The sequence below is a fragment of the Tetrao urogallus genome (genome assembly GCF_951394365.1).
Source record: "Tetrao urogallus genome assembly, chromosome: 1".
NCBI classification, from domain to species: domain Eukaryota; kingdom Metazoa; phylum Chordata; class Aves; order Galliformes; family Phasianidae; genus Tetrao; species Tetrao urogallus.
In genome coordinates, this window is record NC_136813.1 from 124,091,279 (window position 1) to 124,163,367 (window position 72,089).

The following is a 72,089-nucleotide window of genomic DNA, read 5'->3' on the forward strand; positions in this document are numbered from 1 at the left end:
CTTGAACTTCTGTAATTGAGAAGTCTATCCTTTTTCTCTCTTAATACCAATGTTTTCAAGCAATTAAACATATAAATACAAACAGGATTTAATCGTATATTCCTTCCGTAAGGAAACTTGAATATCACCTCACCAAGTCCAGCACATTTTATTTGAACTCTACTGCTACTGCAAAAGCTGTAGATACCTACTCACACAAAATGAACAAATGAAGACAACACCATGAACATTTTCAACACTTTATTCGGTTTTCTGTCAGGTAACTAAAATACAAGTTTAAAAAAAAAAAAAAAAAGAGGAAAGAAAAAGAGAAGAGTCAGAGCCTGAGATATTCAATATAAATCAAGAATACCTTCAGCTAAATAAAGCCTATTTTTCTGTCCTCCCATTTCTCTTGGTGGCCTTTTTCTTTTAAGGCAACTAGGTGAGCTTGACAGCTTAAAACAACATAGTACGTCACAATAATATAAAGATAAGCCATGTCTGAATCCCAGCCTGACAATTCAAAGATTTCCCAATGTTAACACATTAGCATCTCTTGAAAAGCGATCCTTCTTAACTTTTTAGTTCATCTCATCCCTAATGATGCAGTATGCCTCCCTTTCAGATTTATCTACCAACTTGTCTGAATGGCACATTTTTCAGTTCATGTTTCCCAGCTACACTCCTTTCCCAGCTGGTTTCTACCTATATTGTAATTGAATAGAGGCAGTTTTAATTCATTAGCACAGGGACTTTATTCTTGCTGTGGGTTATTCAGTTCCCATTGTCATGTTGTAATTAGATGAGTTTCTTTTACTTTCCTATCTAGAAGTATTAAATGTTACAGACTTTATCAAACTGTTGTTACTACCTGGTTCAACATGGTACATAACAATGCCAGCCTGATCCTATGGGATCACGACTTCAGCACAGAAAACTGGCCTGAGTCCCTTTCAAGGAATGTTCCCTTCAAGCACCTCAAAATCCATCTAATATCTACCTTAAAACCTGTGTATCTTTCATTATTTTCATCAAGATAGTAATAGTTCACTTAAGTTTATCTCTAAGTTTAACATTTTCCCTAGTTAGGTTGGTGGAAATCATCTTCAACCTGTTTCACCAGAATTCAGTTACCACTTATCTCAATACAGAGACCAGTGGACTCCATGTCAACATCATTAGGATGCTTTTACTGCAAGTTCACATCATAGAACCTAGGGCAAACCGCACTCACAGCCTATTTTTAATTAGTGTGCCATCTTACAGAGATCTTAGAATTGAATATGACCAAATATTTAGATGCACATCTCTTCTGCTTTAGACCTTTTAAATCTTCTAAAACTCTTTCCAGTCCTTTGTATGTAATCTCTTTCCCTAATAGATTTCATTTTTCAGTATCTCCATATCCATCTTATGTAGCTACTTACCTAGCTTCTACATATTTTTTTCCCACGTGTTTAAGTTCCCCATTTTTAAAATGGGGACTCCTGACTGGCTCTTCACTTGCTAAACCAATTCTTAATCACAGGGATGGAAAACAGTTAACTATTACCCTGCAATACACTGAGATTTTTCTCCTTGGTTTTGTATGGCACCTGCCTGTTTCTCCCTGCTTTCATCATATCTTTAAGCTACCCCTACCTTCTTCAAGTACGCTCTCTTGAAGTTTTTTTCCATTATTTTTAATGAGTGATGGTGCATGTAGGAATATTTTCTCCCATTCTTTTGCCCACTTACTATAACACACATTCAATTTCTGTATCATGCTGGACTGTTATAATTGCCTCGGTAAATATATACAAGGGCTGCTCCAAAAGTTGCACTTCTTGTTTTATTTACACTGGCCCATTACATCCAAAGCAAACGGTGATGGTTTAGCAGTAAAGAACCTTCCCACCAACATTCCATTACATTTTGTTGCTGTGCAACAGATGGCAGCAGAGGGGCTATCTGACAAATTAACCTCCAACACGAAAGTGCATATGAAACAAAGGCCTGTCAATGAATTCCTCCATGCAGAAATTGTGAGCACAGTGCAGGTGTGGGTGGTGCATTTTGGCAGTGGCAACAGCAGCGTGAAAGACAGGCCACATTCTAAATGGCCATGCTCAGCTGTCACACCTTGAAATGAAGTTTGTCTCAATCAGCTCATCCACGCAAACTGTGCAAATATCATTACTGGTGATGAGATGCAGCGTCACCACTACAAGCCAGAGCCAAAACGGCAAACCAGATGGTGGTATACATGTTAATTCCACACAGAAGGAAAAGTCTAAGATGCAGTTCTCAATGGGTAAAGTGATGTGCATGGTCTGCTGGGATAGGAAAGGAATGATTCTCCTGGATTTCCTAGAAACTGGACAAATCATCACCTTTGACTGCTACATCATGACACTGCCCAAGCTAAAGGCTTTTACTTCCAGAATCAGGCCAGAGAAGACCAGAAGGCCAGAGAAAGATTCTCTTGCAACACGATAACATCAGGCCCCATACCAGCTTGAAGAGTGTGGAGCACACTGCCAATTTTTGCTGGACTATCCTTCCACACCTACCAAATAGCCTATAGATTTGTTGCCTTCTGACTTCCATCTGTTTGGGCCAGTGAAAGATGGACTGCATGGACAACATTTTCCTAGCAATGATGCCATCATAGCAGCTGTGAAACAGTGGGTCACCTCTGTTGGTGCTCTTGTTCATCACTAATGAAAATGCATAGCTAATGGTGGTGGCTATGTTGAAAAATAGTGTTTTGCAGCTGAGAATGTGCTCTCTCAAAGGAGTGTTATTGTGCTCTTTGTATCTGTTGTACTTCTCGTGGAAATAAATAGGAGTTGTCACTTTCAGAGCAACCTACGTAATCTATTATTCTTTCTACAATTCAGGATAAATAGGATAATCATCTTTGTCTACTTTTTTTTTTTTTTTTTCCCCATTTAAAAACAATCAAATCAGCCAAACAAACAAAAAACTCACAACTTTCTGTCTACGTTACTTTTCTTTCTTCCCATAAGCCTGCTAAGTAAGAGATTACTACTTGTGCTTCACGTGATCTACTTAGGTATCATTCTCTGACCAAGCTGCAACAAGTAGCGTTCTATTTTAAATTGTGACCACATTCTAGAAATTAATTTCTAATGACTTTTATGACACCAGTATTACAGTTAAGCCTGAGACACAACTGTCAAACAGTCTAACTTTTAAATCAGCTAGCAATTTTAGAAACAATTCAAAAATGATCAAAATGTTTCTCTCAGCACAGATAGAACCTAACAGACAGTCTATTACAGTCTAACAGACTATTTCAAGTGTACTGTTCGGATAGCACAATTTAAACAGAAGAATAACAGTAGTAATCAGCATTAAAAAATGGGACAGCTCAATTAAAAACTGCTTTAATTTTCTGTGTTGATGCACCTGGAATGTCATCGACTGGTTGTATTGAATTGTGCAAAATACTGACTTGTTGGACAATTTGAATATTCTTCTTCTTTAAGATAAATGTTCCTAGCAACAAATAAACAAAAAAAAAAAACAACACAGTTAGTGACTGCTTTCTCAGTACACAGAACTTACTTGAGAAACCTAAGAAAGATGTAATGCATAAATTCATAATGCTCATAAAATTCAGAATTATTGTGAATGGAATTAAATGTAACTGTACTTGCAACATGAATATCATGTCTCGATACTGCAAATTTTATTTTTCATCCTAAAGAAACCTTCCAGATCCTCACAATGAAAAACTAAATTATCACAATTCAGAATTTTTGCTTGCATAATAAGAAAGCACCAAGTATTAGGAATTCTTTTGCAAGATGTATAGATGGATATATGATGAGAAGGAAAAAAAAGTCAGATTGGAGGATTAGAACATTGAATCAGTCGGCTTGACTTTTTTCCCTGTCATCTTCCCTCTTTCTCAGCACATCAGAAACAACACCTATACACCATGATCTGTCAGTGGTTAGCTAGAAAATCAGCTAGTTTTGACATAATGTCAAAGCTCCGTTTGTGCGATCAACTTCACTTAGAGCTATCAGAAACTGGAAACTTTTAATGAAGTGGGTGGACACCTATCCTGGTATTTATTTCAGAAAAGGAAGGTAAATGAAAGAAACACATACTGTTTTATACCCACTAATATGATTTGCTGTCTAACTGTATTTATTTGCTCTTTTGCTATCTATATAAACTTAGCAATCAGTGGAACACTGCTAAGAATTTCAGCTACTATTCCATATATGTGGATCAGTAAACATCACAATCTAGTCTTTGAAGGTGTTTCCAATGGTAATGAAACGCATTCTTAATCTAAAATGCTAATTTTTTAAAAAAGTATAATTTTACAATAAAACTTAAGACAAGCAGAGAAGTTCTTTGAAAGCCAAGCAATTGTACCAATGGCAAAGAGTTTTTCTGAAAAGAAGAAATCTCTCTTATCACTTACTTTGATTTCTGCTCCTGGGATAGTTGTGCATTTATGCTATCTAGAGCTTGGCGGCATTCCCGATTCTGTCGTGCTTGATGCCGCTCTAAAATTAACTGTGCTCTTGCAGCCTGCATGCTTTGCCTGTCCCATTCAGCATCTCTTTGGCGCTCCTCCTCTTTTAATCTCTACAAGAGGGGAAAAAAAAAGCTTCATTTTTTCTTTACTCAAAGACAAAAATCCTATATAGAGTCATATTGGTAAATTCATCCAAACAACAAACTTGCTATCCTTTGCTGAACACTAGGGGTAGCACTCGAAATAGGGAGAAGAAGTACACACTTGTGAACAAGGTAGGAGCACACGCAGTAGACAGTACTAAAATAGTTTAGATCAGGAAGCTACTCTTTTCTAAGGAGCACTCCCTAGCAGAGACTCCTACTTTTGCAAAAGAAGAAGGTAAGAAATGTAGGCCTGCTGTCTGGCAGAAACACTGTCATTAGACTATTATTTCTTTTCTACATCCTAGCTCTTTCCAAAACACATAGGTTGGCAAGATTACAATATATATATATGTATATATATTTAAGTTCCCAGACCCAAATAATTTCTTTCTCTATCATCTCTGTGATATTACCACTTCTACTGCATTTCTTATCTGATATCACTGTGAACTGAATCAAGAACAAGCCAGAAAAAACCTTCTCGCTTTCACATTCAGCTCCCGCACTAAATGAATTAAGTAGCTTCCTATATAATAATACCTATGCCAACACACTTCTGACTGCAAAGGAGGTATACATTTCTTCATTTAGACTGCCTCCATCCATCCACCTGTAGAGCATCAATTACTGGCAATATTTAGTCTTTCTATTGCAATCCCATCTCAGAGCATGAGTCATAAATGTGCAGGAAAGTAAAAAGGAAACTCAGGAATTTCAAAGACTCTGAAATATACATGAGTAGTATCACTGGATAGGCTCTCTTTGTCTTGCTCAGGTTTCATGTGTCCATGAGGACACTCAGGTTTCAGATTGTCTGTCCTGCTGTGACTGTCAGTTCCTGGCTCTTCTTCCCGTATGGAGAAGACCACTCCTATTCCTGCTCATCTCTTGCTGGCAGTTCATGCTGTTTCAAGTCCTAAATTGAGCACCATGAAGCCTGGCCTTCGGGCTGTGTAGGGCCTTGATCCCCAGCTGGGTGACCACGGACCATGCCCCAGGATTCTCAAGGCCCCCTGGCCTTGATCTTCACAGCAACCTACTTTTCAGCCCAACCCCAAGGAAGGCTCCAGCTTGCTCTTGCTCCTCTCTGGCAAGCCTCCCAAGTGCTTCAGAGACACTGTGTTAAGTTTGAATGATTAACGTTTGGTGAAGCTCTGAACAACAGAAAAAGTCTCAAAACTGGAGACAGTGCCAACTTAAAAATATGTTCTTCAGACTATATTGTTTATAGTACTATTACAACCAATCATACAGAATATGCACATAAGCGTAAATACCAGCTTCTCCAGAACTTGTTGCTGTTGAAAGGAGCGGATTGCCATCAGCTGATCCTGATTCATTCCCTTCCACCGATCTGTGATCACACGATGTGTACCAAAGGAACTGACAGCTTGCTCAGGGTTTTCAGAAAGTAAGTTTCCTTGAAGCTGGCTGGAAATTTCATCCATATCATCTTTCATTTTTTGACACTTATCCAGCCTCCTTCTTTCAGCTAGTTCAGCAGCCTGAAGTCAACAAAAGTAGAGAACTAATAGCTTTTCTGATAGAAAATATTAACTTAAGGGATGCAAAAAAATTAGCACCTACATATAGATTTATTCTCAAATTCCATACAATTGTCAACAGCATCACATGTGAATATTATGATCATGGCCCTACTGGTCAAAAAGAATGAAAATCCAATGCCATGCATTAATTATATAAGCATAATAGCATTGTTTTAATTTTGTCATATCTCATCCCCGCTAGGGCAAAGAGCATGGGCTGTCAGACCTGCCTCTTGCATATACAGTTTTGCACATATATCATGACTGCAACAGGCTAATGGATACCAATTTTTCCAGTTTTTCCAAGATTCTCTCATTGTCTGCTGAAAATTACTGGCTTTGAAAGTGAAAAGTTGAAAACTCTAAGGCAGAGTAACTAGAATCACAGAATCACAGAATCACAGAATTGTAGGGGTTGGAAGGGACCTCCAGAGATCATCGAGTCCAACCCCCCTGCCAAAGCAGGTTCCCTACATCAGGTAGCACAGGTAGGCATCCAGGCAGGTCTTGAACATCTCCAGAGAAGGAGACTCCACCACCTCCCTGGGCAGCCTGTTCCAGTGCTCCGTCACCCTCACTGTAAAGAAGTTCTTGCGCATGTTTGTGCGGAACTTCCTATGCTGCAGTTTCCAGCCGTTTCCCCTTGTCCTGTCTCCACTCACCACTGAAAACAGTCTGGCCTCGCCATTCTGCCCCCCACACCTCAGATATTTATAGACCTGGATCAGGTCCCCTCTCAGTCTCCTTTTCTCAAGGCTGAACAGACCCAGTTCACTCAGCCTTTCCTCATAGGAGAGATGCTCCAGGCCCTTCACCATCTTCGTGGCCCTCCGCTGGACTCTTTTCAAGAGATCCCTGTCTTTTTTGTACTGGGGAGCCCAGAACTGGACGCAGTACTCCAGATGAGGCCTCACCAGGGCAGAGTAGAGGGGGAGGATCACCTCCCTCGACCTGCTGGACACGCTCTTTTTAATGCACCCCAGTAAGCCATTGGCCTTTTTGGCTACAAGGGCACACTGCTGGCTCATGGCCAACCTGTCATCCACCAGGACACCCAGGTCCCTTTCCGCAGAGCTCCCCTCCAGCAGCTCATCCCCCAACCTGTACCGGTGCATGGAATTATTCCTCCCCAGATGCAAGACTCTACACTTGCTTTTGTTAAACCTCATCCGGTTTTTTTCTGCCCAGCTCTCCAGCCTATCCAGGTCTTGCTGAATGGCAGCACAGCCTTCAGGCGTGTCAGCCAATCCTCCCAACTTCGTATCATCAGCAAACTTGCTGAGGGTGGCCATTATCCCCTCATCAAGGTCATTGATGAAGATGTTGAACAAGACCGGACCCAGCACAGACCCCTGAGGAACACTGCTGGTTACAGGCCTCCAACCGGACTCTGCACCACCAACAACGACCCTCTGTGCTCTGCCAGTCAGCCAGTTCTCAACCCACCTCACTGTCCACTCATCTATCCCACACTTCCTCAGCTTTGTTATAAGGATGTCGTGGGGGACAGTATCAAATGCCTTGCTGAAATCAAGGTAGACTACATCCACTGCTCTCCCCCTGTCCACCCAGCCAGAGACAACATCATAGAAGGCTACCAGGTTGGTCAAGCACGACCTCCCCCTTGTGAACCCGTGCTGACTATTCCTGATAACCTCCTCTTCTTCCAGTTGTCTGGAGATGACATCCAGTACAAGCTGTTCCATCACCTTTCCAGGGACAGAGGTGAGGCTGACTGGCCTATAATTGCCTGGGTCTTCCTTCTTGCCTTTTTTGAAGACCGGGGTGACGTTGGCTAGAAGAAATCAACAACTGAGAATGACAGGCCTATCTAGACCCAAATGCAGGTCCTTTGCAAGAGTTACAGAGAAGAATTCTCCACTCAGCAAGCATGATGATCCATCCCACCAGAGAAGACTGCTAACCTGGGTTTATCTCTACGCTTGCTTTTATGGACTTTGGTTTTGTATGACAGGAGCTCTCCCAAGCATCAGGCCTGGAGAATGTCAAAGGGTTTTTTATTTGCTATGGGCAAACATAGACAATGACCCATTAAAGAATGGACAGAAAAAAAAATAACAGAAGTATTAGATGTGCAATCTAAGAAAAGATGAATTCTTTTTTTTCATGATAAATTAGTCAAGCTTCCAATTAAATAAGATTATGCAGAAAATACCATGTTGTTGTCATTAGATGATTCATAAGAGATTACAAATGCCAACAAAAAGACAAAGCAAAAACCACAAAGATTTTCAACATTTCGATACTTCTGGGACACCAAACCAGAATATCTTGGTATATACTTTTAGCTTATTAATACTACAAATACAGCAATTATTTTTAACTCTGGAAATGCTCCAAAATAAAGCACACTTAACAGAAAGTCATTTTGGATGGATTTCACATAAATAATTCCTGAACAATGATGAAGAATTATTGAAGTTTAAACAGTGTAATTTTTATTGACATCGCTTTATGAAGGCAGTTTCGCTGTGATTTAGCAACAGATCCAAAATAGGCTCTTACACCTTGTTATTTTAACCTTCTCACAAAGAGAGCCTAAAGTTTTCTGAGCTGCCTGGGAATCTTACTGGAGAAAACTCTCAAGCCTGTGCATAGCTATGCAGCACTGTAAAATGATTAATGACACTGTGAAATAGGGACTGGGTAAAATCTGATGTATTTTCCGTCAAGACAGTTGGCCAACAAAACAAAATTTATTGGTGTAGCACGAAAACAAAGAACAAGCAAACAGATGCACAAATATATGCTACTTCATTTATTTTAATTTGTGCTCCATCGTTCATATTATATACTTCCATTCCACTGACTCAAGTCAAAAAAACAAAATAAATGTACATGGAAGCACTGCAAGGTCAGGACTTCACACGCTTAGAGTATCGCCAAGCTCTGAGTGTACATGGAACTAAACTGCTCCCAGCACAGGACTAAAAGAATGCACCATGTATTCTGAAGTCCTTACCACAAGCCATGAAGCTCACAAATGACCAGAGTGATCCATCCATAGTCTTATGAGCTTGGGAAAGATGTATATCCCAAGAATAGGATATGAGTGACAAAAGATATTTGCACAGCACTCTTCAAAGAATGCTTAAAAACAGAGTTACCATGCTTCTATGTTTACACAAATATTTATTTCAGGTGAAAAAAGGCTTCACACTAGCTACTCAAAGTCTTGAATTTGCTGGGCACTCTGGACTGATAAATTTGAAGTCAGATATAAAAATTCCTTTTCTAAAATTCATTCTCTGGCTGAGTGCCCCGGTTTTCTCTTAGGAAAAAAGATGTATAGAAAATCCCTCTAAAAGGCAAAGCCTTTTTCTCTTAGACACAACTGCTACATGTACAATACAGTAAAAACGAACTACACTGAGATTGTTGCTTCTTTCTCTATTATTATGCCCTTTTGTGAGAAAACAAACAAACAAATGTTATATGTATTTAATATGAGCACAAATAAAGTAGAATGTACAAGGCCAAATATTAAAAACAAACAAACAAACAAATTACACCGGACACAAACTTCCCCTCTACTCCACCCCATTTCCCAAGCTCCATCACAAATTCAGGAACTTATACATGGAACAAATTTGTACGACAACAATTATTTTGGATATTATTGTTAACTAAAGTGCACGTAGATGTACCATTTGGGGTACTTTTGCAGGTACTGATGTAAAATAGTCTTTAGACTATTTTAGACTATTAGACTTCAATCAATAAAATCCTTTTGAATTATCTTGTCTAGCTGTATATATATAAACATACATACACACACATATATATATGTATACACATATGCTCAATGTAGTTTGAAGGACTCGGGCAACACTTATTCAAACATGTGCATACATACTATCACACTTTAATCAAAATACCTACCTTATGTAGGTAATGTAAGTAAAGCACACACCTTATTTTGTTGTGACTTATTTTGCTGTGACTAAAAAAAGGTAATTCAGATCAAATATTGTTTAACAAAACAAATGGTGTCCATCCAGCCCTTTAAGCTGCGCACAAAAGATATACAGGATTAACTTAGTAAGAAAATCTGTACAGTAAGATGAAGAATTGAAGCATGATAGATTGCAGTACAAAGACAGGTGGAAGTGAATGGAATGGAAGACCATTAAGTTTAACTGCCTCTTCACAGCTAACCAAAAGTTACAGTATGTTATTTCTGGCATTGTCTGAGTGCCCCTTGAACACTTGCCTTGGGGCATCAACCATCTCTCTAGGAATCCTGTTCCAGAACTTGACCATCATCACAGTGAAGAAATTGGTCTGGTTACCAATGATAGAGAAAAGTTCATGTTATGTTTCAGTGAGTTCCAAAGCTTGCTTGGAAAACAACCTAGAGACAGATACACAGCATGTGCTAAAAACAATGGTCTTGGGGCATTAAAATAACTGATAAAGACAAAAAGCTACTGGTAATTTTTCCACAAAAAGGAAAAGAAAAGCTGGCAGAAGCAGCTAAAATAATCAGATGACTGAAAAAAAAACAAACAAACAAGAAAAAAAAAACAAAAAACAACGAGAAGGAAGTGCTGAAGGCTTTTGCTGTACTACATTTCACAGACTAGAAATCCCAGAGAGATGGGATTAATGGCTGCATGCTACAACAAGCTGAGAACAAGAAAGAAGCATTCTCACAGAAGGTAACCAATTAGAGGATAGCCAGATCCTTGCAGATGACAAAGAAGTGAAAAAATCTTCTGAATCAACACTGAAAGGTAGCTGCTATCAAACAAAGTGATGTGTAGACACTAAACATAGTGATGTGTAAACATCACTACTTGTTATACTTTTGCTCACTGGTCATCTAATTTCCCTTCCATTTTCTCTCCTCCCCCACTCATTAACAGAAACAAAAACCAACATGATGAATTTACCTGGCTTTTGTTAAAGTCTTTGATAGCTGCACAAACAGCACGTCTGGTTTCTTCTTCTATTCGTTGTTGTTCCATTATCTTTTGGTCCAGTTCAATCCTATTCTTGTCATGAAGATCATCTGAATTAGATTAAAATGAAATGCAGTCAACTTTCATGGACATTGTGTGTCATATGAATATGGAGGAAGGGGAGGCTAAAGATGTAATAAGCTGATTTAGGAAATTATTTCCCAATCCTGTCACCAAACCTTTCCATCTTGGAATTTCAGATGATTCATGAAATCAGTTTATTTTGTAATCAATCTTGTCTTAGCAGGTAAACAAAGTTTAATAATAATAATAATAATAATAATAATAATAATAATAATAATAGTAATAAACACTAAGCATGTTTAATAGCAAGACAAGAAAAAGAAAAATGAGAATTATTTTGTTTGCTCTATAAAAGTAAAGACTGGATGATTTGGCCTGCTGAAGTGTATATATATGTGTGTGTGTGTATATATATATATATATGTCATGCAAAGTACAGATGATTTTTCAGAATACTCTGATACTTCATACAAGGTATAAAACAGAAATGAAGCCTAGGTAATTATTCAATCATTAAGTTATTAAATTCTTCATTTATATATCAAATACATTACAAGTTGTAGAGCAAAAACTGCTCTTTCTCTAAAAGCTGAATACACCAAAATACTGCTATGTCAGAGCCTTACATAACAGGCTATAGCACAGTTATGTCCTGAACACCTGACTTAGAGAGAAAACAGATAAAACCTCCCTTATCTTCTCTTGTTACCTAAAAATTTTTTATCAGCTAATGCATTCTTGTAATCTCTCTGTTGCTGAAGAGACCACTCTCTTAACTGCTCCTTTTGAAATTTCGTCCTCTGAGCGTAGTTTAAGTCTTCACCCATAAACTTCTGCAAGCCAGATACAGTGCATCGAGGATCACTGTCTGAAAGCCGAGCAGGTCTATCCTTCTTTAGAGCCTGGGGATCAGATAGATCAAATTCACGTCTCGTTTCTGGCTGCTGAAAATTCTTCTGAAAGTCACTGACAGCCTTGTTCACGTTTCTGATGTTGCGTTTTTGTCGTTCTTCTAACATACACATCAACTTGTCATTTTTCTTCATTTCATTCGCTAGAGTAAAATGAGCACAACGAACATATAATTCTTAGAAGAGTATACAAATCAAGATGGAAAATGACATTTTCGAAAGGAATAAATAGGAATACATGTATTCCAGGGTCAACGCCTTAGGAATGACTATTTCATCTACAAAGGGTCATTCTGCAAAATACTCTAATGTTAGTAATATTTATTTGTAGAGTACTTCAATGTTTCTAGGAATTAATTTTCTTATTAATGTGAAATTATATATAAGCATGTGAAAAGAATACAATAATAAGTACCTCTGGAACTAAAAAATTTCATTTGATGAAAGCTTGCTTTACAGATGAAGTGTATTGTTTACTAATTCTTCATATTTACTTCCAATTTAGCATTATGACTAAAATACAATAAATTCCTTATTAAGAATATACAATAAAGAATTCTCAATTTAAGACATGTAGGTTGCTCCATAAGTAATGTTTGTTTGTTTCCATGGAAACTACAACAGATAAAAAGAGCACAATAACACTATTTAACACAGCACATTCTCAGCTATAAAACACTATTTCCAACAGAGTCACCACCATTTTTGTCAGTAATGAACAAGAACCTACATGCTGTGCTCATAAAAATCTGTACCAGCAGAGGTGACCCATCGTTACCACTGCTGAAACAGACCATCCATGTGCTAATGTCCACTGTTTGGTCTTCACCAACACTCAGTAAGCATCAATGAATGTCACTGGGTGCCATTTTTTCTGCATGAAGTTATTCAGTCACACCTTTGCACATCCTTGCCAGATACCATTTTCTCAGACAGCCCCTCTGCTGCCACCTATTGCATGACAACAATATGTGTAAGAATTACCACGAAGGTTCAACCTTTACTGCCATTCCACCAACATTTGCTTCTGATGTCATGGACCAACATAATAAAATAGGAGGCATTACTTTTTGAGCAACCTCGTAGTTATTTCACAGTTTCAGTAATTTTTCTAAGCACAGCACTAAAAGAATTGGCTGTTGCTAACAGCTTTTGAAGAGCTTAATAGCTCTTATCTATTTAATAAAAATGCTAAATAATCCAGTCAAAAGTTTTTAAAAAATGCATACATGTTAGCCATTCAAATATAATTCACAATGAAATATAATTTCCTTTGATGCCAGACTTCTGGCAGTTTCCTAGGGGTCTGAGTCTGCCAGGTATTCCACCAGGATAATCAAAACCAACAGCGGAGGAAGGAAGAAATGGAAGGAAGCACGGAAGCTGTCATTTGCAATTGAACTCTTTCTGAAACATGTAGAGTGCCCAGTCTGTGGGACCTTTAGAAATGATACCATGAAAAAGCGTTCCAACCAAAGAGGGTCATCAAGAGTTTTGAGACGAGTGGAGATAGGTCTAAAATATTTTTGTGGCTATGCGTTCCAACTCAGTCGAGAGCAATACCTCTCAATTACAGCCCTGTTGTTTGCGATACATGCAAGTCTGCAGATGATACTCCAAGCTGAGCAGCAGTGCTGATGCACTGGTGGGAAGGGATACCATTCAGAGAAACCTTCACAGGCTTGAGAAGCAGGCTCGTGAGCATCAAGTTCAACAAGGCTAAGTACGAGTTCTACATTTGAGCTGGGACAGTCCATACATCAGTACAGACTAGGAGATGAATTGATTGAGAGCAGCCCCGCTGAGAAGGACTTGGGGATATTGCTGGATGAAAACTGAATTTGTGCTGGTATTGTGCCCTCACCGCCTAAAATCTCCTGGCCTCAAAAGAAGTGCAGCTAGCAGTTTGAGTGAGGCAATTATACCCACCTCCTCTGCTCACAGTAAAGGGTGGGGTCTTGTGTAACTCACTCTGGGGCCCCCAGCACAAGCACCTGTTGAAATGAGTCCAGATGATGGCCCACTAAAAGAGGGCTGGAGCATCTCTCCTATGAGCAAAGGCTGAGGGAATTGTGCTTGTTTAGCCTGGAGAAGAAAAGGCTGCTGGAAGACCTTACTGCAACTTTTCAATATATAAAAGAGGCTAACAAGAAATAGACTTTTTACTAAGGTCTGTAGTGACAGAACAATGGGCAATGATTTTAAACTTAAAGAAGGTAAATTTGGATTGAATATAAGGAAGAATTTTTTTTATGACGAGTGGTGAGACAGTGGGACAGGTTGGCCAGAGAAGTTATGGCTGTCCTATCATTTCAAGTGTTCAGGGTAAGCCTGGGAAGGAGTTTGAGCAGCGTGACCTTGTAAATAATGTCCCTGCTTATGGCAAGGGGGTTGAACTGGATGATAAAAGTCACTTCCAACCTAGGCCATTCTATGATTTTAGCAACAGAAATCTGTAAAATATTGTATCTACTGATTCTGTGTAAGAACAGACAGGAAAAACATAAACTTATTTTGCAAGACAGCAGTAAAATAAGTTTGCCACTTCTGCTTGAAAAAGAATTATTATTTTTCCAAATCATCCTGTATCTTCAGGTCTCTAACAATGCTATTTATCAAGATTTATTAAAAGAAAACACTGAAGATTAAAACCTATTCAGAAATACACACCAGTTTACTCATGACTGTACAAAACCCTGAGACCCTATCTCAGATAATAAGGAAAATACATATTCTACCAATGCAAATGTATAAACATAAATAGGAATACACAAAGGATTCATTTTGTAAGTATGAATTTAGACAAAAGCCTAATTGCACATGCACTTATAAATATATAGATATACAGAGTTGATAATCAAGGAGATAGACTTCATTTGAAAATAATTACAGCTGTTCAAAATATATGGGTGTCCAACCTTTTAGTTTGCTGGGCTGCACTGAGTGAAAATAAATAATCTTTGGCCATATACAAAAATATATAATATAGTTAATATATACAAGTAACAAAACAGTTATTTTTAAAATATTTTTTATTAAAACATTAAAAATAGGGCAATAAAAGCAAAACTAGTAGGCTGGACGCGTATAAAAAGAAAAAGAGGGAATGAAATACATGACAAATCTGTTTACATTTAACTTCATACAAATATGAGTCTATCTATGAATATAATAAATATACCAAGTTCTTCATTTCGTGCTTTTTCAGTTGCTTCTTGAATTTTCCTATCCTTAACCTGGGCATCCAATGCATCTTTATCAACCTGTTAAAACAAACAAACAAAAAGTAAAAACAACAACACACCAACTGTTACTGGCTGTCACTGGGTGTCTTTGTAAGACTTATAAAAAACACTGACAATTCTTCAAGAGCCTGATAAAGTGTTTTAATAGTCTTTGCCTATTAGAATCACAGAGTCACTAAGGTTGGAAAAGACCTCTAAGATTATCTATTCCAACTGTCCACCTACCACACATGCCCCTCACTGCCACACCTTCACGTCCCTCAAGCACCTCCAGGGACGGTGACCTATAAATACTTTGCCTTATTTCTGTAACAATCAAAATGATGGAAGTCAACCATTTGCCTCACTTTTAACTTTAATCATTTTTCTCCCTTCCATATGCCTCCTGTGCTTTTCTGACCTCTTTTTCCAATTCCTACTGTTTTGGTTTTTTTTAAGCTCAGATGATGGATAACTATCTCCCTGATGCCCCTCACATTTATAAACATGCACACCAGAGGATGAGAAGCACAACAGCCATGGCGCATTTACCTCTGTCATACATGCAATTCTCATTGCATTCAAAAAGGCAAACTATAAGGTAAACTATAGATTTAACTTGCTCATTCCAGAACCATGCTTCCTCTAGTTGAAACATTAGCAAATTTAAGGCTGAGATATGCAAGTGGGATTTAAATTATAAATTCCTTGCTATAAGCAGTTTGAAGCAGTTGATTTCTAATTTGTAGTTATGCATAAGAATTCCTATGTAAATGGAACGTCTTTCATCATTTTTCATTAGAACTGCTCATCTGAACTCTTTCAGAAAAGCACTGAATTATCGAGGATTAATTCTTAAATCTGTAATGAGATGCACCATGCTTTCCCATTTCTCAGGCAACTAAACATACAGAAATCAAAGTAACTAGTAATAATCAAGGGAAAAAAAAAATCTTACTTCCTATTCTGCTTTCCAGACAACATTTTATTCCATTTTAAAAACTTCTCAATCCGCGGTTCAAATAGTTTTGTAGCTGTCAAAGACTGCCTTCATTTTTGAATAGTCACAGACAATCACTCCACTAAATTAGTGACAGAATGAGAAAACAAAGAATCTAAAACCTCATTGGAAATAGATATATACTCTATACCTCCATAGCTTTGTTGACTCCTGCTTTGGACTTGGCTTAATTTCAAACCACAAGAATAGTCTCTTCTGTAAGCACTTCTTGCTCAGCCAACAAATATGGTATTATGAAATGATGTTCATCAAAATATTTACAGAATTCTTCCAATGGATTCACTTTCACTTTAGATGTTTGTCTTGTGTAAATGGATCTATCAAAACCTGTCCAAAGGTGGTTTTACAACAGTATTTGGGTAAGATCTCCAGACGGTATAAATCAGCATTGCTCAGTAAAGTACAGAGATCCAATGGTCTTCCCTAAGCGAGAAAGGGCATTTTACATTCAGTATTCGAGGCTCGAGAAAAGCCATCATAAGAGAAACTGTGCTTCCTAGCAAAGAAAGTTGAACTATCTTACCGTGCCCACGGAACTTTGTTAAAACACATTATTAGCTCCTATCATTTAACTGTACCATTGGCTACCGTGCCTGTTACTTTACCATGTCACTGACTGCTGCACAAAGGTCACGAGAGCAATTCCAAGGTGCTGCCACAGACCAGGTAAACATACCCTTCTGCTGCCATACAAGATGCTTCATTACGTGAGACTGCTTAGATCAGACCGTCATCTGCTGCAACCCTACCTGCACTATGAAGTTAACAGACTGGGCTTGTTTCCACCGCTTCTAACTTTGATTCTAGGCTAGTCATTGCAATCAAAATTGCTAGCTATTGCCCTCAAAAGCAACTTAGCTGCAAAATTTAGGCTTATTTTGCAACACTTTCCCCCCCATGCACGCATCCAGACTCTTAACATGAGACTGGATGCATTAAGGGAAAATTAACTACCGTAACTCCTTGTACGGACTCTTCATAGCTATTTAACTACCACTTGATTTCCTGATAGTCAGACTGAAGACAAAGCCCACTGGAGCGCAGCTAGAGAGAACCGCATCTCACTCCCACCAACAACCTTCGGAAAGCGTTGTAAGCCCTCCACAGAGTGCCTCGGGGAGTTCGCTGCTCCTCCCCTCCCCGGAGCCAGACTCACACAGACCTAGGCGGACTGCCGGCCCCACAGCCCCGGGCAGCCGAGCCCCGACCCGCGAGCAGACTTCGTCCTCGCCCTCACCCCGATGGTCCGCACTCGCGCGTTAAAGATGCGGCCCTGCCGCTGCAGCTCGCGCTGCCGCCGCCGCTCCAGAGCAGCCGCCTCCTGCAAGTCCCGCCGCGCGCTCAGCCCGCTCATAACGCCGGCAAGAAGCGCGAGCGGCGACAATCGCCGCTAAGGCACAACACGCCGGGTCGCCATGGGGACGAGCTCCCGCCCCCTCCCCCCCTCAGCGCTCGCTGGCCAATCAGGCGAGGCCGCGCGGCCGCGAGCACGAGGCGGGCGGCGCCGTTGTGCGTCGGCTGCTGAGGGGCGAGGTTGGGCTTGGCGGGTGTGCGGCTTAGCGCTCGTTTGGGCCGTCTGCTGCTCCAGCCGCGTACGCTGAGAGCTTTCTTTTCTTCTGTATCCCTTTCCAGAAGACAAACCGTTAAAAAATAATACTCGATGGTGTGAATTTTGTGTGAGGCTGAAGTTCGAAGGGGAATGGCCTTTGCACCCACAGCCTCAGGGATGGGCTACCTGAAGCTGCTGATAGTGAAGGACTTCAAGTCCTGGCGTGGGGAGCAGCTGATCGGCCCCTTCATGAGGTTCAACTGCATAATTGGGCCCAATGGATCAGGTAGGAGGCTGGGAAAGTGTCAGGGGCATTTGGAGGCCATACGTGTCCTCCGCAGTTGCCAAGATGGAGGTGTCTGTTGCCCTTGCCCTGCTTTCCCAGGCTTTTTCCCAGTCTTAGTTCTGGGCTCTTTGCCAGGTTGCTTAAAGCCTGATGAGGGAAAGAAACCATAACAGCAAGTGCGTCCAAGTGTGGGCCCAGTAATAGGGCTACCACAGCTGGCACTGAATGGGCTGGAATGGCAGCAGCTTGTCCCTTGGGGGCAGAATTGCTTGAGTTTTGCATAGGGGATGTAGACTTCTGTGGGCCTCTTTACAGGGACCTGTGGGCTTTTTTTGTCGTGGAAGTGTTTTATCATGTCAGTGATCATCTTTCAGCTCCCCCGCCCCAGAAGGTGGAGTAACAAAGTGCAACAATACTAATAATGTCTTTTAACTTGTATTATTTGCATTGTGGAAAACAGTTTAAAAATCTGCCATGTGATGAAGACAGACTTCAAGCTAGCAGGCTTAATTAGGGGCAGGGAATGTAATAGGAAAGATTTGGTCTACATTTGATGAGGAAAAATAAATAAACATTAAGAAGAGAAATCCAAGGAAAGCTGTTTGTGTCAAGTTGCATCATATTTTGAATGCTTTCCCTTCCACACGCTTAGAAAAATAGCAGTATTGCCACCAAACAGCCTCAGACATAGTTTCGGTGTTAGAGAAGAATCAGAGGGAACACATACAGTGTTTCTAGTATGATCCATGAAAATAATGTGAAAAAATCTTAGAAGTATTAATGAAATGTGTGTGTTAAAATAGTGATGTTATAGGGGATGGTGTTTCACTCTCTTCCCTTTTGTAGTACTTCTCAGCTTGGTTGTTTTGGGCTGTGGATTGGGCTGTGACACTGGGTGTACTTTGTCCTTCTCTCTCATCACTTCTTTTACTCTTTTTTTTTTTCCAACTGCTGCTTTCATTTTGTTTCTGTTCTTCATGTTTTCTGCACAAACTTCTGGAAGGTCCTGAGCTGCCATTGCTTCTCTAATGGAAGATATTGATTATCAGTTGATTTCTTTATTATTTTCATGGTCTTGTAGAACAAGCAGTTTGCAAACAGCACATGCGGCTGTATAGGTCAGCTTGGTATGGTCAAATGAAGATGGTTTTACTCTAATGCTCTGAGTTCTAAACTGTAATAATGCAAAATGGCTTCTTGATTGTGTTCTAGTCCTTGCCTTAAATGCCTTCTGAGGGGAGAGCGTGGCTTTTGGGGGATGGCAACTGCTTCGGACACAGTAGTTTAGTCCCCAAGTCTTCGCTTGACAGTGTGTCTCAGCGTAGTTAGGCGGTGGCTGCTGGAAGTTTTAAAAATGTGGCTCACTTCTGCTGAAAGCCCTATTCAAGCAAATGGGATTTTATTCTTTACTTGGCAGAGAACAAGGTGATGCTCTAATGAGGAGCCGCAAGGACAGGCTTAGCATTTGATCTTAGTTCCCCAGTCCATTAGTGATTTAGTTTATGATCTTGATTTTTAGATCCTGCTGTTCCTGCATTTTTTCAGTTGAAATGAGATCCATAAATATGCTGTTCTTCCACAGCAGTTGTTCCCGTTGCTCAGCAACAGCCAAACATTGCTGTATGATTGGCACTGGGATAAAACCCAGGCATGTGGAAGGTCCAGTGCTGTGCTAACTCAAGTTGTGGAAAAAAAATTTGTGTTTCGATACATTGGCTAAATGCAGTCCTGTCAACAGTGAAAAACAGGCAGCCCTGCGTTCCATTTTGATGAAGGGATTTGAGAGTAAGTTCCAAAATTGCTGGAAAAAAGTGTCAATTCTTTGTAAATACGTTATCTGCAAATTTTCATATGGAACGTGTAGAGTAGTAATCACATAATCAACTGAGAAATTTGATCATGTCTCTTTACTAGCCTTTTATAAGACCTATCTTACCAGAGAGAAATATCCCTTGCTTCACAATCGTGCCTTATTCACATCATCACCTTTTGTCAGTCTGCACATTCATGGATAAATATTTTCAAGTATGAAGCACAGGAAGAGTAATAGTTCATCAAAAATTTCTGAGAGCACCTTGAGAACTGAGTAATAACGGCACCCTCTTCCACTGAACCAGACTGATGCATCCATTTTGCAAGAATGAGGTCAAATAGCCACTAGTGTTTTGTTTTTGTTGCTCGCCTTTCGTTATTGCTATAGAAAAAAATATTAAAGAAGTTTTGTTACTTACATTACATTTACTATGTATTTAATAAGTGGCCCAAGACAATCAAGATAATTCCTCTTGACTCAGCGCAGCCCAGGCAAGCCAAAAGGTTGGACATGCATGATAAAAAAAAGGGCTCTATGAAGTAAGCATTATGATAGTGTTAGTTCAGTAATAGTTAGTAAGTAGTTTACTATTACTAAATAGTTTAGTAAGTAATGACAATAAAGTTTGTTCTGCCAAGCTGAATAAATAACAGGAGAGTTTTTGATGATTTTTATTAAAGATTAGCTTTTATCTGCTGCCTCTGTTGCATTTCAGAAATGCATTTCTTCATTGTATGCAATATGTTTTCCTCAACGAAATACAGAATTAGAATTCTTGAAGACTTTCGTGTCTGCATTTGTATTTTTAATTAATTGTTAATCATATCCCTCCTTCAATTTCTTCTGTGTCAGAGCATTGACTTGTTTGTTTGTTTCTAGGAAAATCTAACATAATGGATGCTGTTAGTTTTGTGCTGTGTGAAAAGATATCTAATTTGCGAGTTAAAAGTGTTCGAGAACTAATTCACGGAGCACATGTTGGCAAACCAGTTTCTTCTACAGCAAGTGTAAAGATAGTATACTGTGAAGAAGATGGGGAAGAAAAAACATTTTCGAGAGTTATCCGTGGTAGGTGGCAGGTCCTTTTGGATGTACATTCTGTGGTCTGATACCTAAAAAATGAAGGCCAAGAATAGTTAAGTTTGAATTTCAAATACTTCTTACAGTCCATCAGCAGCATCTTGATACCAAGTGTAAAAATTGCAGAAAATGTATACTAAGGGTAATGTTAAAAATTAATCAAGGTAGAATAGTTGAAGTCCATTTTCTTTGAGGAAGTTGCTCAGGAAAAAAATGTGGAATAATTTTACTGATGCATTTTCTGTTGCAGCCTTTTTAACGTGATTGTTTTTTCTTTTCTCCTTCAGATGGTTGTTCAGAATATATTTTCAATGATAAGTCTATTACCCGGTCTGCTTACATATCTGAGCTTGAAAAAATAGGCATACTTGTCAAAGCTAGGAATTGTCTTATTTTTCAGGTGAGCATTTAGGGTACTTCATAAGAAAATAAGTTTCTGAGATTATTTGATATCTGTAACAGTTATCTATTCAATATTCAAGCTAGTTTCAAGGTGCTTTCAAGCCAATAAACTTTATCTTGGCCTTATAAAAGAATTTTAAGTCTTTGAAATGAGAATGATAGACCTTGTGTGTAGAGAATTACATTAGGAGGAAAGGGGCTAATTTGGAAGAATGCTTATTTCTTCAAAATAGAAGATGTAGATCTTTACTTTTAAAAGTTTGCAGTGTTAATTTCTAGAAATGTTATAAAAAGAAAAATGTTTGCACCATATAATGTTAATCTAGAGAGATGAAAATTTGTAAGACTGTCTTTTAGGGATTGAAAATCCTGTTATTACTTCAAAAGTATTTAATGATACAAGTAATGAATTCATGTGCTTATGACACATAAGCTTGTGTGCTCATGAGTATATTTCACATGATTGCCTTTCTTATGTTTTATTGAACTGTGATTGTGAAATTCCCAAGGAAGTACTACTATTTTTCTTCTAGAGAAAACCTGGGTATGCATTCTTTTTGTGATCATAATTCCTACTGTGAGGGTGTTTGCCCACCATAACAGCAGATTGAAGTCAGAAAATGTACTGAATACAGTTTTCTGAAAATGATAATTGCTTCAGGTCAGTGAAGATTTGAAAGCTAACGTATGGACAAAGCTTGTGACCCGTTAGCCTTGGGAGTTGCACAGTCTTCAAATACACTGACTTGAGCAATTTCTCTCCTGGAGTAGCTGTTTTTGAAATTTTTTTCATTGCAAATGTCTTTCAGTTCTTTTAAAGAGGCCAATGAGATAGAATTTTGGTTTTTCTGATACTGTGCTCTCCTTTGTTTAAGTAGATTTAATTTGAATGTGTATTTCTTAAGTAGTGTTTGATATTATAAAATTATTAATAATTGTAACTTGCTTAGTTGGCTAGATTATAGTCTTTTCCTAGCCTTTGAATCTATATGTATGTTTTCAATAATGCTAATCATTAAAATATCAGGAGATAAATCTGTATTATATCTCTTAGAGATGAAATTTATCATTCTACAATGTGATCTGCAGTGGTTCATTTTTTTTTTTTTTTTTTTTTGCAATTTTGTGTTAGGGAACAGTAGAGTCAATTGCAATGAAGAAGCCAAAAGAAAGAACTCAACTTTTTGAACAAATCAGTAACTCATGGCAATATGCTGAGGAATATGAAAAAAAAAAGAAAAAAATGCAGCAAGCAGAAGAGGATGCACATTTCAATTATAACAAGAAAAAAAATATTGCAGCAGAACGCAAGCAAGCAAAGGTAGAGAAAGAAGAGGTAACTCAAAGTTACTACTTTTGTGTGTGTGTTTTTGTGTCTTCTGTGAACTTAGTTTTTAGGAATAAAATACCATTTTTTCATCTAGTATTTTTTCAGTATACTGTAAAATACACATTTCTAAGTTATTTTAAATATTTTATTATAAAAACTAAATAAATTGAGGAGTAGAGTAGCCAGTATTACTACAGTAAGGCTTGACTTAGATATCTGAGTTTTAATAGTGTACATTACTGGTACATCAGCCTACATCACTTTGGACTTCAGATTAGACTGCTAGTGATTTAAAAATCATTTCTTAATCTAAAAATGAAATTTTAATGTTGGCAGGCAGAGCATTACCAGATGCTTGTCAGAGAACTGAATGCAAACAGGATACAGCTTCAGCTTTTCCAGCTCTATCACAATGAAAGAAGCATTGAATCTCTGAAAGAGAGTTTGGATGAAAAGAATATGGAAGCTAGGGTCAAGAAAGACTCCCTTTCTACAGCAGAAGATGCCTTTAGAGCAAAGAAAAAGGTGCTTGGTGTACTAAACAGAGACCAACAACACATAGAAAGGGAAATGAAGTAGGTTTTTCAATCAAGTTCTCTGATAGTTGACTTAAAGTATAGTCTGCACTGGGAATTGCTTGGCAGGTGGGCGTTTCCTATTGAAGCGAGTAGGGTGATAACTCCTAATGCTATGGAAGTTGGGTTGTAGCATTTTACTTGAGTAATAACTAAACGTTGATTTTTTTTTTTTTTTTTTTAATTATTATTATTTTTCCCCCCCAACATTGCCAACATTTTAATTACTTGTTTGTTGTGAGATTTCAGAATTTTGTGCTGCATTTCTTCAGCTTTTATTTTCAGTGGATGTTTAAAAATAACACCTGTGGGTATGTAACCTTGCAGCTGACAATAGGTGGCTGATTTGCATGTTTGTTTGGAGGTGTTGTTTTATTTTTCGTTCTTTCAGGACTCTTCAGGCATCCCTGATTCAGCAGAAAGCCCTCTATATAAAAGCGAAGGAAAATACTTCCTACCAAATCAAGAAAGTAGAAATGTCTAAAAGATCTCTAAGGGACAAGGAGAAATACTGTGATAAGGAAAAACAAAACATAAAAGAACTGGAGATAGAATTGCATGATACTGAGAAGGCATGGAGAGAATTTGAGAAGGAGACTGAAGAGGAGATATTGCTGAGAGTAGAACGTGTTGAGCTGAGAGAACGTCAGGTGAATTGGGCGACCAGGAAACAAAATACTGTTTACTAGTGAAGTCTGAAATCTGCACTGATGACAAAGAAACTTCTTTTTTTTTTTTCATCAGTAACCTGTTATTTTCTACTGTTCTTCTCATTGAGTTCAAACAAAACCAAAACTTCACTTTTTTGGGGGGGACTATTTAATCAGTTAAATAGAATTGATGCTTAAGCTTTTTGGGGTAGTGGAGCATCTCCTTTCTGGGAGAAGGGAAAGAAAATGACAAATTTGGAAGTTTTGAGTGGGGAACAGTTCTAAGAAATGTATTTAAGTTGCAGAAAGAATCATAAATGTGCTATTCTAAGATTAGAAAGGATATGCAGTTCAGTGTTTAAAATCTGTTTTCTAAGTAATATGAGAAGGTACTGGAGGAAGCAATGAATTTCCAGTGAAAAAGAAATAGAGAAGAATTTGATGGAAACTTCAGAAGGGTTGTACGGAGGGACTCTCCTCTGTGGATTAGGGTTATAGCTACATAAATAAGTATCTAGAGCTAGGTTGAGAACTCTTCTTGTTCTGCTTTGTATTGTTTTCCTTTCTTGTAGGAGTTCAGATAGTACAGTGTGGGAAGGTAGAATAGAAAATACCACATAGGGTCTTGGGGCTGAGAGGATTCATTCTGAGAAATGGCATGTTGCTGTACTGTAGAAATACGTGTTCAGTTAGGAAAAAGAAATAGATGACAAATGCACGCAAGGCTTCATATTGTACATGCCATTTACTGTGGGTCAGAAGCTACTGCTGAGGTAACTTGTATTATTTGAAATTTTAGAAGGAAATTGCAGTATTATTTTACTGTAAATTCACATTTTGAAAATCCGCCTTCGAAACCATTTGTCCTGAAACTCTTCTGTACCCAAATACTACCTTCTCCACAAAATATTTTCTGATCCATTCACAGGGAGCCTGAAGAGTTGCTTATTTAGCATGTGAATGTTATTTTGCACCTTGAACACATTTCTTAAATTAGTCATAACTTTGTGGGATTGCTTCAAGTACCATTTCATGTGTTAGCCTTTAAGTATTGATTTGATACCATTCTATCGCAGCATTTCTGTGTTGTAATGATAAATTCAAAGCTTGCTCTAGTTTTGGACTGAGCGAAGACATTGTTTTAAACTTAATATTCACTGTAAAGTACTGTCAACATGATAAAACAGAAGTTGTTAAATACCAGAATAGTTACTGCCTGTGGTCTTACTTAAGTGTAAGCTTTGAATTGAATCTTCCCTTAATAAAACGTAATGGATGGAAAGGCCTGCAGAATTCAGTGTCTTTTATAATACTAATTTTGATAAGGTAGGAAATTACTATTTGAGACTATAAAAACATGAGTTGTTTCATTTTCAGTGCAGTGATTTTTTTTTTTTTCTTGTTCTTATTTGTTCAGCTGGAGCGCTACAAAGAACTAAAGGAAATTGCAAGAAGGGAAGTAGCTATGCTAACACAGCAGCTAGGTAAACTTCGTTGGGAGCAAAAAGCAGATGAAGAAAGGATGAAACTTTATCAGAGGAAGAAAAAGGAAATTAAGGTACTTGTATCAAGTTAGAATTGCACTTTAAGGAAAAAAATGTGCTTTTTCTGCACCTCTGCCTCTGGTATGAATGTCTACATAAATGTGTTAAATGATGTGACAGAAATCCTTGGCGAAAGATAAATGGCAAGTATTCACGCATTTCTCATATTGCAGCAGGTTTAGAAAAATGACTTAATTTTTTTTCAGAGAATGATTGCATGGGTCAATGCTAAGGGTTGCTTTGAACAGTCTGGCTCTAGCATTTCACAGTTACTATGTAGAGGACATGTACATAACTCTAAGAAGTTCCTAGTTCTATAAACTTAATTCTTCTTTCAGAGGTTCCCTAGCATTCTTTATCTGTATGACTATCATCCCCTTTTGAGGTTTATTTTGTTTACAGCAGCTGAAATAGTTTGGAAGGGACTTGAAGGACCAGAATGAGAGAGAGGGAGAATCATCATGATCACTGTGGTATTGCAGTTCAGAGAACATGCCTGTGAATGTAGATATCTACTGTCATTCTGCTTCTGATATACATAATTACACATCTGATCTTACTATGCTTGATACACTCTCTTAGAAAAATTATTTCCAAGCTTGTTCTGCTTTGTGTCATGCTTCTAGAAGCTCAACTGATGATCTTTTTTTCAATAGAATGCTTGCACTACGATGTTTTTATATTTATTTTTCCCAACTATGCCAACATGGCAACATGCTTTTTTTTTTTTTTTTTTTTTTTTTTCCCCCACCATTTAGTTGTGGAGTCAAGGTTTGGAGGAGACTCTTGTTTGGAAAACTCAAATTAGTCAGATGAGATGTTACCAGTTCTAGGAGTACTAACACTTAAGTGATCTAAATATAAATTTGCTTATAGAGTAAAGTAAGTATTTTACTTGATAACTATGAGAGTGTGAAGTCATCCTTGCTATCAGATTTAAGGTAATACTTGTACATTTGTTCGCTGTTTATGATACTACTTTTTCTTGTTGAAGGACTAGCTATCAGAAGAAACTATTCAATGACTAGAAGTAAAAAAAGAAGTTCCACTCGTTATGCTTCTGAAACTCCACAAATCGTATTTCAGTGTTCAGAAAGAAATAAGGGATGCTGAGATTTCATAAAATGCGTGTCTGACCATTAAGAGTTGCCAGTATTCATCCGTGCTGTTGACAGCTGATAACTATTCTCCACACTCAGATACGCATGTGACTGCAGCAAGCTTGTACTGCCAGTGTAAGAAAGACTGTGGCATCCAAGTACACTAGTGGGCCACCATGCTCATTGGGGTTGGAGCACTTGGCATAGCAGGAGAGGCTGTTTGAGCTGTATTTCTTCATCTTGTAGAAAGCAAAGAGGAGACCTTAGTGCTACCTGTAACTACCTAGTGGGAGGATATGAGCAAAATAGTCACTTTCTGGAGGTGCACAGTGATAGAATGGGATACATCAGGTGCAGTTTGGAATATGGGAAACTGAGTAAACTGGAAATAGTCAAACGTTGAAATGAGTGTGCAGGAAGACTGGAGTCTCTGTCCCTGAACTATTGAAAATTTATCAGGACAAGGCCTTAAAACAAGCTTGTATGAATGACTTTCCTTTGCATCAGCTGGTGAACTAGCAAGCTCCAGAGGTCCCTTTCAAACTGTTACTCTGTAGTTCAGTAACAGCTGTTAAGTGTTAAGTATGTGAAATTTCAGCTAAAACAAGATGGATCTTAGTGCTTCTGTATTTTGCCCACAAATCCACTTACCTCCTTCAAATTTCTGGAGATATGCAAGACCAGCGTGGACACCTACCTGTGCAGCCTGCTGTAGGGGGCCTGCTTTGCAGGGGGGTTGGATTTAATGCTCTCTAGAGGGCTTTCCAGCCCTCACAGTTCAGTGATTCTGTGAAACGCAGATGTCAGATCATTAATGCGCATTGCTAGAAGATCTGTCTGTAAAAGAGAAGTGATTAAAAGAGACCAATATATTTAAAACTGTAGATGATAGAGATGTTTTGAAAGGAAACGGTAGGTCTCAAGGATTTCAGAAGGCATGACTTAATAAAATACTAAGTAACTTTATGTTTTTCTTCTTCTTGCTGCAGTTTATGGATTTTCATTCAGTTTAGGTAACTGAAAAGACTTATTTTGTTGCTGGTTTGGTTATGCTAATACAATGATTTTAGGTAGGAATTTCCATGTCAACTTAATGTTTTTAGAATAAAGCTTTTATTAACCTTTTGAAAAGAAAAGAATCTTTTTTGCTTTAAAAGCTGTAATTCACTAACACTGTGTTTAAAATTGTTTCATTTGATATGAGGCTTTCTCTGAACTGTTGCTGAACACAAAAAAATATGGTAGTGTCCTTTGTATGGTGAAATTATTTTGTTCTTCATGGTGCACCTTCTCTACTGATGAGAAAGATACTGTTTCTTCAGCATGTGGTATGTAAAAGGAAGAATAGGTAATGTTTTAGTACTTAAACTAAATTAAGAGCTTTGTGTCTTGTTGGGGAAAAAAAATAGTATTTTTATTTGTTTTTATAACATAATCTGTTTGTGATTGCCTAGGAAACCATTGTACAGACTGTGGAACAGATAGAAGAGTATAAGAAAAAAGTAGAGAAGTTGGAAGAATATACTAAGAAATGCACGTATGTTTAAAAATGAAAATTCGTTCTTTTATGTTATGTATTTTCAGGGTTGGTTTGTTTGTGATTGTGATGTTAATATTTCAGTTACTTCAGCTTGAATTATGATGAATTCTGCATATTAGGAATTACGATGACTTACCTGTTGTTTGAAACAGTTCTCTTATGGATGCATAGATCATGTCACTGTGGGTAGGGGTTGGGGCTATTAATGGCGCTAATTAAATTCTCAGGGTATAAAGCAGTTCTGTAGTGCCGCTTTAGAAACAAGTTAATATCAACCTTGTGGATTAGAAGCTTTTGTCAGTTGTCCCTTTGTTTCCTGTGTCGTTTTCTTTCTTTGTGAAATAGAGAATGCAAGCTGTACATTGAGCAGCTTGATCCAGCTTTTGTATTAGCCCTGTGTTCTGCAAGAAGTCAGGGTAGATATTTTCAGAGATTGCTTTCAACCTGTCTTCTTCTATGCGTCTGCAATGTGTGCTTTGGCTTAGCAATGCTGTCTGCGTACTGAAAAAAGTTCTGCCACGGACAGAGAGCAACCAATCCATTGTGACTATGATGCAAAAAATTATTTTAATCAAGTAGTTAATAGTAGAGTCTTTGAAAGGGTGCAGTGTCATTATACTTATGAGTGAGAATTTTCAGGCTTTTTTAGTTTCACAGTATCAGACCTCTTATTAGTAGCAGGTAAAATAGTGTATTTTTATATACACACAGCCATATATTCTCACTTGAAATTAATTTTGGAACCTTAAAGGCTGCGTATATTGTGGAGTGCAACTCAGTAAGCGACTTGTTTCATGAGGGCTGCTCTAAAAGCAGTGCCTGCTATTTTACTATGTTGGCCCACGGCATTAGAGGCAGATATTGGTAGAATGGCAACAGTGGTTGAACCTTCCTGTCAATATACTGTTACATTTTGTTGCTGTGCAACAGATGGCAGCAGAGGGGCATGCTGACAAAACAGCATCTGACATGGGCACGTGTACGAAACTAAGGTGTGGAGTTGGAATTCCTTCATGCTGAAAAAATTGCACCCATTGACATTCACTGATGTTTGTGCAGTGTTTATGGAGACCAAACAGTGGATGTTAGCACAGTAAGGGTATATGGGTGGTGCATTTCACCAGTAATTTTTTTTTTTATAATCTGTGACCACAGAATGATTTCAATTTTATAAGCCGAAAGCTTGTATAATTGTAAAAGTAAATTGCTTTACTGTTTTTGCTTCTGTTCAAAGTGAGTCACTGGCAGAAGAAAAAAAGAAGGAGGAAATGCTAGCTAAGGAAATGGAGAATTCAACAACACGAATAGCTGAAGTGAACGAAGAATTGAACAAAATAGTTGGTGAACTACAGAATGCCAGAATTGATTACCATGAAGGAAAGCGTCAGCAAATGAGAGCGGAGATTGTTGAAAGCCTTAAAAGACTGTATCCAGACTCTGTGGTAATTGAATGATTTCATTTAATGCCTTATTTCAGTATTACAAACTGAGAGCTCTGCTTTAGCATGAATAAGCAGCTAGAGTGAATTGGACTGTCCTGTATGATATTTTGAGCTTAAGTGCACGTAGCAAAATACAATGATAGAATCATTTGTGTTGGAATGAACTTTATAAGGTCATCTAGTCCTGCTTCCCTGCAGGGACATCTATAGCCACATCAGGTTGCTTAGATCCCAGTCCAGCCTGACCATGAATGTTTCCAAGGATGGAGCCTCCACCACTTCTCTGGATGACCTGTGTCAGTGCTTTGCTACTCTTATCATAAAAAAATATTTCCTTATATCCAGTCTAAATCTTCCCTCTAGGTTTGAAATCTTCCCTCTTTAGGTTTCCCCTTTTCTTATCACAACAGACCCTGCTAAAGAGTGTGCCCCTCTTCAGACATTGAAAGGCTGCTAGAAACTAGGAGCATACAGACTACTGCTTGCATCAAAAATAATTTTGATTTTGTGTACTTCTTGTGGAGTGTGATTTATTTAGTTTTTGGATTTGTTTTCTTCTACTTCAGAACATATTTTTAACATGCTTATTTTGAAGAAATTAATGGGAAAGTTAGCTATAAGACCACTTATCCCAAAAAGAATACTCAGGAACATGAGATTTTTATGTTCCCACATGATTTGCTTAGCATATACCATATTTTACTGAAATTACTCTTAAGGTACTGTCTGTTTTGTGGATGCCGATACTGCATTTTCTTAAGACCTCAAAATATTTACCAAGATTGTTTTATGACTTATTTAAACCATTTTATAGACACTTTTAAAGATAGTCCTTCTGATATTACTACTTGCGAGTTGTTTCCACCTCTTTAATACATCTGATCAATTGCATCTCCAGGTATATCTATGTGTGCATGTCCTCATCCATTCTCATTTTAGACATACAGCCTAGGGATGCTGTTTTGAAAATAATGCTTGTAAGGTGACACCTGTGGTTCTTACGCTAGCATAAAAACATAGAATGGTGTGTTTTGCTTCTCTGTCTTTGTCGGAACCTTCTCAAACTGTGGTGTTTGTTTTTTGAAGAGAGAAATAAATTTGGTTTTTGATTCTGCTTCACAGGTTTTTCAGTTCATAGTGATAAGGTATAAAAAAAATAATCAAATGTATGATTGCATGTATGTTTTTGCTAGCTTTTTGTGTTGAAACCCTACATGAGAAGAATTGGACTGTTTCTTGCTGGCCTAGAGGAGATCAGATGTTGAGGGTGCTCTCAATCATTTCCCTTCAGGAACTGCAAATAGAATAGTTTCAAACAAATGAAAGGTGGATAAGTTGAAACGCCAGCATGTAAGGTAGCAGCATTGCTTTTGAGCTGCTCCTTATGCTCTGATGAATTAATTGCAGATTACTGGATACAGTCCAAATTAAAGTCTCAGGGTAAAAGAATCCTGAGATTTCATCTTCTTATAATCCAGTAAGTCAGAACTGGGTGGAAATTTTAGTGTCAGTTGAATTCATTGGTAAAAAGTAGTAATGGCTTACTGCTTCTAAATGCTTAGATCTAAAATATTAAAGTTTCTGTACTTCTGTTCAAAGATACTTTTAATAGTTGGTGAGCGTTTGTAGTACTGCAGTAGCCATGCAGCAGTGTGAGTCCTGCTGCGTGAGTGCCTTTTCATTGATCTGATTAACAAAATGAATATCACAGCTTATTACAGTTTTTATCATTCCTGCATCGCTGGATTGGAAATATTACTATTTTTTTGAAGATTTGGTTGGACTGCCCATATTTATTTCCCTAACAGCAGGGCATTCCACCTGCAGTTATAATGGTCAGGATATGTACTAGTGCATAGCTTCAGTCTTTCAGAGAAAGGTCACCTGTGTCTAAAGTTTCAAAATTAAAACAAATGACATCTAGGGAGTACACAGAGCAAATAAATTAAGTTACTCTAGGATTGGATTATGGATGGAAGCTATTGTTGAATGGCAGTGAAAGTGAATATATTTGTAAAACTTGAAAGAATACTTCTGGCTTGTTTTTGTGGTAGGTATTTGTTTATTGCATGACAGTGATATCTGATCATACTTACATGTTTAATTTGCTTTCATCTGCAGCAAGCAGTCAGTGATTACCGAGATTTAGATTTACCGTCACACTGCAGAATTAGTATGCACATGCAATTAATTTTGCTTGTGGAGGTCATGTCTTAATATGAGGCAAAATAGTCTTATTTGAATTACTCAGTACAAGAAAAGCAGGTTGAACTGGTTTCGTGCTATTAATAGATGCAGATACTTCTTTTTTCAGTTAAAACTGCAGTAGTAAGCAATAGTGCCTTTCTTGTTCTCATTTTCCAGTGAACTGCTCTAATTACATAGCTTGCTCTAAAATAATGCCTCCTATTTATTTCCATAGAACAGATATGAAGAGCACAGTAATATTATTTGATAGAACAAATTCTCAGGTACAGTAATTAGTTTTCAATGAAGTCACCACCGTTATCGGATTCACTTGAATGAGCTGATAGAGACACTCTTCATTTCATGGTGTGACACCTGTGCAGAGACATCCAGGATGCGACTTGCCTTTCGTGTCACTGTTACCACTGCTGAAACAAGCCACACACTGCCTCACTGGGCTCACATCCACTGTTTGGTCTCCATAAAGGTTCAGCGAATGTCAGTGTTGCAACTTTTTCTACACGCAGGCATTCAGCAACACGCCTTTGCTCTATACGCACTTCTATGTCAAACACTGTTCTGTCAGACTGACCCTTTGCTGCCATCTGTCACATGACAACAAAACGTAATGGAATATTGATAGGAAGGCTCAACCTTTACTGCCAGCATCCACCCTGATGTAGTGGGGTATTGTAATAAAATAGGGGGCATTACTTTTGGAGCAGCCCTTGTAATTAGGACCATATCATCAGTCGAAGATCTTATATGCTACGTAGTTTCATTTCTGCAAAGATGCTTAACAAGTTTTACTATTGTTATTATATCATACTTCTAAAAGTATTTGCTAATAATTCCAAGTAAGACATTAACAGTCACCTTAGATAAAAATTAAATCTGTTCAGATTTTGAAAGCATACTTTAGTGTTTGATCTGGTGATTGCTGCAATTTCTATTTTTCTGTCATAGACCCATTGTAAGAAAGCACAGATTATAGGCATGTAACACATTTTACTTCTGCTACTTCAAGATCTTGCATGCAGAAATTCTTCTTGATATCTGTAATTAAGTTTCTATTTCTCTCTGTATATTTTATTTTCAGTTTGGAAGATTGCTTGATCTGTGCCATCCTATTCATAAGAAATATCAGCTTGCTGTTACCAAAGTATTCAGCAAATATGTGACTGCTATTGTTGTTGCCACTGAAAAAACAGCAAGAGATTGCATTCAGTTCCTAAAACAAGAACGAGCTGAACCTGAAACTTTCCTTGCTTTGGATTACCTTGAGGCAAGTATATTTTTGCTGTCATCAGCAAGTTAATACACTTGTAAATCTTAATGCTGGCTCATTAAACGGGCTTACGTGTTAAGGGAAAGCAAACATGATAGCTCAAAAAATGTCATGCTATCTTCTCCTATATACTTAGATGTTTTATGCCTGTGGAAATAGTATCACAAACCAGTTAAATTTGGATGTCATCTTGTACAACCACCCTGCTCAAGCAGGGCCAACTACATCAGGTTGCCCAAGTAATTTTTGAATATCTTCAAGCATGGTGATTCCACAGTTTCTTTGGGCAGTCTGGTTCATTGCTTAGTCACACACACAGTAAAGAAACGTTTTCTCATGTTCAGATGAAACCTCCTGTGTTCCAGTTTGTGCCTGCTGCCTCTTGTTTTGTTGCTGGGCACCACAAAAAATAAAGCACGATTCTGCAGTCTTTATACCTTCCCTTCAGATACATGTACACACAAGTCTTCCCCCTCCATGTGTCTCTTACTGGAGAGCCTAGGCCTGGACAGTTTTCTCCTCAGCAGTGCTGAAGAGGGGGGAAGGATCACCTGCCTCAGCCTGCTGGCAACATTGCTTCCAATTCAGCCTAAGATGCTTTTAACCTTCCTCTCTCCTAGGGCACATTACTGACTTATGTTCAACTTTGTGTCTACCAGGACACTGGTTCTTTTCTGCCAGGCTGCTTTTCTGGTTGTCAGCCCACAGAGCGTACTGAAGTGTGGTGTAATTCCTCCCCAGGGACAGAACTTTGTACTTAGGTTTGTTGAATTCTGAGAAGTTCTCACCGACCAGCTCTCCAGCCTATCTAGGTCCATCTGAAGGGATGCACGACCATCTGGCCTGGCAGCCATTCCTCCAAGTTCTGTGCCATCTGCAAACTTGCTGAAGGTGCCCTTGTCCCCCGTCAGACTAATCCTGATTGTCAATGAAGATGTTCAGCAGGACAGGACCCAGTATTGACTCCTGGGATACATACCTAGTTACTGGCCTGAAACTGAAGTTTGTGCTGCTGATCACCTCTCTCTGGCCTGGCAGTTCAACCAGTTTTCAATACACCATGCTGTCTGCTCAACCTACCCATACATCAACAGCTTATCTATGAGGATCTTATGGGAGAAAGTGTCAGAAGCCTTACTAAAGTCTAGACAGACAATATCCACTGCTGTCCCCTCATCCACTAGGCAAGTCACTTATTTGTGGAGGTTTATCCGGTTGGTGAGACGTGGTGAACCTGGCAAGTCTGCGCTGACTATTCCTGATGACTTCATTGTGATTTATATACTTGGAAATGGTTTCCAAGATCGATCACCTTCCCTGGGTTTAAGGTGCAGATGATCTGACTCTAGTTTTGTGGGTCCTTCTCCTTGCACCTTCTGGAAGATTGGAGTGACGTTTGTTCTCCTTGAGTTCGTGGGCATTTGTCCCAGTAATAGTGACTGTTAAAAGGTTAGTGAGAGTGGTCTTGCAGTGACATCAGCCAGCTCCCTCAGCATTTGTGGGTGCACCCCCTCAGGGCTCCCAGATTCCTTCTGCATGTCCAGATGGCTTTAGCATTGCTCGACCTGATCTTCTTCAAATAGCAGTACATCTTTTCTTGCTCCTGCTTTCTCCTCTGGTGGCATTCCTGAAGGTCTGTCTAGATATATCCTGTGTACCAAGTCTCATGCAGCATTCAGCTGCACTTTCTCTCCTCTTTTGTCATGTGTACTGGCAGAAGCCCTTCTTCTGACATCTCTTGCCAGATTCAATTCCATTTGTACTTTGCCTTTCTTAACAACATATCTGCATGCTTGTCCAGTGCCTCTTTTCCTGCCAGATCATCCTTCCAGCTTCCATCGCATGTATGCTTTCTTTTTCTCATTATTATTATTATTATTAATAATATATTTTTTTTTCTTTTTATCAGTAATGATTTGTTTTTCCATGGCATTTTTTCTTGACTTACTGCTTGTTGATATGGGCCACTCCTGGAGGAGAGATCTTTGAATATAAACTAGCATTCTTGGGCCACTCTTCAATTCAGAGCCTTGTCCCTTGGGACTTTACCACGCAGATCTTTGAAGGGACCAAAATAGCTTTGTTGAAGTCCAGCATCGTGATCTTGCTTTTTGCCCTACTCTGTTCGCTCAGGTTCCTGAGCTACCCTATCTTATTCTTGATCATTGCAGCCAAGGTTGCCTTCTATCTGCAGGTCACCAATGAACCTCTCCTTGTTGGTGAGTATGAGGTCCAGCAGAGCTCCTCTCCTCTTAGGCTCCTTCCTCACTTTGTGTGAAGAAGTTGTCAGTGATCTTCAGGAACCTCCTGAATTAGTCATGTCCTCTTCTGTAATTCCTTGAGCAGATAACAAGCTTAATCCACTTTGCCTTCATGGTGAAGTGTCCTTTTGCAGACTCCCTCTATAGTGTAACTCATCCTTTTTTTTTTTTTCCTTACCAACTATCTCTTATTTCACCAAGCAGAGCTCTGTCAGTGCAGCTGTTTCCTCGCATACAGGGCAGCTCCAGCTCATGTTCACAAACCGGCCTTCGTCAAAAGATGATGTTTCCATTGCAGCACTCCAATCATGTGAGCCATCTCAGTATGTCTACACGATCCCAGGATTGTTGCCCTGCAACTGCAAGCAGATCTCTTAAACTCATCTTGTTTATTTCTCATGCGTGTCCTAGTGTATGTGCACTTCATGTACAGTAAGAGACACAAATCCCAGGACTGGTATTGCATACAGAACATGAAAAACAGATGTTTCTGGTCTTGTAGCAGTTGATACCCATTCTTTTGATTCGTACATCTTGTTTCCAGACCACTGAAATTTGGATATGGTTTGCTATTACAACTTGAATTTTAAGCAGTACATATTTGCTTTAAAGGTCAAGCCCATCAATGAGAGGTTAAGAGAGATAAAAGGAGCTAAAATGATTGTGGATGTTGTGCAGACTCCATTTGCTCCATTGAAAAAAGTGATTCAGTTTGTGAGTGGGAACGGCTTGGTCTGTGAAACAGTTAAAGAAGCAAGACAAATAGCATTTGATGGACCAGTGAGATTGAAGGTAAGAGGGTGAATTTGTTTGCACGTGTTATGCATTTGATGCCATTTAAATAATATTTCTATGAGCATCCCACAAACTACTGCAGAAAAACACAAAAATGATACCTTGCTGTTCAAACTCCTTCTACATAAGGCACCAGATATTTCACATGCTTACATTTTCCTCTGCATGGTACATATAAATGATTTCTTGGGAAAAGGAAATAAATTAGAAAAGATTATGTTAGCATCCAGACATACTTCTTGACATTGTCGTCTACTTTTGAAAGGAAGGATGAGGAAAAAGGAATAATCATTCTTAAAACCATCCAATTTAAAAATAAAAACGTCATCTTTCTAGCTTTTCCGTGAAGAAGTGCTTTCAAAATTTATTTTAATAATCTCTATTTTTTAGACAGTTGCAATTGCAGACTATAAATTGAAGAGACAGCTTCTTTCTCCTTTTGTACCATTTTTTCTTTTCAGCCATCTCTCTACTTCTTTCGTTGTCAGTAGAGCACTTTTACGCACTTACTAAACCTTTTAAAAATGTGATTGAAACAGCTCTAAGTTGAAGATGAATGTGAAGTCATGTTCTCTTGAAATTAGGTTAACTCCCCCAAAACTCCATTTTCTTTACTAAAATTTACGTTTTCTTTTTACAGATGAGCTGTTTGTTTTTCCAGCTGCCTAGATTTCCTCCTCTCCATTATCACCTTGCTTGTTTTGCTTTTCTGACCTGGCTATAATCTTCATTGCCAATGTACACAAATCTCTCATTAATTTCCTAAACACAAGGAAATGATAGCATTTCATTTCCCTTTTTGATCTGTTGTAATAATACCAAAGTGTGACTTGTGCCAAGAAACAGCAGGCTTTTTTTGTGTATTTCATGTTAGCGTATTTTGGAACAAGGTAGAAGTACGGAGTCCCAACTAACATGCATTGGTCACCTGCTTAACCACCATATTTTGGTGCCCTGTTTCACAGGATACTTTGGCTGGTTTGTATAAAGAAAAATTTTAATTTAATTTTTACTTGCAGACAGTGGCACTTGATGGGACATTATTTCTGAAATCTGGAGTGATTTCTGGAGGATCTAGTGATTTAAGAGTTAAAGCTAGATGCTGGGATGATAAAGAAATAAATAAAATGAAAGAAAGAAGAGATACATTGATTACCGAGTTGAAGGTAGGCCTCTTAAAAAAGTACTTAACTGCAAAAGGCAGTAAGGTGCATTTACTTTAACTTAGCTGTGGGAGAGAGATAAAGATGAGTCTCAAAACTTCTGGAAGCAGCAAAGAGGAGAAAATAGTTGTTTATACTCTTAGTTTTTGGTAAGGTAGTATAGGTCCCTGTCTCTGGCTCATGGGTTGGTTCGCATATCACAGAGGTAGAGAACCAATCAAACATAATACATAGTTCTCCAGGGGAAAGGAATTATGTTCCCAAAGACTTTTAGCAAAAAAGTCAATACATTCTACCCACATGAAAATGTTTGCACAGTCCAAAACCTGGCAATGTAAAATTTGCCATACATCTAGTAATCTCGGACTGCTTGAGGAGAGAGTAGAAATTTGTATATGTATGCTTTTTTTTGACAAATAAATCTGTGCAGAATGACTATTGAATATGACCAGTGCTATCAGCATTTTCCTTCAACACGGCCTTTCTCATTGAGGTTGGCTTAAATAGTGCATGAAATTTGAAAAACAAGGAGTTTCCAAATAAGTAAGGGTTTGCTTTAAATGTTTTTTCTCTGTTTCCACTCTAATATTTTTCTAGGATTTAATGAAGATAAAACGCAAGGAAGCTGATTTGAAACAGTTGCAAGCTCAGTGCCGTGGAACTCAGACACGACTTAAATATTCACAGAGTGAACTAGATCTTATTAAAAAGAAACATCTTCCTAATCTCTATATGGTGTAGTACTAAGACTTTATAATTTTCATGCTTAATCACTCTGTTTTTATTTTACCTGAGCTGTAATTACCAGTGAAGTAAATACGAATTCCTTATAGAGGCTTTTTACTTTGATTTGTTTTACATACAGCAGTTATGACTGAAGAATTACTAAAACTTTTTTTTTTTTTAGTTAAAAACAATTGAAATTATTTTTCTTAAAATTAGATCTAAAGTTAATTTGAATTTCTGCTAAGCTTGGTCTATCATTTAGTAATCTTCAAACTTCTACAACTCAAACCGTGCTTATAAATTGTGCTTATGTCACTTGTTTTACTATTTACTAAGACTGTTGCTACTGCAGGTCAATCAGCAATGTGTGGGTAAATAACATTTAGTATTTTTAATCAGAAAAACAGTTAACCTGGCTCAGAAATGTGTTAGTTTCTAGAAAGCTGACCATCTCGTTAAGAAAAGTTACTATTTTTTTCTCTTCTATCTAGGAAAAATCAAAGCTGGAAAGTGAACTGGTAAATACTGAGTCTCAGCATGATATGATAAAGGAAGGAGTAGTACAAAGAAACCTAAAACTGGAAGAATTACAGAAGCAGATTAATGAGGTAGGTCCTTCCGTCCTAGTCAGGACAGGAACAGGCTGCCCAGAGAAGTTATGGATGCTCCATCCCTGGAGGCATTTAAGGTCAGCATGGGTGAGACTCTGGGCAGTTTGTCTAGTGGCAGTGCTGCCTGTAGCATGGAATTATGAGCTTAGTGAGCTTTGATCCCTTCCAATCTAAGCAATTCTTTGATTTTCTGCCTGGTAACTTCTACATGAAAGCCTGCTCTTTTGCACTTTTTATCAGAAACAGGAAAAGTTTTCTAAGATGTTACACGATCTAGCAGGTTAGATTTCCAGACTGTCTTTTCTGTAGACTGTTCTGCCACCTCATAACCCAGTTCCCTATCATTCTCTTCAGGCAGTCCCCAGAACAGTTCATACAGACAGCTGACATTCAAAAGTTCTGTTACTATGAAAGAATGCAGGAATTCAGTGAGGTGAATAATATTAAAGCCTAATCTGACAACAAAAGCAGTTTCATACTGTATTCTACTAGAATTCTGGCAAATCTGTCCCTTCTCAGAAAAAAATACATCATTCCCTACTTCTTTTTGGAATCCACCTTTCTCATTACTTTTGCCAAACAATAGGGAATCTGGTAGAGACTGCCAAAGAGTGATGCTGCAGTTTTAACAGGAAAATTCAAAGCCCTGTGCCTAAATACTTAGGTAAATGTAGATCTGTAGGCCATTTATAATCACTGTCTGGAGTTATTTGAGGTGTACAGTAATTCAGACTGATGAGAGGGTTGGAAGCAAGGAACTTTCTTGAATTAATTTATGAGTGAAATTTTGTATGTGAAGAGAAACCAAAAATACTACGCGTTGTCTTTCTTGCTTGTGGTACAGATGTGGGGGAGTGCAGATGTGAATCATCTGCAGGCACTGAGAAAGTCATTAGAGTTTTGGCCATAAGAATCCTATATCCAGATAATTTTCTTTGTAGTGGGGGGAAACAAAAAACAACAGCAAAACAAGAAAGGCTGGCCATCAGTTTCCTAAGAATAGTATAACTTGATTGGATATAGCATTTGGTATCAGGTTAAACGTGTCTGTAGGTTGGCCTACAGACCAACCGAAACAATGTATACAAACTTGGTTTTTACTTTGTGAAGTTGTTTTTGTTTTGTTCAGTCCATTGTTTTTACTGCTAACTGTACACTGTATAGTTAGGAAATCAGACACTGTTGCATTCTTTTTTTACTTTTTTTGCTGTGGCTCTGTTGTAAATGAGATGTAGCAATTTATATTTATGGCTATTTATTGAAAGGATTAAAATGAATGGAGCTACATCAAGAAGCTTAATGTAGCTCATTAGTGTCTTCTCTACTATTTCTCTTCTTAAGGTGAGTGGAAACCACGGACAAAACTAGGGAGGCTGCTTATACTGTAATAATTTGAATTGCATTTATAATGACCAGGTGCTGGCAGGAAGAGTTTGGGTGAAAGTTACATTTTGCAGGTCATACACTTTATATTCAGCATTTGTGCTGAAGCTCTTATTTGAAAATGTCAAGTACAGATTCTTTCTCCTTACTGAGCTTGTTTCCTTTGAAAGCCTAGCCTGTAACATGAGATGATCATCTAAGCATTTTAATTCTGTGATTTGCAAAATAGCATAAGCATTTCTTTGCTCCTTTTCCATTTATTCAAAGGCAGAAGATGCTGTTTTCCAAGAATTCTGTGAAGAAATTGGCATTGAAAATATACGCGTGTACGAACAAGAACATGTGAAAAAACAAGAAGAGATTGATAAGAGAAGGTGGTATTTGTAATTAAAATATGAAAACAGTGTAGCATGTGAGTTGGGCATGTAGATGAGTAACTGTCATAGCATAAAAACAAAAAAAAAAATGGAAAATGTTATATTACCATTGCAATAATTAGTTAGCAGTTGCACAGCTGTGTTTTGGATTTATTAGACAGTACAGCCAGTGACATTTTGCAACAAACTTGAAGATAAAATGTGTTATTTTGGTTGTACTGTTGCAGAAAAATAAAGTAAATAGTAGTTTTCTTAAATTCACATGAGAAGTGGCAGTTCAGGGTGATATGAAGGCTTACTCGTGGTCATAAATCTTAAAGGATGACTGAATGTAAGATGCAGTGACTTGATACAGAAATGTACTACTAAGGAAAATGGCATCTTAATTTTCTCAGACAACCTTCGGCTGGTATTCCACTCAGACAAGTGCATGTCACAGTACAACAAATATTTGACCACTTTGTATCTTTGATAACATACGTGTTGGAGAATTACTACTGTATTTTTGTAAGTTCCAGTATATCCATAGGATTTGGTATAGTGGAATCAATGATGGAAATATAAGTAAGTTCATGTGATCTAGTAGGAAAAAGAGAGAGAGATAGAGGAAAAAATTTAAAATCTATCTACTAATAGCATCAAGTCATGGTTACTAATCTACTTCTAAGTGTTGGCTTGAAATACTGTTCCTTCACCAGGTTGGAGTTTGAAAATCAGAAGACACGACTAAGTGTTCAGCTGGAATATAATCGTGAGCATCTACAGAAACTAATAGAAACCGTCAGCAAGTTAAGGGATACTATTAATAAAGATGAATCTGAGATTACTGGATTACAGAAGGTGATTAATATATATATACGCATAGAAAATCTCTGGGGCTGAAAGGAAGGATTGCATTCAGTTGCACATAGTTAATTCTGTAGACTAATTCTAGTACTTAATTCTGTGTTGGTGGTGTAAGTATGGAAAAAAAAATGTGGTTCATGTCATTCTTTCAAACTCAGAATAACTTGTTGTGTAAGGATACTTAATAATTATTAAAAATAAACTTACTAAAAGTAAAATTGGAGTCACTATGTACAGAGTTGTGTTTAGCGTATATAAAAAGGCAGCATGTGTCTACGGATAAAGCTGTGTAACTGGGACTCGTTAGAAGATTTTATGTGAAGCAGTAAATAATATGTGCTTTCGTTTTTAAGGTGCTTCATAAACGCTAATAGGCGTAAAATAACCAAGTATAAAAGCTAAATTCAGATTTTTTAATTGAAATATTATACAGGGACTCTTTTCTTCATAGTGTTTTTGATCTGTTTTTTAATTCAGCTGATCAAGATCCTGTTGACTGTGGAATAAAAATACATATTCATAATAAATTTTCATAGTATTTATATTTGTTAAATAAACTGTGCTTATGGGGCACTAGAAAGAGATTGAGAAAAGATGCGCTGCAGTGCTTTGTTTGAAAAGTAAAGCTGCTCCAACATGGGCAAAGAAGCCACGTAGATCATATAACATCTGTATTCTAGTAGCATATAAAGAAACAAACATACTTAGTAAGTATGAAGGTGTTTATATCTGATTCTGAGAAAAATAACAGTCTGACTCAGGCCTGCACAAAAACTTGACTTGATGCCTGTGTGTAATTCTTTTGAAATACAACTTAGAGCGAGTTCTGATATTTTTGTCCTGGAGAAGGATTGTGTGTATTAAGTTCTGAAGGTATTTTGGTCTGATGCTGTAACAGCAGTAAATCTTAATTAAATTTCCATAATGCTGATCTCTGAAGGACCCTGCCTTACTGCATGTCGTGTTAGGTTGACTATATTTTTACACCTCAGTTTTAGCAATTCATCAATGGTATGATTTACACAGGGGTAAAGGGGTAAAAACTCGTGTAAAGTCCTTCCACTTGTATTTTGCTCTTTGAAGAGATTCGTTGTTCTCTGCAGATTACCTTACGATTTATCTTTATTGAACAATACTTTCTACATGATTTCAGGTTATGTGAGATGATGCTAAATATTTTGTACAAGTACAGCAGATGAGAACACTTTTTGGAGGCTGCTGGGATAACGGAGGAAAAGAGAGTAGGCTACAGATTGTAGGAGTTCTAGGATCCCTGCCTTGTTTAATTGTGTTACAGTCTGCTGCAGTCACAAATCTGGAGCTGGCCATGCCTATGTATAAAAAACAACTGGATCTTCTAACATGTAATACAGGCCTTTCTCACAGTGCTCTTCAGACTTTATGCTGCAGCACATTTGAAAGTATTGTAACAGGTTTAAACTTCAACTCTATGTAACTCTTTGTATGTTAAAGGTCCTTTGTTAAAAGGTTTAAATTAATCTTTTTAAAAATATTAAATATTAATATTTCTATGCAGGATGAGGAAAAGCATCTAAAAAAGGTGAAAGAAATTGAGGAGGAGGAGCAGCATCTTAAAGATAGATTAAGTGTTCAGAAATCTGAGATTATAAAAACCCAAAGTGAAGCAGAGGAGTTGAGAAAAACGTTTTTAACTCTTAATAGGTAATTATTGCACTCTTGGGAAAAATGATTCATGTAATAATCTTTAGAAGAGTTCTGGCAATGAGATATTTGCATTTCTTAAGTTCTGTTGTCTTGTGAAAAATTATTAGAGACGTGGTAACTTGCTTTTACAGTATGCATTAGTTAAAAAAAGCTTCTGTTTTGATACTTGGTTCCAGAAGGTAATTTGAATATTTCATGAGACCATTCCGTAATAAGATATGCTGTTCTATATAGTTTATTTGTTTAGTATTAGTTCTTGTGATTTCTGATGAATATGTATTGATTTCTGATAAGTACATATTAGCTTACAACTTGATCTTGGGGGAGCAAGTTAAAAGATGTTGAACATTTCTGGAAGTGTTTTACTGCACACGTTGTTCGCTGGTTGTTTCATATTTTTATCTGGGTTTAATTAATGAGTGTTTTCTTTTTCTGATTCCTTCAAGTGTTGGGCACCTTACACTAACATTAATTTAGGGTCAATGTTTTGTCCTTACCCTTCTTTTAAATCAGCTGCTTTAGAAACAGTTTACAGTTCAATTTACCGCTTATCTTATTCAGGAGTTCTTGCGATGTTTGAAAAAAAATATGTTGGTACAAACTTTCAGAATTCAAAATGAGCCCTTAATTTACATGCCCAGTAATGCATTTTATAGTGTTTAAGATTAGCAGCGTGAGACTGTTTTGTCTCTGCCTCATTAAATAACTTAATGCTATCAAAAGAATTTGTTGCAAATGGAGTAATGATTTAAAAAAAAAAAAATTGATTACAGCTTGAGAGGCATCAAATATATATATATATGTTAAGTGGAGCAGAACAGAACATGGTTATTAATTGTTATAGTTGGAAAGGATGCTATAGTGTGAACTTGGAATATGTTGGGATTATATCCTTGCTACTAGCACTTACTAACTCTACACTCTATTATAATGTATGTTACAACAGAGCATTAGTTTACATGCTAGAATAGTGCATGGTTTCCATGTCAAACTCAGTGATTTCAGGGCATGAAGGGAGTGGAAAAAATTAGTGCTATTTGCATTATACTTTAATGAAGATCACAGAGATAGTGGTTTTTCATGCTATATGACTATAGGTATTATTGGTAGTGATGCTGCTGCTCTTCAGTGGTTTTGTACCTTTTGTGTATGTAGGGAAGCTGCAAAATTACAAAAGGAAGCTGCAGCTATAGAAGCTTCTCTGGAAGATAAAAGATTAAGAAGACATAATATGCTTCTAGAATGCAAGGTGCAGGACTTGAAAATACATCTCCTGTCTGGATCGTTGGATGACATCAGTGAAATAGAGGTACTTTATATAAGTAAAGATAGATGCCGTGTAGGTGCCATTATTTAGCCTTGAATTTAATTATATTCTTTTCTTTACAGGGCTAGTTGTCTTAAATAATAATGATAAATTAATTGGTTTTGTGTGATCAAGCCTCACCCATTCAAAAGGACGATTTTGTTTATTTTTTAAGACAGAGATATTGTTTGCAGTTGTTTTTGTATGTGCTTATGATGTATTCCTGCTCAATATGTAAAATCATTGTGGTACAAAATGGCGTGAAGCAGTATTCTAGATACGTATGTATAAGAGGGCACAGGGGATCAAGTCAATCATAAACAAATATAGCATGTGTCTGGGTTGAGATAATATTTGGTTAATTACCTACTCATAATATAAATATGGTCTAGATGTTCACAGAAATAAAAACAGGCTAAAATAGAAATATTCCTGGTATCAGGGAATTGAACATTACTACTTTTCTCAATCTTCCCTCTTTCAGCAACAGTATCTTTTGTGTGGAGAAGTTATTTATTTTGAAGTATTTGTGCCTACAAAGTTGGAAGAAATCTTGTTGAATCCACTCCTTAGAAAAGTGCTTTCATTGGAGGATAGGTCTAAATAGGTATGAGTTTGTAGGCAGCTCAGTTATCGGTTTATGAATAAGGAAGAAAAAATTAAGGAAGTTGGCAATTGGAATAACAACTTTGATTCCTAGATAACAGTACTGAAAAGACAGAAATATTTGGTTTTAAGAAGCCTGGTAGGAAAAGGACTGATAGTGAATGCAGCATGGCATGTGTTTCATTTAAAGACGAGTAGCCGTTTGAACTTCAGGCTTACAGTGTCCAGAAGATACTCTGCTTATGTCAAACAGAACTGAAGTTCATTTTTCTCAAGCCAGATAAATAAAAGATGTGCCTTGACTTACACACTTCAGAGCCTTTCCTTGAATGAAGAATGAATTACCACAGAAAAGTAAATTATTTCCCATCAGGAGAGAATGGTATACTTCCAGTACACACATTATTCTATAAACATATTTCAGAGAAATTACAGCTGCTTTCATAGTAGCTTTAAACTGAAATTGGCAGATGTTTTTGTCTTCATATAAAAGGTGCACTTATATTCTTAGAATTATAGGATCTTAACTGTTAGCTCAATTTTGGACGGGGGTCAAGCAATGGAAGAAGTTTACCTCATGTCCTGTTACCACTGTGTCTTTTTCTGTCTTTTCAATGTATTGTTTAAATGATTTAGAACTTTTGTATTTCTGAAGCAGAATGTCCATTTTGCCCATAGCTAGGAACTGAAACAGAAGACACTCAGACTACAGGTATCTATGAAAAGGAAGAGGCAATTAAAATAGACTACAGTAGCCTACCTAAAGAACTGAAGGTAATCTCATTTTAAATAAACACAAATTGAGTTTATTTTTTATTTAAAATATTTCATTTCTTGAAATTATTTGTTTATTCCTCACCCTAGCCTACAAATGGAACATTTTAAAAACACCGGTAAGCTGAAGCGTTTTGGTTTTGCAATTGTACGTGACACAAATATATGAAGTTTTTAGATAGGTCAGATATCTTTTCTGTTACGTTTAACTAAAAGTCTACCTAAACCATAAGAAGAGCATAGAAAAACTGTAAATATAATTCTTACTTTTTTTTCCTCCTTCTTTACCTTCTGCCTTCAAGTTCTGCCACAGAAGGTTATAACACATAACACTAGAAACTAGGGATTGTCTACTGGAAGTGGTGGGAGGGAACTGTGTCATTTTCTTTCCCATTGTATTTTCAGAAACTGAATCTTAGAACTCTGTGATTCCATTACAATCATGTTTTCTTAGCACATTTGTCTGTCAGTAAATTCTTCTTTTTAACCGTCATAGCTAATACGAATTATGGATGTTATGTACCGAGCAAGGAGGAATTTGAACTTTTGTCAAAAAAAAGTCTTAAGTAAACCACAAAGAAATATTTTCTTTGCAAATCAAGGAGTGAAGACAGCTGAGCTTTGTCCTGTATTGTAACTTCTGATGGATATCTAGGCTGAAGAGAAGTTTTTATTGTCAAAGGATTTGTAAAACAATACTTAGGACCTAGTAGATTGACTCTGTGAACTATGACTCTGGATAGGGAGCATTAGATGTTGGGTTTTTTTTAGTTTTGTTTCTAGATAGAACTATCAGATGAGTGGAGTGCTTATCCAGAAACCATGACTGCTTGTTTTATACATGGAAATGTCTTAGCCTAAAAGCAAATCTTATGATCTGAAGTTTGTTTTGTTTTGTTTTTTCTCTGTTGTTGTTGTTTATTTCTTTAGGACCTAGAGTCTGATAAAGAGATAGAGGCTCATCTGAACCAGATTCAGCAGGAAATAAAATCTAAGGAGAGCATCTTAATGAAGACAGCTGTTCCGAACCTGAGAGCAGTAGAGAAATTACAAATAGCTCGGACCAAATTCCAAGAATCAATGGAAGGTAACAGTGAGTCTTCCTTATTGTTTCTTTAATGGCCTTGAAAGTTCTTGCCCTAATTAAAATTCCTTTTTATGGGGTTGGTCCTGCTGTTTTTGCTACTTTCAGGTATTAAGGTATTTCTTGTGCTTTAAGTGTTTATCCTCAGTTGTCTTTTAACTATATTTAAACAATTTATTAATATATACTCTGCAATATTTCATTGAAACACAGTTGAAATGATTAGCAAAAATCACTTTGCAGAAGTGGTTACAAGTAATTTCTTGACCAAATGACATTGTGAAATATTTTCTTAAAAGGACTGACCTTAATTGTAAAATCATTTTAATTTTTCTTAATTAGAAGGTTGTCCAGAATCTCAGACATAAGCATCACTGTAAAATTACCAATGTCCTCAAAGAGAATTGCATTGAATTACTACCAAATTGAAGGAGTTCTGAATCTGTAACCAGTAAATGCTTGGGCTGCTTAAGGCCATGCTGCCTAGAGAAACAATTAGAAAGAAAAACTTTGTTGCTTCAGAACAGTGTGGCATAGAATATACTGAATATATGTAACTTTCCCATTTTGGAGGCCACCAATTAAAATCTGGGAGGAAACTCATAATGTTGGTGTGCTGTCTGTTTGTGTGTTAGAATTGTTTCTGTAGTATTTTCCTTGATGCTTGCTGTGGGACACAGTCCACTTATTTTTTCTGTATATTTTCTTAGAGTCTTATTATGAAATAATTTTAGAATTTTTTTCATAGCTTTTGAGACCAGCAGAAAGGAGGCCAGAATATCCAAGCAAGAATTTGAAGAGGTGAAAAAAAGGAGATATGAACTTTTTAGCCAGTGCTTTGAGCATGCATCCATAGTTATTGATCAGGTCTACAAGAAACTTTGCAGAAACAGTAGTGCACAGGTGTGTCATGTTCTCTGGTACTTGGCTTAAAATGCCTCCAGGAGGCTTTGCTATGCAGAATTAGAAAACTTAATCTGCACACTGTGATTGTTGTACTTCAAAAGAAACTACTGCCTAAGAAATTGTACACATACACAGGTTTGCTGCTGGCTTCTCCACCAGTTCTCTTCCATTACTTTTCAGTAGAGAAAGAAATGCCATTCCATTCACAATGATGACCAAGGAATGTATGAGAAACATACAAGGAGCTACAAGATTATTTTTGCTAGCAGTGATTTGCTAACTGTCCGTATATGTGAAATAAAAACATTTGAGGTATTTGCAGTGGCATAGAACTAGAAGTTGCTTTGCAAGATACTTGACATGTATACAGCCTGAATAACAACAAAAGGCATTTTCTCAGTGGAGAAAAAGAGGAAAGTATGCATTACTTCCAAAAAAACAAAGGTGCTGCAAAGACTGTACTTCTTATTTGCGTGACTGTTTATCAAAGAAGTTGCTTTAAATCAGTGCAAATGTAGCATTGAGGTTTTTTGAAAGTTTGTTTCAAAAAAAAAAAAAAAAAAAGGAATATGTGGACCATTTCCAAAATGGTTTTGTTAATTAGCCTTCTTCATCATTCATCAAGAGGAGTATTCACTGGGAGGTTTAATAGTGTTAATATTCAGAAGCGATGAGAAGCTTCATCCAACAAGTGAAGTTGATTTATCAGCTTCGAGCATAGCTCAGTCAGTATTTAAGTCTAAAAAATGCACATCACAACAATATTATAAGTGTCACTATCAACATTGAGATGTATGCATTTCCAGGCATTCCTTAGTCCTGAGAATCCTGAGGAGCCTTACCTGGAAGGCATAGGCTTTAATTGCGTGGCACCCGGAAAGCGCTTTATGCCAATGGACAGTTTGTCAGGAGGAGAAAAAACTGTGGCCGCTCTGGCTCTTATATTTGCTGTACACAGGTAAAATATTTTGGTATTATACAGGTATTTAGCTGTATAAGTGACAGGAAGAATGCATACTTAAACGTGTTAAAAATCTGCTAGTACTGTATCTTAATATTTACAAAAATCTTTCATTCTTTACCTGTCATTACTCATTATCAGAATAATTTTTGGTAGTATGACTCACAGTCACTAGAACACTTATCAATATTTTTGCATTTAAATGCAAAACACTGTATTTTCTTTTACAGTTTTCGGCCTGCACCATTTTTTATTTTAGATGAGATAGATGCTGCCCTGGATAACACAAACATTGATAAAGTAAGTTGGTCTCTCTTCCTTTGCCTTTTTAATCTACACATAATGGTATCTTTTGCAGGAGGATGGCTACTTTTCATTAGATGTTACAAGGCTAGAGAGATTTCTTACAGTGTCTTAACCCGTTTGAAAATAACATTGTGTTTAGAACAGAAATACATACATGAGATGTTTGACTAAGGCTAGGTTTTAGTTCCTAAATCTAACAATGTCTTTTAAGCAGTCTTCAGTCTGTGAATTTGAGAAAACAGCAATTCTGTAGAAAATTTGCCCCATGAATGTGTGTGGTGCAATCTAAGACAAAAGCCATCTGGGAATTGCTGATTGGGTTTGTTGAGTTGGAATTTTTAAGGACTTTATATTCCCTTAATTGTAAGAAGCAGAAGGGAGTGTATCTAGGTGTTGAAATTCAATTCTTTATATTACTGGAATATTTTATGTTACTGTCTTACTAAATATTTTCATCTCCATTAATACCAATTAGGGGCTATAACTCCCATTATTTTAGAATTCTTGTTTAATGAAAAAAGCTTCCTGTTGCTCTCTGACTTTATTTTTGCCCTATTGGTAACAGTCACTAGAATGAAAATTTGAGTAGAACAGAGTAGAATAGAATGGAATACAGTACGCAAATATTGCCAACAGTAGATGTTATTTAAGGGAGAAAAAGATCTCCACATGTCTATGGACTTTTTACTGTGGAATTATTCCTTTCTTGATAAAATAAAGCAAAGGGATATTTCTAACAGTATTATTGGTGATGCCAAGTCTTAGTAAAAACTAATGAATCAAATCCATTTCATGAACACAGTTTGTGGTGGTGGTGGTTTTTTTTTTAAATGAACTGTGTTATGCCAAGTACAGTGCAGTTTGCTTTGAAGATACCTCTTCAACCAGCAGCTGGGGAAAGATTAACTAGTCATGCCTGCCAGATAGAGTACCTTCTCAGAGGTTACTGACCCTTCATAGCTCTGTGAAAGCCTTTTCCAAAACCAGACTTCTTAATCATTTGTTGGGATTCAAGCCTGTGAGGGATACCCATAATCCATTACTTCTGAGACGATACACACTGCATTTAACACAGTCCACCATGTTTCAGCAATACTAGATAAGATTGTAATGAAAATAATTACGTGTTGTTAGGCTCCAGCTGTCAATGGCACTGTTGGAAACAAGATTACAAATAAACTGATCACAAAACACCTCCATAATCTACACTTTTTAACAGGATTGTTTTCTATTCATTAGTATTCCAGGACCGCTATGACTTGTCACACCAGTTGAAGATCCTGTGCTCTGCTTATATACTGTGTTTTCTAAATGTTCCTCTTAATTCTGGATTTGAATGTGTTGTGGCTGATGATGTTGGCCACAGTTACCCATGCTGCCTTCACACTCTCCTCTATTATCTTTCTTTTCTTTTATGTATGCATTCTGTGAGGTTCCTGGCTTCTGGTATGTTACCAACTTCCCATACAGATTATGAATCATGCATTAACACAACTGATGACGAGGCACTTCTCTGCAGTTTGCCTCTCCAAGTAGGCATATTCTGATGTATGTGATAGAGATCTCCACTTTATATCTTGGAATGCACTAAGGCAGCATTCCTTTTCAGAATGCTATAGACAGACATGTTTCTAATTGGACAGATTTCTCTTCAGATAAAAAACACATTCTTAGCCTATTAAATGTTTTCAGAAGAGCATTAACAGTTGTTAACCAGTTCCTGTCTGCTTGCACTGGCTGGTGGGGATTACCGAAATGGCAGCTCTTTTCACCCGAGCAACATAAAGCAGGCAAGCTGTGACAAAGGCTGTTACATTTACATATGTGGAGCGTGACTGCCTGTGTGATGCAGGAAAAAGGGTAACAAAATATTGGTTCCCTGAAATAAAACCTTTCACTAGCTCCAACATCTGTGTAGGTGTATGTAGTGTCTTAAATTGCAGAATGAGCAAAATCAACATGGCAGTGATGTGCAAGTAAAATTTATATGCTTCCCTGATCCCTGGGTCTTTCGTAACTCTTTCCTAACCTGTCAGATACAGTTGTTATCAGCCTGATACTAGAAAGCACCAAAACCTTCAGAGGAATTAAATACAGCAAGCGAATAAAACTGATGTATGGAAATGTTTTATGTTGCTAGTACTTCATTGGTAGCTAGTTTTTATGCTTAGAACTAAGAAATCTTTTTCTTCATGCTTTTTCAGTTTTGAGATCTGTTTTAGCAAATCCTTAATAATTTACTTGTACCATAAGATGAATGTTAACGATGTAACTCACTAGTGGCTGTTCTTCCACTGGAAAAAAAAATAACTTCCATCACACAGATAAAACTACAGACTAACTGAAAAAGTGCTTGGGTTTTCTTTACTTAATTCATATTGTGTGTATTGCCTTTTTTCAGTCTCAGGCTTATCACTGAATATTTTTATGTTACTTTGGAGATCATTGAGGGGAAAAAAAAACAGTTGCCATCTGCAGTGAACTTAGTATATAAGCAGTAACTGTCCTTTTGCATTTTTTTCCATACTCAGGAATTTCCACCTCCCTTCCATTTGCATTAGTGCCAATGAAAAATATTTTATGTAACGTTTTTCTGTAGCTTTATACATCAGATTGAATTATAGTTTTCATATACATTTTCAAAAAGCAGCAAATCTGAGGTGTTTCCATAAGGCAATACAATTTATGTCTTAAGATACTTATTTTAACAAATGAATTGCTGAATGTAATGTAGTTCAGTTCTTTCCTCATCATTGCTTAATTATAGTAATTACAGCACAGTTTAATTCTACCAGAACTAACTTATTTGTCTTCATTCCAAAGGTATCAATTTTCATTAGGGAACAGGCACATAAACAATTTCAAATGGTAGTTATTTCTCTGAAGGAAGAGTTTTATTCCAAAGCAGATGCATTGATTGGAGTGTGTCCAGAGGTAACAATTATTACTTATATTTTTGTTAAATAATGCGAGCTGATTCTGTTGCAGTACTGATTTACATCTTAAGAATTAATACAGTGACTCATGTATGAAACTATATTGTTGGATTTATAGAATGTAGATACATGTAGAAATAACTACATGTATTGTCTTGATGAAAAGATCACTTTGGTAACTCAAGCTCATTACTCTAAGACTGTTGCTTACAAAATGCTTAAATCTGACGTTTTAAATTGTATGATCCTTCCCCTTTTCAGCATGATGACTATGTGTTCAGTCGAGTACTGACTTTGGATCTTACCCAGTTTCCAGAGGATGAAGAAGAAACAGAGAATAACAAACGCAGTTCTTCAGAATAAAACATGGATGGATTTAGGGTCAAGGAGGCAGATAGAATTGTGTTTACAGCTGACTGTTAAAAACCTTAAGTTAGAATGTGGTCATTAATAGTTAATAGAAACATATTTACCTTTAAAAAAAAAAAAAAAAAAAAAAAAAAAAAAAGCATTTTCTTCAAGTTTTTGTTTGTTTGTTCTGCTGCCTTAAGATGAATTATAAGCACACTGTTACGGAGCATAAGACTTGTTTTGTTTTTTTTTTTTTATGAGAAGAGATATGTTTAGTTGTATCTCCAGTGCATGCTAACACTGGACTATCTCGAGACCTTTGCAGTCTCTTTTCTATGATATAGCTGCCTCTGTTTACATTCAGGTGAGATTATTTTGCTTTTTTGAAAAAAAAAAAAAAAAAAAAAAAAAAAAAAAAACAAGATACTGGAATATGGCTGTTGCTTTCTGTGATTTCTTGATGACTGTAATACATCAGTTGTCCACTGTGGGATTATGAAAATAGTCAATTTTACAAAAGCTCACCTCCTCTCTCCAGAGGTTTGATGTACCCCGGAAGAAATTCCCAAGGCATTTTCCCCCACCCAGAATGGGAAAGAATAAAACAGGTGTGAGGCAGCTTCCAGACAAGCCTTAGAAAAAGAGCATCTTCTGTTAGTTTGCATTTGAGAAGACTTAATATGTAGATGTCCCAGTGCATTCAAGGTGGATGTGCTTCATCTAAGGATAATGAAGTTGGTTACAGAACAAGTTTGAGAACTAGAATCACTTAATGTGGCTTCTGTTGCACCTTGGTGTTTACTGATGAGCTTTATTTGTCTTGTACTTGCTCCTGATTATTTCTTGCATTCATATACCAGTTTCCTGCAGTCTACCATGGCTGTTATATACTTAGATCTTGTGATGTGTTGCTAATAACAGTGCTTGTTGCACTCAGCAGTTGAGTTTGCTAGGTAAGGAAGGAATAACCTATGCAAACAGATAGACTGTTGCTAGGAAGAATGCTACAATGACATAAATGTGTCCATCCTGCTGTAGACAAAGGTTTATCAAATAGTTACATTGTAGCCCTATTCCATTAAATAAAGTTATTTACTCTGAATATAATCCATGAGTAAGCTTAATTCCTTTGTATTAATGTATTAGGCATGACAGTGCTTTTATTGATGTGAATGATGAACAGAAGGAAAGCAGACTCGTAGTGTTTTTCAGGGACCTTTGATCCATGAGTTATCACACTGTGTTATCAACACAAATAGAGAAGTTTTGCTTTTTAACCATTTACAAAGAACACTTGGTTGAAAGTTTATATGGGCCCACGCAAATACACTGAGAATAACTAACCTGAACATTAAAGACAGAAGTAAAGAAGGCAGTCAGAATCTCAGCCTTTTCCTTGTTCTCAGTGACAATGTTTCGCACTGTTTATTAATTCATTGACTGACAGCTGCATTCCAAATTATGTAGCCAAATAAAAATTATATACCTTTAAACACAGTTTCATCATCATCTATGGGAGACTTACAAAACTATATTAGAGAATTAGGAATGAAAGAGGCAGTCTGTGAGGATGCCTTTGAAAGTCTGGATGTGATGAATTTTCAGCAGGAATGAGAAATCTCATCCTGCAACAAGCCCCAGCACACCAGTATGGTTCTTTGGTATCCACACTAAACCCTCTGAGGGGGTTATAATAGATAGAGGCCATAATGCAACAGGCCACCCAATTGGTGGCAGGTCTGTGGGGGACAGCACCAATGGGCCAGGCACAATGTCTAAATGGAGAGGTCAGAGGTCCATCTATGACCACAACCTTGGAGACCGACCTCTAAAGTAATCCGATATGGATCCATTAAGTAAGCAAATGTTCAATTACCTGATTAGGGCAGGAGTTCCGTTTAAAAAGATTGGCAGCCTAATCAGGTCCTATCACAATTAATCAGACAATTAAAGCAGAAGGAGTTACAATCATAGAACGCATTCCATCAGAGAACAGAAATGTGGAATCTAGTGGATTTCAGTCCCATCAAAAAAGAGTAGGCCTCCTCAAGCAGCCCAGGCAGCTGCAGCTGAGCCATCAGAGGAGAAAGACTTAGGGATTGCCAAACTAATGGCATAACATAGGAGCCAAAATCCCTTGGAACTGTGGCCTCCAGAAGAGGCTGGAGGCACTATGTTGAACTAATGATTCATTGGTCCAGAAAGAATATTCAGCAGGCTGTGGCACTAGTGGAGTAGAAACATCAGTTGTGTCACAGAATCATAGAATGGTTTGGGTTGGAAGGGACCTTTAAGATCATCTAGTTCTAGCCCTCTGCTATAGGCAGGGACAGCTTCCACTAGACTCAAAGCCCCACCCAGCCTGGCCTTGAATGTTTCCAGGGAGGGAACATCCACAACATCACTGGGCAACCTGTTCCAGTGTCTCACAGTAAAGAATTTCTTCCTAATATCTAGTATAAATCTACCTTCTTCCAGTTTAAAACTTTCCCCTCATCCTGTTCCTACGTGCCCTTCTAAACATTCCTTCCCCAGCTTTCCTGTAGGTCCCTTTCAGGTTCTGGAAGCCTCCCTCCAGAGCCCTCTCTTCTAGGCTGAAGAGTCCTAGCTCTCTCAGTCTGTCCTTGTAGGAGAGCTGCTCAAGCCCTCTGGTCATCTTTGTGGCCCTCCTCTGGAGCCCCTCCAAGAGCTTTATTTGCAAACAGCCAGTAGTATAAATTTCCAAAATAGAAACAAACAATTGACAGGAATTCATTCACCCTTCTGTCAGTCTCAGCACATTTAAGCATTCTGGCATGCAGAACAGAAAATGGTATTTTTTAAGGTAATATAAACCAAAGAAAAAGATAAAAAGGATTATACTTTCAAAATCATATACATCTTACAAATCTTATACTAGAGCACTATATAGTCCGACCGTAATGTCTCCTACTTTGCTGTTAAAGAGGTGAAAAAGATTTATGTTCCTGAGAAAGAAAAATATTTTAGCAAAACCAAACTGATACAAAAAATAAAATGTAAGTCTTAACATTTCTTTAAAAAAAAAAAAAAAAAAAAAAAAAGCTTTCCCTTTTTGAAAAACAAACAAAAACTGGTTTACTGGTTTCACATAAGAATCCAAAAGAAATCCAGATATCAGGCACTTCTAGAAAAGCAGCTACATGTACAGAATTTTTGTATCGTGTGTTCTGTAGAACAACTCGGTGCAGCCTAAAAGAAATACTACATTTTTATTACCAAAAACCAAATTACGTATTCAAAATGCTATAAAACAGGCTCAAGAAATTAAAAGAAAACATATTTCTCTCCAAACAAGAAGCTCACCAGTTACTAGAAGGAGTCTAATTAAAAACATCAAGGCGATTAACAATTCCTATTTCTACAATACAGTTTAACACAGAGACGATGCTAAAGCAAGGTTACAAATATTAAAGCAGGCAGCTACGATCCTCGCTGCAAAACCCTGGAAGTTGTCATCTCTAATGTGTCATCTTGTACACATTATTCACGCTAGCTGACCCAGGAGAAACAGAATCATGCTGAAGGATCTGAGCGAGCCAGTTCACTTGAAATCAAACATGAAATGAAATTTCTGATTCTACCTTCTAACTCACTGAAACCGATATATCTAGAAGGCAGAACAAGTTTCAGCTACTTATTCAAAACACATTGTTATAATGAAGAGAAGTTCAGCTAGCAACTATAAATCTAGAACTAAGACACTCAGAAGTTACTTTATTATTATTATTATTATTTTTAACTGTTGTCATCAAAATGGCAGTTGTGTCTCATACTCTGAAATCCATGAAAGCACAGAAATATTTCCCTGAGGCTCTACGTGGTAAATCTGATATATCAGATACAGAAAAACAGAACCTAAATATTCACGATTCTGATCTCGTTTGTTTTACAGTTTAACAGAATGTACTCAGGCAATTCAGCATCTCTCCCCATCCTGAAATCCACGTAGTACAGATCTTTGTCTCTGCTGTTCCCACACAGGATTAGCGAGCTGCTATAACACTCCTTCTCACAAGAAGATCCTTCATCAGGCATAGGATCTCGAATGTCACCCTTCTACAACAATCTCTAAGTACAGAGAACATCCTTTAACTCTCCAACAATCTTCTAAAGCCAGTTTAAATCTAAAGCCTATAACAAACTGCATATTGGCAAGAAACTTTGGCTACAGCGTCATCACTTAGAAATCCCCAAGTTTCATTACATTAATTCTTGTGGCTATGTTTCTTCCTTCATTTTATTATTATTATTTTTTTTTAATATAAGGATGTATTTTTTTTCTTTGGCTTTGAAACACATCTCAGTGTGTGGTTGTGGAAAATGCAGACTGCAGACCCCGATCCCTCAAGAAAGCACCGTGCCAGAGCCTACAGTTCACAAGGCTGCTTGCCAACTCCAAGGTTCACATGCTGAAAGCTCATTTGGAAGCAAGAGGCCTATGTCTGGAAATCATCTGACTAAGAAGGAAAATTAAAACCTCCCTATGACAGAGGGACATCAGCATTTCTGAGGAAAACCAACACGGACCCCATCTGCAAATGAGGTTTTTTGTTATAACAGTATCTCCAAGCTGTTTTCTTTCACTGTCAGTATCCTACAACACGCTGCGCTATGAAGAACTCCGGCACGTTCAGAGCACAGACAACAACCAACTTACAGCAAAACACGTTAAAATCTACAGAACAAACTCCTCTACAAAGGGTTCACAATGCAAAAAAAGATTCACAAAGGAGATGCAAATTGTTTTCTCAGAAAAGGACTGCGTTTTTCCACTACCCCATCCAGCAAAGCGTTTGGGAAGATGCCTCCAAAAAAGCTTCAATAATCACACGTATAACTTGCCAAAACTTCTAAACAGTCGCGTCCCGCGACGCTGCCAACACCAATATTTTAGGCTTTAGTTTTTGCTTTTATCCGTACAGCACCAACACGGAGCAGCCACACGGCTGCCCCCAGCAGAGCTCGTACTAACGGGCACAGCGGTACAGCGGCACTGCACGCCCCGCCCCGAGCCACCTGCTGCGGGCAGCGCCCAGCTGCCCCGCCTCACGCCGCTACAGCGCCCCTCGCGCCGCCCCGCCCAGTGCGTTACCTCAGGGCGGCGGTCTCGCATTGCTTCTTCCTTAGCTTTCCCCGCCGGCTGGGAAACAGCCTCCCCGTGTGCCGTGTTCCGCCGCAGACGGTGGCCGCCCTGAGAAAGCGCAGTGGGGCGGGTGCTGCCCCTGGCCGGAGCCTCCGTCGTCTGCTATGAACTGCTCCCCTCGTCACTCCCTCCCGCTGTTGGTACTGCAACACGTTTTCTCCTTAAACGAAAGGCAGGCAGTCGGAGCTGTCAGCTCAGAGAGGCACCTGAGTTCCACAGAGCTGCTCCCACGTATGCCAGGGGATGTTGGCAAAGTGTGAGACCCTCCTGTGCTTCTCTTCACTCCTAAAATGGAGCTGAGCAATGTTTGCACGCCTGTACAAATCTCAGAAACACTTTAAAGGCAAAAATACAGGTTAGCAGTCTACTAGTCTGCAGTTACAGAAAGGGGAGGGGTAACCTTGAAGATTAACGGCAATTGAAATCACAGATGATGCAACTATTAAAAATGCTAAAGTATTAGACTGGTGAGAAAACAACACAGAAAGAAAAGGAAGAAAAGACACCGTTTAATTACCATCAGTGGATGCATCCATGGGTAGGGTCGAGCGATTTGAGCTGATCTGAGCATAGCATTGGGATGTGCTAACAGCAGGTGGCATGTATACTGTGCAGGGACAGCAAAACAGCGTGCTATTCAGACACAGATAGCCTGCTTTATCTAGTCTAGTTTAAAAGCCAATAGCTACAGCTCTCATCCTCTTCAAATCATTTTATTTTTTTTTTAATTCACTTAAAGGCAAAGTCTAAAAGCTCAAGTTCCTTCACTGTGACTTATTATAATATTCAAACAATAACATTTATCTCAATTCCATTTTATTTTCCAGCAGCAGTTTCCAGGTTTATCTGCAGTGCTGTGTGTTTAATTAGGCCATGTCCTGAGAGGGCTCAGATATGTAAGGAAAACCCAAGATGAGCAAAGACACACTGCACCTAAGGGTGCTTTCAGCAAGAACTGCTCCCCCAGTTCCAGCTGTGAAACTTTTGAAAATGTGATGTTGCCTGATTTCAATTTCTTCTGGATAACACAATACCATGTTCTGCGTAATGGACTCCTGAAGTGCTTGTTGGCATAAGCTCCCTAAGCATAGGCTGCAAACGATTTTGTTTTTTTTTCCTGTAGTCCCATGTTTTGGGGTACAGTCAGGATTCAGAAGTGTTGTATGCATGTATACAAGCATTCTCTTTTGTCTATTAAATGTCAGTTGTACTGACATTCTGGCATAGTTTTAGGAAGAATTTTTATAAAGACAGCCAGTTTTACAGCTGGAACAAAAAAAAGGTTTTCTCTCCATATCCTGTGATACTTTCACAAGTGCAGTTGTATTCAGCCCACTGACTTTATTAACTTCCATTTTACATAAGAGCACTGTGTCCTTGTGAACTGTACATGTAATCTTCCCTAGACATCATTTCTCACTTTGTCATTTTTTATATTAAAGTTATATTATATTCGTAGTGTCCCCAGAAAGTCTTAAAAAACAATGTGGAGATTCATAGTCATAAGGAAGATGGAGGACAGAATCATAGAGAACAGAAAGGGTGAAGCAAGAATGAGGCTACAGTCTCACCTGAAATTTCAAGACTGAGGGAGTTAAGAGAAGCCCTGCAGTACTTCCCTCTCTTTTGCCTTTCACCATTCACTGCGGTCACTCAGTCCAAAAGGCAATTTAACATGCTGCTGTTTTGGGTTCAGTACACCTGAAAGTCAAACCTGTTCTCTTTTAAAAGAGCCAGTGATGTTGTTCTCTGAAACCTCGGAAAAAAACCAGCATTTTTGTGCTTGGAATACTGTTTGACACTGCCTTGCAGTACAGTTGGAATGTATAACTAAATAATTTGATAACTATCTCTGAATATTTTTACGCTGTAGATAGGAGTCACAAAGGCTTGCTAAATATTTTCCTGAGTTGATTCAAGGTCAGACCCATCCCCTCGACTTATGATACCTAATATTCCTTCTTTCACATTACTTTTAAACTGAGAGGAAATATCTATGAAGAAAAGCCCTCAAATCTTTTTTTTTTTTTTTCCATAAATGTTATCACTTTTTCCCAGTACGTCTTGCCCCTTTTACATCCTCAGACAACAATAACTTATTCAAAAACAACAGTAATCACAACAGTAATAAATTACGTAAGCTCTAGACTTGCTCACAAGGAGTTGTAAAAGTGACTAAGGGTGAAGAATATTAATATTTTCCAACCAAATTAGATCCAAGCATAGTCACACAAAACACAATCAAAAGGAGCTTTAGTATAATTTTCCAAATATACAGCAATAAGCAGCAGTGTATTTTTTCATTACATTTTAAATTACATTTTCTTATTATAATTCAAGCTGTGTATGACAGAGACGAGCAAATAATGTTGCTAGAAATAGGGGGAAAAAAGCTCGGTAGCAAAAGCCATACTGCAAAGAGAATGGTAAAACGTGTTGAAATGTAAACTTTGAAATAGAAAGGAGTTTCTTTCAAGAAGCAACAAGGAAAGGTGTGTACTGTTGCTGCAAGTGAGAAACTCAGTGACAGGCAGAGCACGTTTTAAATTAAATAACTGTAGAAGCTTACCACTTGATTCAACCTCAGGTTAATCTCCCATATTATGCTAAATCCATATGCTTATCCAAGTGTACCAAACAATATATTCATTCCGTGGCTTATTTTGGGCTTTATTGCTACCTCTGTGAATACACTTAAAGTGATGTAATCAGGATAAGCAGTGCAGCTGGTTGGTTTTGGCTAAAGGAGGCACTGAGTCTGATTTTTTAGCAGTTTAATAAGCTTTGATATCATTATATCCTTATAAATCCTACAATGCATATGCCAGATCCTCATGGTTGAAAAGAAAACCAGCAAAACTCACAATGATAATTTATTGAGTTTATTGAAAAACATCTTTAACAGATCAACAAATTCATATCTTAACTTACTTCATAACAGAAAACCTGCATGCCCTTGTTGATTGAGATAAAATTCCTTCTACATGCACAATTGAGCTTCTTGTTACTCCCTGATAGTCGCTCGCTCTTTTCTAATGCAGAGCTGGCTGGATCTTACTAGTTTGTCATCTCTGAAAGCAGAATAGTTTGTAAAATGCTTTGAAGAAGGAAGATACTATCAAAAATTCAAAGTATGTTTTCAAAAGCCAGTGTCAGTTCACTTTGAGTTTAATTATGATTGAATATAGAGATGAATTTTCTAAGTAAACCTTGAGTTTTCACTTCCAGCACTGTGTATGCACAAGACCTGCATTGTGACATGATCTTTAAAATAACTCAGGATGTAACTGCAACGGCACATTAGGGTTTACTTTTAAAATTACCAAGTGATGAGTGACAGATACCAATAGAGTTCTCCCTACAGTCGACTTTTACTTTACGGAGCATAACTTCATGTAAGTTCTGCATTACCTTGCCCAAAGCTCTCTCACAGTTTGACTCCCAGTCAGTTCTTCCATAGACAAAATTTACTGATGTTTCTGCAGTAACTCCAGGTTGTAATGAAGTGCTTTGCTATAATGTATCCTACCATTTTAATGAGTATCCTACCATTCTAATGAGGACTGCAGATCCATGCCAAGGGTTCAGGGATGTTTGGGTTCTCTCTCATTCTTTTATTTGAGAACCTGGGCTTTCATGCAGGAGCCCATAGATACTGTAACACTAAAGCAAGATATTCAGGCAAGATCATAACAGCAATGTCTTCAGGCCTCAGCTTTAACCATTTGAGAAATATGTAATCGATAACGGCTTGAAAAGGTATAATGTGAAGGTCCTACTTTCTACAGAAAAATCAAAAAGGTAGTAGGCAACTTTTGAGTTTTAAAATTTCACTTGAATGTACTACAGAAAGAAATTTCTGTAAGAAACATTCAGTCTGGTTTTTTTTTTTTTCTTTTTTTTTCTTTTCTTTTTTTTCTGGCTCGAAGTCTCCAATGAGGCACAAAAGGCTCCATAATCTAAATATATTAATCCTTTCTGTGGCAATGAGGCACAGACTCAGATGCAAACGATCCAAATTGTTTATTACAGGTTCTCACATAACTTATATACCTTCACAAGTTTCCTTTTTTTGGCTTTCCCATCCTCCCTTACCACTTTCCCATCTGCCTTTACATGTCAACAAAGTATTCCACAAACACCCCTTAACTGTGCACACAGGTGCTCATCTGATCAGAGCTATAGGCTGTTCCTTTTGCTTTTCTCGTCTTCTAGAGATGTCCTTGATTCTCAGCCTTGCTTTCTCATGCTATTTATCTTGCTTCATAGCTGCTGCTCTGAATAGTCTTTCTTGCATTCCCACACCTTTCTTTCACTAAATTTATTAGATTTATTCTGGAAGTTATGAAATCCAATATTCAGTCACATTGCAACACGACTCACTCCAGAATTCCCCATACCCATTTTTAATAAGAAACAGTATAATTAGAATTAGATTTCCTCTGTTAATGCAGTCATGATTAGTTCATTTGTGGTTAGATTTTAAAGGCTGGCTTTCTAATACATGTCAGTCTTCTCCTACTACTTCCCTTATGATGAATCTTGGAAGTAGAAAAGAAAAACATAATAAAAGAATATCAAAGCCAATTTACCTGTGCAAGGCTGAAAATCTTCCTTGTGAGACAGTCCAGGAAGGTTCACCTGGGTGATTATACTCTGTTGTTTTGTTTCTTCTTTTTATTTTTTTTCTTTTCTTTTTTTTTTTTTCTTTGTAATTGTGTGTGAAGATAAGAGAGTTAAAAGGTTTGAGTAACAGGAATTTTCTAGGATTTCAAGCTTGTTCAGACTCATCGTTCATTTTCCTTCAGTATCTTCTCATCTGCTAGTTAGAGCAAATACTTGCACTACACTCCACAAAATGCTTGAGCAAGAAGAAATCCTGTACGAGACTCTATTAGTAATACCCTCAAATTTAAGGCTTGATTTGCCATATTGAAGTGAACCAGCATTGTGACTAAGCTTTTCTTGAGTCTCAGTACAAAAATCCATTGCCTTATGTATTTTGTTCTTCAACTTCTCAGCAAACCAAAAAGCTGTTAAAAATTATCTACAACAAAAGACCTGCAGTAATAAAAAAAGAAAATATTCACTATCTGCATAAGTGTTCATACACACAGATATTCATCTGATTAACATTTATAGTGAATAGTTCTAAATACAGGCATCCAAAAACTATTTCCTGGAAAGGCATTGGAGTATGTTGTAGTCATACACAGCTGTTAACAATCAGAGAAAAATTGAATTCAGTCTGCAGCCATCCTTTGTGGCTATGTTCTTACATAGCACAGGTTACAGAAATTAGTATTTGGGCAAAGAATTCAATCCAATAATATAATAATATAAAATTACTAAACATAGAATTTGTTGCCCAGAGGTACTCCTGTACGTTCTAGAATATGTCACCAGTTCTCAAATATAATTAAAGAAAGGAAAGACCAAGAAACCATTCTGATGACACAAATTGAACTTCCCTGTATTAATGCTTGTGACTTGGTCAAATAACTTCCTCCATCAATTTTAATTGGATACCTCCTGTCCATGTGTTTGAACTGTTCCATGATTTTATATAGGAACATAGTGATTAGATTTAGAAGGAATCTGTTGAGTGTATAAGTTCAAGTCAGTATTTTAGCTGTATTATTAAATAGCCAGAAGCCGAGTCGCAGTGGTGGGGATAGGAGTCGGTACCTAAATTTTGAGACACTTGTGACAGATGGTGATTTCTTCTTGTAGGTTTCACAGATAACCAGGGGACTGCAGAGGAGTGGTAAGATTCAGGAATCCTGGGTTCTTGTTCAGGATTTATAAAGAAGTGTTTTATATTCTGTATTGCTGATTTCATCCATGCAGCATCGCCTCTGTTCTGCTTCTGCTAACCTCTTGTTGTCTTGTCTATATGCCATGTTGATACTTTGTCTCTAGCTTCTTCCACACTCCTCACTCTCCCTAGTTAATTTCCAATTTCTTTACTCAGACAGCCATTCTCTAATTTTTAGGGATAGCCATTGATTGATAGTATATTGAATACAGGTTTTTTTGTTTCTTTGGTTGGTTGTTTTTTTTTTTTTTTCTTTCTTTCTTTCTTTTTTTTTTTTTTTTTTTTTGCTTTTTTACCAGGTCACGTTTAATTTCCTCTTTCTTCATCCCTCAGGACTTAAACTGTTCTTTTCTCTCAGCACAATGAGGTTCCATTCTTTGTCCCTTTTCTGGCTTCCTGTGCCCTAAAAATCCCTTTTCCTTGAGCACCTTGGCGCCCTGTCAGACTTCTTGTTGCCAAACCAGGAGTCCACTGGCCATGTTACCACTGACCATGGAGTCATAGAGTCTCTCCTTTTTTATATACAGACAACTACATCTGTCTATTACCCCTTTTTCTCCTCTGCCCTCACTCTAGTTCATGGTTGTTTTTTTTTTTCCCCATTTAAATGGCCTTGCCCTATACATTTCAGTTGCCCTTTCTTCCTGTTGCCTAATTCTAGTCTGTTTGCTCAGTAAATCCTGTTCAGAGCCACTTCCTGCTCTTTCCTTTGGCATTGCCTACAACTCCACCATATTGCTCTCCTCTCTTTCTTCCTCTCCCATTATCTCTTCTCCTTCTGAGACATTTAAACCAGATGTTTCCCTACCTCCTTTGCAATCACTTAGCTATGGAGGGAAACAAGGCCACTGCCTGAAATTCCCATCAAGTGAAATCTTCGGCTGCCCTTGGGCAGCAGTTATAGGCAGGGCATCCTCCAGGTTGTAAGACTGAGACAAGGCATGTTTGATTGTTCTGGAGATGATGTTCCCCCCACAGAGAATCAGTGCCTGATTTAGTGATTAGCACCCCTGCTCATGGCAGTTGTGTTAAAAACTACACAAGTCACTCTGAAAGTAATGCTTCCTATTTATTTCCTATTTATTATGCAGATAATAACAATAACACTATTCCATAGAGCAAATTCTCAGCTACAAGACACTATTCTTCAACGTAATCACCACTATTAGCTATGCATTTTTACCAGTGATGAACAAGATGCATGCTGACCTTGTCAAAACCTGCACCAGTGGAGGTGACCCACTGTTGCTGTTGCCACTGCTGAAATGCACCACCCACCACCTCACTGTGCTCACATTCACTGTTGGGTTTCCATAAATATTCAGAAAGCATCAGTGAATGTCAGTGAGTGCCACTTTTTTCTGTGTGGAGTAATTCATTGACACACCTTTGCTTTGTATACACTTCCATGTCAGATGCCATTTTGTCAGCCTACCCCTCTGCTACCATCTGTCACACAGTAACAAAACATAGTGGAATACTGGCAGGAAAGTTCAACCTCTGTTGCTGTACCACAGACATCTGCATCTGATGTCATGGGCCAATATAATAAAATTGGAGGCATCATTTACAGAGCAGCCCTTTTCTAATAAGGAAGGCATCCTCTGAAGTATTATATCACGTGGTAAGTTACTCTTCTCTACCATCTGACAGATGACTCATCTCGAGGACATTATGCCAAGCAATGCATAAAATGTCACAGAAATCATAAAATTTTGCACACAGTTCATTTCTAAACGGAGCTATTATTGCCTGAGTTTGCAGTTATGATTCCTAGGAACCATTAAAATACATAAAACACATTTTAAAAAAAAGCCTATTGAGAGTTAAAGTACTTGTGTACATACTTTTGCCCTTGTTTGCATTGTGCAACATTTAAGAGCTCCTCTCTTGTAAAAACAAGACCTCATTGTGCTATCTCTTCCAGAAACAGAGAGCAAACCTGGCCCAAAGTTCATGTGGGTAAAGCAGCCAAACGCTTCATCATTTGGCACCAGAGAAACTTTGCTATACAACTGAGGAAAGCTCCAGATCCCACACCTGGAAAAGGCTGATTTTTGCAAACAGTTGTACATGTATTACCTTGTTATTAGTATGGATATAGCGTATCACAAAAAACGTAAATGGATTGCAGGATTCTCTTTATATTAATCAAGATACTTCTCCTGAGGAATAAAAATATATTAGTATCATGCATTTTGTTACTTCTAGCTCATATAGTCCCTTTTTATTTCCCCACTGTATTTGAAACCTTGGAGCAGTGTATATGCCTGGCACGTTCCCAGTTTTATGCACCATTTTTGTCGAAATGGAATATTTAAGTCATTACTTCCAAAGCCTTATCTATACTCAGAATGAATCATCTGCAGAGGAATCTGTGTATATTGTCTCAGTTACAGTATGCCCAGGGCTCTCACCCCACAGTCCTGGATTCATTCCCAGAAGCAGTGGGTTCTGGGAGATTTTTAAAACACCTTTTAAATTGTTGGATGACAGACAACTAAATTAAGTTTTTAAGTGCAGATGCATGCACCAATCTCTCTCACATACACCAGAAACACATGCATTTTCAGTACATACTGCGTGCTATCTGTACGTCACTACTGACCATATGATAATAGGCATCAGGTAAAATATTCCACTGTTTACATCTGGCAGAAGTTTTTTCACAAATAATCTGGAATTCCTATCATGTCTCTGTTCTGTGGGCTACCTTCTAATAAGCATTGATAATGAAGTTTTCCCGTCACTTTCTTTTCAAGGAACTTCGTTTTTAGATATTTTCTGATATTCCCGATGTCTAACCAAGCTGACTGACATTTTTCAAGAGGTAGAAAATACTCCAGAAAATTCACTTAAACAATCCAGCATTTTCTAAGAGGAAGGCTAGGGAAAACAATAGATTCACAGAATCATAGAATCATAGAATGGCCTGGGTTGAAAAGGACATAATGGTCATTTAGTTGCAACCCTCCTGCTATGCGCAGGGTCACCAACCACCAGACCAGGCTGCCCAGAGCCACATCCACCTGGCCTTGAATGCCTCCAGGGATGGGGCATCCACAACCTTCTTGGGCAACCTGTTCCAGTGTGTCACCACCCTCTAAGTGCACTCGTAAAGATTAAGATGTTGAAAAGCACTAGTCCAAAGACCGACCCCTGAGGGACATCACTTGTGATCGGCCTCCACCCTCACAATGAACCTTTAATCACAACCCTTCAGCTGTGTCCAGCCAGCCAATTCTTAATCCATCGAACAATCCATCCTTCAAATCCATGCCTCTCCAATTTAGAGAGAAGGATATATTGAGGGACCATGTCAGAGGCTTTGCAGAAGTCCAGGAAGATGACATCTATCACCCTTCCCCCATCCACTGATGCTGTCTCTCCATCATAGAAGGCCAAAATAATTTTTTTTGTCCTTGTTTAATAGAATACATATATATATATTTGAGTGGCTGTAGCTCTGGTATCTTCTACCAGGATCTTGAAGTTTCATGAGTGAGAACAGGTAGGGAAAATGCATAACATCTGTGCAGAGTAGGAAGTACTTCAACTTCTCCTCATAAAAGCCAGCTATAACAACCTAAAGTATATTTAATATATGTTCTTATGTGGGGAAAGTTAAGCAAGCCCTAAGTGAGCCCTAGCAATTTCCTCTTCCATCTAAGTTCACTCACCTCTCCAAAATCTGGAAAGATGTGCCAGCTGAGCACACTAGAGGAACAACAATGGCTGCTGGTGTCTGGAGGCTTATATTATTATGCTGGCCCAAGTGTCTGAGATAGACGTTGGTGGTATGGCAGTAGAGGTTGAACCTTCCCGCCAGTAATCCATCACATTTTGTTACCATGTGATAGATGGCAGTGGAGGGGTAGTCTGACAAAATAGTAGATAGTAGTTCTGCGCCTCAGTGTATTGACTGCTCATCTCAATTTAGTGCAGTCCACAAACTTGCTACATGCATACATATGTATGTACTACATACATACTATTTAACATCCAGGTTATTAGTAAATATTGAGGCTTGATACTCCTGTGTTATTTATTAACTGCTAACTCTCATAAAGCTATTGAAATGAACCCTGGGCTGAGATAACTCAGTTGTAAGAAGGACAGGTGCACTTCTCTCTCCTTGTATAGTATACAAACTTTCCAAAAATTAACACAGAACATTTCCCAAGACTTTTCATATGCAGGAAAGAAAATCTGGAGAAAAGGAAAAGTGAAGTCTTCAATCCATGCAACCTAATGGACATTTTACCACTAATTAGAGACATATTTTATAACTTTAAAAATATCAGGTTGATCATATTAAAAAATCTGTATGGAATTCACAGAATCACAGAATGGCCAGGGTTGGAAGGGACTTCAAGGATCATGAATCTCCAATCCCCCTGCCACATACAGGGCCATCAACCTCCACATTCAATACTAGATCCCACTAATGACTGGCTGCTATCCTGATGTAACTCCATGTACTACAACCCTCTCTAAGATTTGTAATAATAGCCAATTTCTGCTTCACCCACACCTTTGCCTAGCTTTATGCTGTGGCAGATACTACCAGCCAGAACATACTGCTTTTAAATCACTATTTTACTAAACACTCTGATTGTCTTGCACATAACAGCAATGCTTCACAGATGACCAGAATCACTCCCCACTGTGAACATGCACTTATGTCAAAAAGCAAGGGCTTTTCTTGTAAGTCTACATTCATAGGATTTCAAAAATTCACAGCTCGGTTTAATGTATGTGGTCAGGTGCAACTCTAAATTATTGAGCAGGTTTATTTAAATTTGAAAATACAGAGAAAATGGAAGTGAGTGATGCTATGCCTCTTGCCCACAAAGCCAGAGAAAGAGTTGTGACTTGTTCTACTTACCAGAGATGGAGCAGAGATGGAGCCTGGGATCCTGCAAAAACAATGCTGCCTTTTGGATATGATACACACATCCACACATAAACACAATGTGAGATGTAATAGAATGGTAGAAATCTTGAAGAAGGTTTCTTCACAGCATATCTGTTCAGTGCAAGGTTGGATAAACTAAAGACTATTAATGAGTCCAGTAGACAGACTATCCAATCACCTTAAAGGCTAACCAAAGTAAACACTTACTGTAACTTCTTCATTTCAAACAAAGAAATTAACTTTGGACCAAATTAAGAGCAAAGAGAATATCAGATATTACAGTCCACTGAAATTAACATATTATATTTGTTTAATTCATTAGCACTGCAGTATTTTTAATGTATAATGTCACTCCAGTCCAAGCAATAATAAACATTGTTTTAATAATGGAAGACTGAACAGAATAGGTCCACGTGGCATCTGCTGATTGAAGAACCTAGATCAAAGCTTGCCACAGGATTCAATTTACCATTTTGTAAACAGAAATTTGTTTAATCTTGATACTATTTCTTATCCTATTATGAAATGTTTATTTTTACTTTCAAACCTACTCTAAATTTGTACATATGTTTCCATTTTTAGGTTACCCATTTAAATTGAGGCTTTTTATTACTCTGCATTCAAGACATTTTAAAAGTCTGGTCTAAAGCCATTTATCATAAGAAAGACTGTAATTTGGCTGTAAATTTCACATATTTGAAGCTGGAAATTATTATTTGTGATATTTGGCAAAAGGGAATGGTTTTTCATAAAAATATTGTTTCATTTGGCTTATGCAGTACTTTTAAAATGATGGTGACTCAAGGACTTATTGTGGAAATATCCCCACCTGATGACAGTCATCACTTTATTGCTCCCATCAAAATGCATTCAAAGAAGATCCCTAGCTGCTGTCACACAAGACACTGGAGTTCTCGCAGAACGTGTTTGTATGTAAGGGAAGATATGCACAGATGTGATCTGACTCAAGTCTATCACAGCTCAAAAAGCATAACAGAAAAGGTGTTAATTATGCAATTGGAGAAGCACAACAAAATATTTATAGTATACTATGAGTGTGTTAGCTAAGAATGTAAAACTGTAAAGCAAAGCATGAAAAGGCAGCTGTGGGCAGATCTATTGTATAGGCACTGAGAGTCTCGAAGCAGGAGGGGAAGCAATGTCCCTTGCTATATTCTTCTTTCTCCGAGACACAAGCAGTGGCTGTGTGAGCATTAGCATGAGGAGGAAAACAGCTGAAGATAGCTGTCACATGTTGTATCTATCCCTTTCAACATGGGGAAAGCATCATCTGAACTCTGTTAGGATAGTGCTGAGGCTGCTGGGCCAGCGAAGGACTTCTACACAGTGATAACTAGCATTTGTCTCTCCTGGGGGTTTCTTTGCTAGGAAAAAAAGGCATTGCATTGACTAAGGAAGCAGGCTTCAGATCTGTTGTAACATCAGAACAGTGATGGTTAATGTCCTACTCCAAGCTGCAATGATCAGAATGCTGCCTGTGAGCTATGGACAGCCCCAGTTACAGCATTTACATATCTTGTTTACCTTTTTGTGTTACTCATCCATCCTTTTCTTCAGTTAAGCTCCTTCTTAGATAACATCCCTTTTCCATACCGATCCCAGTTTTGCCATACACATATCCAAACGTATAATTTTTGATACTGCCTCCTAGGTTATCTTGGCCTTACAATATAATTGAGGTGGCTTAGGTGGGTGCTCTTGACCTTTCCAGATTCTGCTCCCCTACATGATCCCAGCAGTGACTTCAAGTCACTCACAGAGTATGCCCATTTATCATAAAACTCTCTTTAACCATATATGAAATTCAGCCATTCCTCACAGCATGGCCAAATTATAACCAGGTCTTCAAAAAAATTGGACAGACTTAAACTAACTTTTTTTCACACAGGGATGATCTACTAGAAGTCATAAATGAGGAAAATACTTTCATTTCCTTGACTTACGGTGAATATCAGAAATGCCTGTGAGGTGGCAATGCTTCCCACATTGATGGCTGGTAATGCGCCAGTAAGTTAAAAAACACTTGCAAACACAAAAACAAAGTAGATAGGAGTAGCTGAACCTCCAAGAATACTTACTGCTGCCTTGATGGTGTTTGGGTGTAAACTACAAAGGAAGGATACTTTGTGGAATATGAATAATCTAAGAAATAAACATTCTTGTTGCTATAATAACCACTAGACAAAAAGATGCAATACTGAAGATAAAAGGCATCACTAGAGCAAATTATTTTCCAAGTAAACATGTGATGGACAGGAAATCTAATGAAAACAAGTATACCATCTCTATTTCAGCTGGTTAGAAAATTATTTCTGCCCCTCACCCATTCAAAATACAAATGTAAAAAATAACCCAAACAATATGTGTTCAAAACAACAATGCAGCAGAAATGTATTCACATTCATCTCAGTTTCCTTTTTCCTTTTGTGAAAACCACATTTCTGACTACAACAATATCTTTTTTTTTTTCTGAGAATTCTTTGTATTTTAAGTTGTTTTCTAACCTCATGCTTTAAACTATGTTCAGGCTCAAACTCCTTATTAAACTAAGGTTTGAAAAGGATATAAGAACACATGGTCTTATTTCCATCATATTCTGCTATAATTGCCTCATATACTATCAGTAATGCATTAATCTTTACTGACATTTAAGCTGAGAATTCTTTTCCTTAAGCCAAATTTAAGAAAAACCCCAGGATTCTCCTGTGGCTGCAAAGAGCAGATCACAATTTCAGTGAGTCTGCAGAGTGACGTTCTGTGGCTCTGGTCCTGTTGTGATCTGGCTGGGCTATGGCCAGTTACGCTAATGCCAGGAGGCAGAAGAAGAAATTGAACACTGATAAACTGAATCCAACTGTGCTCGAGGTTTCAAACCTTTGTAAGTGGGGAAGTTACCTGAGAAAGGATCACAGCTCTAGAGCACATTCTGCTGCTAAGCTATGCTCGTATAAATGCAGAGAAAATAGAGAGGCTTCAGTGGATTTGGCAGGTATTATACTGGCAAGTGTGGAAGGGTCTATCCCAGTGTTACTCATACCATTAAGGAAATAACTCCTTTCATCCAGAAGGAATCTGCAATGTTTCAAAGAACAGGTATATAATTCCTCAAAGTCATAAAAAGAGGTATTAAAAAAAAAATCAACTGGTACTTCATTTTTGTCCATGAAGCATCACATGATTAAGTGCAATAATGAAATGTCATAACAGTTGAAGAATGTGGACACTCACAGATCTTGTCTAAAAATATTAACTTACAGCTAAACCAGGAAATGAAGCATTGCCCTCAAAAACATCAATCTCCTAGAATACAATGCCATCTCTATCACACATTAAAGTCCTAAGCTATTCGGGTGAATAGAAGTAGCAAACCTACCACTTGTGTACTTGTGTATAAGCTTTTAGTCTTGAAGCTGCTGATGTGGAACTAGATACTGTAAACAACCATCCTTTTTACCTTCTTTCGTCAGGGAAATAGGAAAAACTCTTCCAAGTGCTCTTGAGCCTTCAGATATACACTGCTAAATTCTGCCTGAGCTAGGCAAAACAGTTATACTGCAGCACATCCTTATTCCATATATACTTTTACAAGCTACCTTGGAAGAAAGAAGTTCCTGTATTCAGGCAAAATAAAAATACCATTATTAGTAAAGTACCAGACTTATAAAGATTTATTCTCATTCCTTAATGATTATATTCTTATTCCTTTCTCATTCTTCAGCAGATGTGCTATTATGACACAGTTTGAAAGATCTATATATCTTATAGCTGAATGTATCCAGAGTATCTAAAATAAAAAAATAAAAACCATTAAATTAAATAATCAGAACCAACAGACACACAGAACTAGGTATTTAGGAACTGCTACAGTATATTAAACTGATTATTACTATTTGCTCATCCTCTGCATTTCAATTTTTCAGTTACAACATCCATTTGCAACACTCCAAAGCAGCAGTATGG

The 72,089-nt window shown here is 37.7% G+C and overlaps 2 protein-coding genes across 2 annotated transcripts; one reads left to right on the plus strand and one right to left on the minus strand.

The window, feature by feature from the left end:
* Positions 1-3,404: 3,404 nt before the first annotated feature.
* Positions 3,405-17,698, minus strand: RIBC2 (RIB43A domain with coiled-coils 2; the record flags this gene model as incomplete). Its single annotated transcript, XM_079537072.1, has 7 exons — positions 3,405-3,486; positions 4,430-4,596; positions 5,910-6,137; positions 11,096-11,214; positions 11,898-12,242; positions 15,281-15,362; positions 17,582-17,698. 7 exons carry the CDS (start codon positions 17,696-17,698, stop codon positions 3,405-3,407), a joined length of 1,140 nt encoding a protein of 379 aa, XP_079393198.1.
* Positions 17,699-18,043: 345 nt separating this feature from the next.
* On the plus strand, positions 18,044-52,220 carry SMC1B (structural maintenance of chromosomes 1B; the record flags this gene model as incomplete). The annotated part of the gene is made up of 25 exons (XM_079549122.1): positions 18,044-18,179; positions 20,872-21,060; positions 21,360-21,472; positions 22,607-22,810; positions 23,141-23,379; positions 23,771-24,029; positions 25,447-25,587; positions 28,128-28,210; positions 29,448-29,655; positions 32,942-33,127; positions 36,004-36,183; positions 37,206-37,352; positions 37,947-38,084; positions 38,567-38,683; positions 40,337-40,443; positions 41,145-41,286; positions 42,830-42,975; positions 44,134-44,287; positions 45,569-45,664; positions 46,595-46,751; positions 47,497-47,651; positions 48,461-48,612; positions 48,846-48,915; positions 51,745-51,855; positions 52,119-52,220. 25 exons carry the CDS (start codon positions 18,044-18,046, stop codon positions 52,218-52,220), a joined length of 3,732 nt encoding a protein of 1,243 aa, XP_079405248.1.
* Positions 52,221-72,089: the final 19,869 nt, after the last annotated feature.